Genomic DNA, 72,089 nt, shown 5'->3' on the forward strand with positions numbered 1-72,089 from the left:
GTCCCACCCACTTTTTAAAACAAAGTTACTTCAATGTCTCCCATGCGGTTACAAGGCAAAGGGGAAAAGGAGACCAAACGGAAAGTTAGGTTGGCACATGACCCATATAAATGAACATTTTGTGTGAATTCTAATAAACAATGCATATATTTAACAGTATAATTTCTATACATATTACATAAGGATAAGCTTAATACCGTCACATTATAAAACTGAAAAATTAGTTTTGATGTAAGGAATAATTGACGACAGGCCGTTGAATTATTAGAAAAATAATGCACACCCGAGGTGGTAATGCGGTCACGACGCGAAGCGGAGTGAACGCGCTGAACATGGGCATGATCAGTCAGAAGTATCAAATTACATTCATTATGCCGTTATTAATGCAGTTATTAGAGAGAGATGTTGCAATAATGAGACAGAAAAGCATGTGCGTCAATGTTATTATTTATTTATTAATTCAATTCGGTTTAATTAATTCGGTCATTCTTTTCTTTTTTTTTCATAACTGACAGATGACAGTAGACTATAGCCAAATAAATGAAACACAAAGCCCTTTTAACAAGTAGGCCTATCAATAATTATTTCTTTGTTATATTATCTGCAATAAAAATCCGTGCTGCAGGACTATCCATTTATTTAGCCAATATTCAGTTTAATTTTCTATTGATTATAGATAGGACTATATACTTTATTTATTCAAATTAAACTGCATGTTTCTCTTGATTGTGAAGCTAGACATTGAAAATTGCAGATCAAGCGCACGGGGATAAATGCTTTTTCTTGTTATGAATTGTATCCTATTTTCCGTTATTACAGTTGACTACGCAAAGTGATATGGAACTGTAATGCGGTCAAGACCTGCCTGGAACTACTTTAGCCATGCGTTTCCCTGAAAATAATGCACACCTTAGAACGTTCGTCAACCAATCAGATTCAAGCATTCAATGGCCCTGTAGTATAAGTTGTAATAACTGTATAAAAAATGCATCTAGCCTATTAATTATGTGTATGTGTACATTAAATCATTATCATCTAACCAAAGAAAACAATACATTTATTGGAGACTTAATGGTTCATACTGGTGTACAGTAGATACCAACATGTAACCTATAAGTTGCCAAAGGTGTTCTATTGGTCCTTAATGGTATCCAATAGAAAAAACATGCCACCAATAGAAGAAAGTAAATTACCAATAGAGACCCACTAGGACCATTACAGTTTCCATTAAAACCAATACAGTTCTCTTTATAACCATTAAAACCATTAGCAATTATGTAATGGTTTCTATTGTTTTTTTCAGCAGGGGGAGCTCGTCTCATGAACCGAAACTCAGCATATAAGGTGGCCAACTTGCCTCATAGACCTGAAAAATGTATCTACAGAAAGCTTGAAATGTGTTCTTTTAAACAGAACAATTCAAAACGAAAGAAAACAGACTGCTCTCTGCTTATGTAATCCGTATGAAATGTGCATTTCTCTCTGGCGCGTTCACTACTGCGAAGATCGCAAGTCAGCATCGTCAGCTTCATCTTTGCAGCCAACACTGACACAGAAAACACTTGTTTATTAATAAACAAATAAAATGTCTCCTTGCTATATTTGACATTCATAATCATTACTTTTGCCGGTTCTTTGTGGCAGCTTTTAGGTGCTTTATGGCAGCGCCACCCTTACATGTTACATGAACGCATTACCACCGAAAACATGAGATTTTTTTCAATTTCTTTGAAAGAAAACATTTTTTGTGGAAACTGTGCACACATACCCCAGACATTATTAGATTACGTAGGCTACAGCTTGCGGTAGTGATGTCAACATGGTCGGACCAGCCCCTCTTTTCAGAAGTAGCCGTGTAGAAAAGCCTTCTTGAAACTGTCCAAGGTTTTCGAAACAGTCTGGGGTGAAATGGTTTCGAGCATATTGACAATTTCATGTTGAAGCTCACAGGGATCTTGTTGTATAAAACATCAACCATGCCCGTTGAATGTTTGGTTCCTTGGGAAGACAATGAAACGTGCCAACATTCCCTGTACAGCCGGGAACACGGCAGTAACGACTGTGACTCATTTTGAAGATCCTTTAAAAAACGTCCAAACTTTCTTATTTGTAATTCCAGGAGCAGTAAAGGTAGCGCGCTGGCTAAACTGTGTCTGACTGCACGACCACCATTGATATTCCTGGGGCCAGAAAGTGGGCTGTGTGTATGCAAATTTAGGGGCGTAACAAAGGTACAGACCAGATCCAAATAAGGAAATCCCCCATGTGTTATGTCACATCTGAGCTGATTTGAGATCCATCCGTTTTACAGCTGCAGTTTAAGGTTTTGAGATTTTCATATTAAGGAGGTGACATATGATTTTGAGATTCTGTTTATGGCCATTTTACCCACCGAGCTGCTGTTATTCAACTATGCCAATGTAAACTTGGTTTTGCATTCTATCACCCCTTTAAGCCATTTTCAGGTATGTTTGAATGTAAGCACGTCCCAGCCAGGTTCGTCACTTATTGGGGTCCCCTGGAAACATTTCCGTTGTGTTCTGTGCTATTTGCAGCGCATTTCTGTATTTGGTGGTGTTGTGAGTATTTGGAGCACACGTGTTGTGAAACTGATGAAGATGTTTTCTTAATTTGTGGCTGTTTTTCTATTTGCATGTGTTTTCTTCAGTTGCAGCGCGTTGGGCTCTCTCGGCCACCGTACACATCAGATCACAGAAGGAAGTTATTTCAGACACTCGACTGACCAATAAAGTGAGTTTGGAACAAAAACATGGCTTTAATCTCATAAATTGTCATGTTTTGATGCTGTGCTAAGCTAACATGTTAGCTAGCTCTTATGCACCTGTTACCAGGAACGATTATGTTTTGATTCATTTCAAAAAGTAAAGATCATTGGAATGCTTTGCTTTTTTTTTAAGAAGGGCATTTGATACGAAGTCACAGAAGGTGAAGTTTGATCAAAGAAATACTGGGTTAAAATATTGTGATTAAAAAAGCTGAACATAATAAAGACAAAATAATAATAATAATGAGAGGAATATCCAGACTGGGGAGGTGTGAATGTGTGCAGGGAAGACTGAAACTGAATGTGAGGCAGTTTACACCATAAAACAATAGAGACAATAGACTGAATGATGCTTAGAAGATGACAATAAACAGCATTTTAAAGTCTTCTCTAAATAAAAGCACATGACATGGCATGTGTTATGACCTTAAAGACATTTCATAAAAATACATTTTAAATAACTTCACAATACATTTAAGCCCTTGAAGTTTTTTCCCCCCTTTATTACAACAATTAATTCTGACTTGATGACAACAAACTACCAAGTGTCTACTTTCAAATGAGACCACACGAATGTTTGCAGTGCAAAGGCTTCATGAACCGCATCTATTTTCATTTGGGTGTGACATTTCTTCATTTTTTTCAGAAGAGGTGGTGGGGGGAAGCTAACAGGCTGAGGGATGTTCAACTTGAGGCAGTGAGAACTTCATGGTCACTTTATTTGAGAAGTTAAAGATTACGCCATCAATCTATATAGGAAGTTGAGGGCTACTGGAGCTCAATGTGGTAACCTTCACAAAAAAAAAAAAAAAAAAACCTCTCACACATCAACTCGGTTAAATACGTATGGTTGTTTTTACACAGCAGCTGTCATTGTATTGTATCAATAAACCTGTTTGTGTTTTAATATTTGTGAACTGAAACTGTTGCAGAAAATGTTTCACATGGTTCGGTTGTGTTTGTGCTTGTGGAGTCTGGTTGGTGAGTTTGAATCTTTCTGCTTCAGATTTAGTGTTGTTTTCTTCTAAATTTCCTTTAACAACACAGAAGCTCAAATACCAATAGCATTCAAGAAATAAGCAAGAAACAGTATGTGTGTGATTTTGTGTGGAGCTCTAAAGAACTTCAGTTCAGTGAATCTCCACAAAGATAAACTTTTACTTCAGTTAAACATAAAATTATTTAAAAGTCTTACTCTTTTTTTTTTAATGTTTGTTCTCTTTAGGTGTGTTTGGTGTTACAGATGAGATGAATTCAGTGTCAGTGATGCAGGGAGAGTTTGTCACTTTACACACTGACAGAGAAATGAGGAGTAATGATCTGATTCACTGGAGGTTTGGACCTGAAAACACTTTAATAGCTGAAATCAGTGTAACGGACAGCAGTGTGACCCTAAATGATGGTTTTGATGTGAGATTCAGAGGCAGAATGAAAATGGATCATCAAACTGGATGTCTGACCATCACAAACACCACAGCTGAACATGCTGGACGTTATGAACTACAGACCAACCATATGAAGAAGTCTTTCCTTCTCACTGTCTATGGTCAGTTAATTATCAGTTTTATCGGTTTCATATTTGAATCACCACAAATATTAATCCACACACCATATTTCTTATGTTGTGATTACTTTACATTTACATTTTACATTTAGTCATTTAGCAGACGCCCTTATCCAAAGCGACTTACAAATTAGGACTAAGTTCAGCGAGTCATCATAAAGAGGCAAAAGCAACAACAACGCAGGAAGTGCTCAAAATACGAAGTTCAGGTATTATTCAGAGTAGCATAAGCCTGATAAGTGATGTTTCAAAGGGAAAGGATTTGTTTTTTTTTTGTTTTTTTTTGTGTTTTTTTTTTTTTTTCTATAAGGTTAAGTGCTCACGGAAGAGATTGGTTTTCAGCTGTTTTTTGAATGTTGTCAGGGATTCTGCATTCCGGATGAGGGTGGGGAGAGCGTTCCACCAGCATGGAACTGTAAATGAGAATGTTCTGGAAAGTGATTTTGTGGCTTTCTGTGATGGAACCACGAGACGTCGCTCGTTGACCGATCGTAGGTGTCTGGTAGGGATGTAGACTCGTAGGAGTGAGTGAAAGTAGGAGGGAGCTGAGCCTGTGATAGTTCTGTACGCAAGCGTCAGTGCCTTGAACTTGATGCGAGCAGCTAGAGGTAGCCAGTGCAGAGAGATGAACAGAGGAGTGACGTGGGCCCTCTTGGGCTCGTTGAAGACAAGACGAGCTGCAGCATTCTGGATCATCTGTAGGGGTTTGGTCGCACATGCTGGGAGTCCAGCCAGAAGGGCATTGCAGTAGTCAAGCCTAGAGATGACCAGGGCCTGGACGATAAGTTGTGTTGCATGCTCAGTTAGGAAAGGCCTGATCTTCCTGATGTTGTGCAGTGCAAACCTGCATGATCGAGCTGTCTTTGAAATGTGATCTGTGAAGGTCAGCTGGTCATCAAACGTTACTCCAAGATTTCTGACCGATCTTGATGGGGTGATTAATGATGACTCTAGCTGGATGGTGAAGTCGTGCTGTAGAGACGGATTGGCAGGGAGGACGAGAAGCTCAGTCTTTGCCAGGTTGAGCTGCAGGTGGTGTTCCTTCATCCATGTGGAGATGTCCGCCAGACAGCTTGAGACCCGTGCAGCTACTGTGGGATCATCTGGTTGAAAGGAGAGGAAGAGCTGTGTGTCATCAGCATAGCAGTGGTAGGAAAAACCGTGTGCCTGTATGATGTGTCCCAGTGATGTGGTGTAGATGGAGAAGAGGAGGGGACCAAGAACTGAACCCTGGGGAACCCCTGTGGTCAGCTGATGTGCTCTGGATACCTCGCCTCTCCATGCGACCTTGAAGGACCTACCTGTGAGATAGGACTCAAACCAGTGGAGTGAAGTTCCTGTGATGCCCAGTGATGAGAGGGTGGACAGAAGGATCTGATGATTCACTGTGTCGAAGGCAGCAGACAGATCCAGGAGAATGAGGACTGAAGATTTGGAAGCAGCTTTTGCGATCCGTAGGGCTTCTGTGACTGACAGTAATGCAGTCTCAGTTGAATGTCCTTTCTTGAAGCCAGATTGGTTGACATCCAGCTGGTTGTTTAGAGACAAGAAGGATGTTAGTTGGTTGAAGACAGCTCTTTCAAGTGTCTTCGCAATGAATGGTAGGAGAGAGATAGGTCTGTAATTCTCTACCAATGATGTGTTTAGCGTTGGTTTTTTGAGCAGTGGAGTAACCCGAGCCTGCTTGAATGCTGTAGGGAAGGTGCCAGTGTGGAGGGATGAGTTGATGATGTGTGTGAGTGATGGTAGAAGTGTGGGAGAGATGGCTTGTAGAAGGTGTGAGGGGATGGGGTCAAGCGGGCAGGTGGTAGGGTGACTGGAGAGGAGAAGTGTAGATACTTCTTCCTCGGTTAGTGAAGAAAAGGAGGACAGAGGGGTATTGGCTGTGGAAGGGGTCGGTCTGGGTTCCTGTGTGTGTGGAGCTGAGAACTGACTGCTGATAGCTGTTGTTTTGTTGGTGAAGAAGGTCGCAAAATCGTCAGCAGTTAAGGAGGAGGCGGGAGGTGGTGGAGGTGGACAGAGGAGAGAGTTGAATGTCTTGAAGAGTAATCGTGTGTTGGAGGAGCTGTTGATCTTGTTGTGGAAGTATGAAGATTTTGCAGCATGAACATCAACAGAGAAGGAGGAGAGGAGAGATTGATACATACTCAGGTCAGATGCGTCTTTTGATTTGTGCCATTTCCTCTCCGCTGCCCTGAGTTTGGTCCGGTGTTCCCGAAGAACCTCAGATAACCAGGGGTTAGAGGGAGTAGTGCGTGCTGGCCTGGAGGAGAGAGGGCAGATAATGTCTAGAGAAGAGATTAGAGTGGAGCATAAGGTGTCCGTTGCGGTATTCACATCCAGAGATGAGAATTGTGAGGGTGGGGGAAGAGAGGATGACACGGCAGAGGAGAGATGGGAGGGGGAAAGTGAGCGCAGGTTTCGTCTGAAAGTGACTGGTGGTGGGGGTGGTGGTGCAGGGGTAGAGAGTTGTAGACTGAAAGTAATGAGGAAATGATCTGAAACGTGGAGAGGTGTCACCAGGATGTTTTCTGTGGTGCAGTTGCGTGTGTAAACCAGGTCCAGTTGGTTGCCTGATTTGTGAGTAGCTGTGGTGATGAGTCGTTTGAGATCGAAAGAGGCTAGGAGAGAGGTGAAGTCTGTTGCATGTGGCTTTTCGAGATGAATGTTGAAGTCACCGAAGACTAGAAGTGGGGTGCCGTCCTCAGGGAAAGTGGACAGCAGCACATCCAGCTCATCTACAAAGTTACCCAGCTGACCTGGGGGGCGATAAATGACTACAATATGGGTTTTAATGGGGGTTGTAAGTGTAATAGCATGATATTCAAATGAGTTGTTGTTGCATAGAGAAGAGAGCGTGGAGTATTTGCAATTGTTAGAAACGAGAAGCCCTGTACCCCCACCTCTCCCAGACTGGCGAGGGGAGTGGGAGAAGGAGAAATTGCTAGAGAGAGCAGCAGGGGTTGCTGAGTCTTCTGGACGAATCCAGGTCTCAGTCAGCCCCAAGATACTAAGAGTAGAATGAGATGCAAAGGCTGGAATGAAGTCAGCTTTATTGACTGCTGACTGACAATTCCATAGACCCACGGAAAGAGAGAGAGGAGTATGTGAGGATGTGAGGATGGGACGCAGATTGGCGGTATTGCGCTGCCTATTGCGCGTGATGAAAGGACGGTGCCGAGAGATAACAGGAATGTATTGAAAGCACATGTTGATTAAGGTGAACAATAAGGTAAGTAGAGGGAAGAGAAAGGGAAGAGGAGATACTTAAGTGCCTTTCTGGTGTCCTTGCTCGGTGGAGTCGCGCAGGTAGAGTCGCTGGTCTTTTCCCGAGTCGGTCTTCACACGAGGAGGCTGAACACGAGAGCTGAACGCTTCCGCGACAGCGCGCAAATTACACAGATATACGGATAATGCTTTCACCGCTTGAGTGAGTACAGCTGTTTCGGTCGGGCAATTAAGTGTAAATAACGCGAAAATGTGGCAATTCCAACCTGCTAGGAGCAAAGGCTTAAGTGCAAATGTAACAATAATTTTAATTTTCACTCGCGGCTGTTGTTAATTGTGCCAACGCGTCTCTCTAAAATACAGAATTATGTGAAGTTAAAAATACAAAGTAACAATAGGATCGAAGATAGGCTTACCTTGACTAAAAACAACAATGAAATAACAGGGTGAACACAGTATTCTGGCAAAAGCACTTGCGCGTTCTAGCTGTGCCTCTAGTATGCTTGTCGCTGGTCCTGCTGGAATGATCTGAAATGTCTCTATTTAAAGCTATTTCTTACAGATGCTGTTTCGGTCGGGCAATTAAGTGTAAATAACGCGAAAATGTGGCAATTCCAACCTGCTAGGAGCAAAGGCTTAAGTGCAAATGTAACAATAATTTTAATTTTCACTCGCGGCTGTTGTTAATTGTGCCAACGCGTCTCTCTAAAATACAGAATTATGTGAAGTAAAAAATACAAAGTAACAATAGGATCGAAGATAGGCTTACCTTGACTAAAAACAACAATGAAATAACAGGGTGAACACAGTATTCTGGCAAAAGCACTTGCGCGTTCTAGCTGTGCCTCTAGTATGCTTGTCGCTGGTCCTGCTGGAATGATCTGAAATGTCTCTATTTAAAGCTATTTCTTACAGATGCTGTTTCGGTCGGCCAATTAAGTGTAAATAACGCGAAAATGTGGCAATTCCAACCTGCTAGGAGCAAAGGCTTAAGTGCAAATGTAACAATAATTTTAATTTTCACTCGCGGCTGTTGTTAATTGTGCCAACGCGTCTCTCTAAAATACAGAATTATGTGAAGTTAAAAATACAAAGTAACAATAGGATCGAAGATAGGCTTACCTTGACTAAAAACAACAATGAAATAACAGGGTGAACACAGTATTCTGGCAAAAGCACTTGCGCGTTCTAGCTGTGCCTCTAGTATGCTTGTCGCTGGTCCTGCTGGAATGATCTGAAATGTCTCTATTTAAAGCTATTTCTTACAGATGCTGTTTCGGTCGGGCAATTAAGTGTAAATAACGCGAAAATGTGGCAATTCCAACCTGCTAGGAGCAAAGGCTTAAGTGCAAATGTAACAATAATTTTAATTTTCACTCGCGGCTGTTGTTAATTGTGCCAACGCGTCTCTCTAAAATACAGAATTATGTGAAGTTAAAAATACAAAGTAACAATAGGATCGAAGATAGGCTTACCTTGACTAAAAACAACAATGAAATAACAGGGTGAACACAGTATTCTGGCAAAAGCACTTGCGCGTTCTAGCTGTGCCTCTAGTATGCTTGTCGCTGGTCCTGCTGGAATGATCTGAAATGTCTCTATTTAAAGCTATTTCTTACAGATGCTGTTTCGGTCGGGCAATTAAGTGTAAATAACGCGAAAATGTGGCAATTCCAACCTGCTAGGAGCAAAGGCTTAAGTGCAAATGTAACAATAATTTTAATTTTCACTCGCGGCTGTTGTTAATTGTGCCAACGCGTCTCTCTAAAATACAGAATTATGTGAAGTTAAAAATACAAAGTAACAATAGGATCGAAGATAGGCTTACCTTAGTCTCAGCCTCAGACGTCACGCCCACGGAACGTTGGCTAAACGTCTGATGCATATGGTACACTTAACTGGAAACACTTCAGGAATGTCGAAGTCGTCATCTGATTGGTTGAATTTTATCGGATTTCCGGGGGGCGCGAGTGTCGCGTTTATTTTCGGTCCGCCGGGAAACAAATGTCATGACGCCAAAACCCCTCGTGGAAGAAGAAAGCCGTTGTTTTTACAACTGAGACAATGAGCGCTTACCACGATCAACTAAATGCTGTATTTTCAAAAGTATGTGAAGTTCGCGGCTCCATTGATGCAGTAAACTTGCACAAGGTTCTTGAATGAATAATTTATTAGATGCACGCCGGTCTGTTATTGTAGGGACATCAACATTATATTGTCACGCCCCTAAATATGACGCGGTACAAAACAAACTGTGATTGGTTGTGTTACATGTCAGTCAAACGTCCTCTTGGGCGGTCCTTGGCCAAGAAATGCTGCGATAGAGTCCAGACCTTCTGCCGTCAGTCTGAAGGTCTGGCTATGCGAGACTAGGCTTACCTTGACTAAAAACAACAATGAAATAACAGGGTGAACACAGTATTCTGGCAAAAGCACTTGCGCGTTCTAGCTGTGCCTCTAGTATGCTTGTCGCTGGTCCTGCTGGAATGATCTGAAATGTCTCTATTTAAAGCTATTTCTTACAGATGCTGTTTCGGTCGGCCAATTAAGTGTAAATAACGCGAAAATGTGGCAATTCCAACCTGCTAGGAGCAAAGGCTTAAGTGCAAATGTAACAATAATTTTAATTTTCACTCGCGGCTGTTGTTAATTGTGCCAACGCGTCTCTCTAAAATACAGAATTATGTGAAGTTAAAAATACAAAGTAACAATAGGATCGAAGATAGGCTTACCTTGACTAAAAACAACAATGAAATAACAGGGTGAACACAGTATTCTGGCAAAAGCACTTGCGCGTTCTAGCTGTGCCTCTAGTATGCTTGTCGCTGGTCCTGCTGGAATGATCTGAAATGTCTCTATTTAAAGCTATTTCTTACAGATGCTGTTTCGGTCGGGCAATTAAGTGTAAATAACGCGAAAATGTGGCAATTCCAACCTGCTAGGAGCAAAGGCTTAAGTGCAAATGTAACAATAATTTTAATTTTCACTCGCGGCTGTTGTTAATTGTGCCAACGCGTCTCTCTAAAATACAGAATTATGTGAAGTTAAAAATACAAAGTAACAATAGGATCGAAGATAGGCTTACCTTGACTAAAAACAACAATGAAATAACAGGGTGAACACAGTATTCTGGCAAAAGCACTTGCGCGTTCTAGCTGTGCCTCTAGTATGCTTGTCGCTGGTCCAGGTATGGACTTTGGGATATTATTCTGTTCTATTATAATTTCAAATGGTTTACTTTGGTGAAATGAGTATTCATAAGGTAAAGGTAAAATTCATAAAAGGTATTTGAAAGTCATAGTCTCTGACAAACCCCGTTTCTGTTCGTTCTTCAGGTGTGTTTGGTGATAAAGATGAGATGAAGTCAGTGTCAGTGATGGAGGGGAATTCTGTCACTTTACACACTGATAGAGAAATGAGGAATATTCTCTGGAAGTTTGGAAACTATTTCATAGCTGATATAAATAAATCAGGAGACCGCATCTCTGTATATGACGATGTTCTTGATGGGAGATTCAGAGACAGACTGAAAGTGGATCGTGAAACTGGATCTCTGACCATCACAAACACCAGAACTGAACACGCTGGATTTTATCAACTACAGAACAACCACACTATGGAGTTTTTCATGCTCAGCGTCTATGGTGAGTTTAACATTGGTGTGTGCGTATGTATGTATGTAAAAATAACATAGTTTGGGAAGTGAAACTAGACAGTCTGTTAGAATCTTGTGATTAACGAATGAAGTCATCATTAAAACAGTTTGCTTGTGCCAGTGACAGAGGAAAAAGGTTGGGGCTTTTGAACCAATTGAACCAATCATGTTGAAGGTGACATGTTAGTCTTATTTGTTTTCTCGATTCTATAAAAACTGTTGTATATGTGTTTTACGGTGGGATTTCTCAATGGAATTTGTCTGAGATCCTCCGGCCTTGATTCTTCTTGGGAGAGTTTCTCTGAGAACTGCTCGAAGACTCTCCCGGCCGTTATTAAAGCATTTAGAGGACATTTGCTGATGTCTGTCTGTTCATTTCTGCTGCGCAGCAGGTCAGTTTAGAGGAACAAGTTAAGACTAGGTGACTTATAGAGTGGGGACGTCGATTTGTAGACAAGACCCAAATATAAAGTGGGGAGGTAGATTTGTAGACGAGACCCAGATAGTTAGGTTTAGGGAAAAATCCACTACAATAGTCATGAAGTTAAAGCATTAAAGAATATAAAAAAAGTAATAAATATGGCCATTGCGATACGAAGGTTACTTGTAAAACTGAAGGGGTCTCTGTGAGATTTTCCAAAAATGCTACAACCACTTGTAAAAAAGTTGAGACACTCCATACAAACCTCAACAATGGTGACAAAAAATATTCAAATATAATAAATAGTAAAAGAATTCAGCTGCATAATTTATTCATGTCACAATGCATGCTGGGAGTCATGAATGAGTTTTATATGCTAGTATCCAGCATGCACTGCAGCATGAAGAATGTCGTGTCGATTGTTGATGTCTGTGAGTGTCTAAACAACACAGTGGTTAATAACGTCCTGCTCACAATATGCTGATGTAAGTTTTCAGAATATCTAGTTGTTACGTGGTCAGAAGCACAATATTTATACACATTAATAACAAAACACATTTCTGATCAGTGAATCGAGCCACTTCACAATGACATTAACTTACAGCCAACATCGTCTGATTTTATTCTGCCTTTTGTTTTCTGAACACACTGTTTAAGCAGCTGGAGAAAAAAACTAGCAGAACAATCAAGGTTCAAGAGCCTAAATACAGGAAACACTGATCACCACAATGGTGACATCAAATGTTTGTGCCTCTTTCTTTCAGTGTTTCATCACTAATACTCAATAATTCAATTAACTCCAACACTGCTTCAGTGTTATTTAACAATCTGTAGTGTGGACACATGAACACTGGGAGATGCCAGAAAGTTAGTGATCCTTTATATTTTGAAGGACTTTCGAAGAAATTTGTTCAACGAATGTTTTCTGCCAACACGATGAGAACATTAATCAAATACTTCAAACTATGTTCATGTAATAATCACATATTGTCAAAAGTGTTTAATTCTAAGAATTTCACAAACTTTACATAAATTTAATTGGAAAGTTAATAACAATAACTACTGGACAGGTAACAGAACTTTTCCACGTTCCAATGATGTTCTTTTAAAACAGCGCACACAACCTTATTCATGTGAAGTTAGTTGTCATTTTAATGTTTAAAGGATGTTCCCAGGAATGTTCTAAAAATGTTTTCTCCCAAAATTATGAGGACATTTAAAAAACATAAAAATAAAAAATAATTTATAAATAACAGTTTTTTGAGTACTATCCTTTTGAGTACATTATAGAAGACCAGATAACATTGAACAATCCCTATATTAACGTTACAGTAAGAACGTTTGTTCATAACTTTGAGAGAACATTGCCAGAACGTTAGCCAAAGTTATGAGAATGTTTCCTGTTAGCTGGATAATCAGATCATCTTCATTGATTTCATTTGACTTCATTTATCATCATGTTATCTTTATTCTCTCATGTTTTCCAGCCCCTCTACCTGTCCCTGTCATCTTCAGTTACTGTCCTCAAACTTCATCATCATCATCAGTGTCCAGATGTTCATTGCTGTGTTCAGCTGTGAATGTGAGTCATGTGACTCTCTCCTGGTACAAAGGAAACGGTTTATTGTCCAGCATCGGTGTGTCTGATCTCAGCATCAGTCTCTCTCTGCCTCTGGAGGTGGACTATCAGGATAAAAACCCCTACAGATGTGTGCTGAACGGTTCATTCACTGAGCAGACTCAACATCTGGACATCACTCACTCATGTCACACATGTTCAGGTACGGCAGCGATGATATTACTGATATTAGCTTTCGTTCACTGAGCTGATCTCAGTTTCATGCTTTTACTTCTCAGACTCTGTCCGCGGTTGTGATGCCGCTGAAGCCGTGATCCGATTGGTCGTCACTCCGCTGGTGGGCGTGGCTGCTGTGGTTGCTATTGTTGTGCTGGTTTACGACATCAGATCCAGAAGAGCTGAACAGGATCCAGCTCAAATTCCCACATCAGTAATAATGGGAAGTTCAGAAAATGTTTCTGACTCTCTTGTTTGACCTCGTTCATCAAAATGAACAAATATTTTTTCAAGTCTATTCATTCATTTAAGTGGTTTTAAATGTTATACTGTTAACAGCCAAAATTCCCAGAGCACATACACCTATGCAATCTTGATCATATTCTGAATCTGAATTCTGAGGATCCAGCTCAAATTCCCACACCAGGAACATAGATGATCTATTTCTTATTACATCTTTTTTTGTTATTGATAAATCTTCATTTATTTTTAATGGATTTATATATGCATCTACTGGTATTGATGTTGCTTTATCAGCAGCTCATTTTCACCCTTAGAAGATGATTTTAGAACAAAAACCTCATCCTTCCCTCACAGCTCATAATTACTTGAAGCCCTAAAATTATAGTTTTTTTGTGTGTGTCCAGTAAGCTTATATACAGGGTTTCCGCGGAGTCATAAAAAGTCATAAAACGTCTTAAATTTAATAATACGAATTTTAGGCCATAAAAAGTCATAAAAACGTCCGGATTTTCCATACAAGGTCATAAATTACATTTAGCCACGTCTTAAATTGATATGCTCGTTCATTCATTGGTTCTACCATCGCCTTTTCCCCCGAAAATGCGCTGGCGGCGGCATTCATTGGTTTTGCCTGTTGTAGTTCTGTCTGAGGAATCTGGGTGGTATCACAGCGTTCCAGGTCCATGCGGCAGTGCAGCAAATAGACTTGTCGGAAGGACTTTCACAGAAACCCGCGCGAACTCCCAACTCGCAAGAATCTCCTCAGCTTATTACTGTATAGGTCGTTGAGTCACTGCTTAATTTAACTGAAATTATGGCTGGGCATTAAACAATATTATTATCGCGATATAATTGTTTTCTCGATAAAACAATATAAAGAGTTCGATTGATGTTTATGCGCCAAAAGTGGAACGAAACTCATTTGAACCGCGCGCCACTCGGACCATTTATCCGCTCGGCTCAAAGTCCAAACGGCAGCGCAGCGCGTTTACTCTGATCGGCCTCGGTCACGAGATCCAGTGAGAATCGCTTGAATTCAGCAAAGAACACAAATGTCTCCGTGATCTAAACCAGTTTAAAAGCAGATGAAACGGCGCTGACAAACAGGAGAAACACTGTGCGCAACGATACAGTCAGAAGGCTTTTCCGTCTACAAATTCCCATCATGGATTTACTGTAACGTTAGCCTAGTATTATTAACTCCACCGTGAAATGTGGGATATACATATTGAATTGTATTATATTATTAATGTAGACAATGCATTAAAGGACTAATGGAATATAATTACAGTATTTAATGTATTTAGGCTACTACTGTTTTTCATACATTTCATGAAGATACGTGCCATCAAAGTCAGGCAACACAAACCTGTTTCAAAACTTGAAACAATATCCCCCATTAGCACATGCAGAAACTAAGAAATAAATTTTCCAATAAAGATATTTCTTTTGTTAAGGACAAATGACAAATGTTTGAATGTTCTGCCTCAGATTTGTGAAATGTTCACCTGTTTGGCATGATATGTTCTGACAATAAAGAGTAGTTTAAAACCACAATTAACGCTCTGGTTTCTACAACTTCCAGTTAGGAGCAAAAATCTGCCTTTAAACTTGACAGAAATAAAGATTTGACATTTATCATGATAATTATCGATATTGACTAATATATAATCATGATAATTGTTAAGTGTTGTTCCTGTGTTATTGATACTTAGGAAAAGGGAGCCTTCAGTTTGTTACTCTTAAGAAAATGGAAAATGAAAGTCAATAAAAAAAAAGACTTTTGAAAGGAAGTTATTTTTCGTAATTCATGTAGGTCATAAATTTAAATCAAAATGGTCATAAAAAGGTCTTAAAAAGTCTTAAATTTGACTGACTAAACCCTGCAGACACCCTGTATATAATTTCATTTTTATCATATTTTTCCTACTTTTTAATGCTATGTTTTTAGTTATTTTTTTGTTATTTTATATTTTATTTACCTCTAAATTCCTTGATTTTTTATCAATAATTTTTATATAAACCAGAACATTCTACACATTATTACAAATAAATAGCATGCATAACCTTTTAAAGCATCTCAGTAAACCTCACATTTGGTGTCTTTGCCGACCTCTTGTGGTCATGACTCTTGCCACTAGCTGGCCTTATAGCTCTATATGCAGCAAATGAGTTGGTTCCTATAGTCCCATTTGAAGTCAGATTGCTTCTTTATCCATTCAGGTACATGTTAAGACATTACACAATCTTTTTTGAAGATGAAGAAGAAGAAGAAAAATTTGAGCATTTTTAGTTAAAATTTTTTTTAAATGTTGTATTTGTTGAAGTGACAGATTTATGTAATTCAAGTTAGTAAGGTGGACAGCAATAATGAATAACAATACAATAATTAGCTCCTCTAGACAATAAAATTACTCCCACTGATTGTAAAAGTTGAATTTGACATTGAATGTACATTTTTAATAAAGAAATAATAAATAAAAATGCTGAAAATATCTAAAAATAAAATAAAATACCTTGTCTAAGTTGTCGACTCCTCCTTTGGCCCTGTTGTAGTCGATGATTATCGTGGGCTTCTTATCGGGTACTTCAGCTTCTGAGTAACACATGCTCATTACAAGGATGAGACGAGAGTATGCTGTATGAGAGTATCCATGAAAACAAAGAGAGAGGAGAACCGACAGCTGGTCGGTTCTTTCTGATTGTCCCTACCATTGTCTTTTTTCTTTGTAGCAGCTCATTACCAAGAGCATACAAAGTGAAAAAAAATGTGCACGTTGGGACTGTGTAACTCTGGAGACCTTGTTAAGTCCAATGTCCCTTGATTTCTTTCTGTCAGCCCACTTGCAGCTTTTCTGGTATAAACCTGCATCCTCTAAAGCAGGGGTTCTCAACCTTTTGCAAGCTGGGCCCAAACGCAGATTTGAATTTAGAAGTTGATGATCACGCGATCTGAACGTTCTAATCAGTGTGATCAATCGTACGCGTCGAATGGTTAGTGATAACGTGGTGATGATGCTTCTTACGTCCGTTTTGGAGAACCAGATGGCAAATATTTCAACCGACAGCTGACGAGCTGAGGCATTTAAGTGGCACCGAAATGAGGCACTGAAATCTGCGTTTTGATTCGGTCCGGTTACATACCGGTTACTTGGGTACCGGTTCCATATCAGTGCCTGGTTTCGGTACCCAACCTTAGTTATAATAGTCCAACCACTTGCATTTCAACATGGGGGGAATTTTCGTGGGGGGGGGGGGGGTTTTCCAGATTTTTTTTCCCCTCCCATCCTGTAGCCTACTTGAGAACCACTGCTCTAAAGCATAACTGGATTTTGAATTACATGCTGCCCATATTTTGATAGCATACTTGCCTCATTTACTAGACAAGCACTGCTTGAAGGGGAAGCGACCTCTGAAAGGCACCAAGCTTTGGTCCTCTGTGATATCTGACCCTGATTTAAGTCATGGTGTTAAGCAACCACAATTTAACGTGTTTCAAACGTCTCAAGCCAACGTCATATTGACGTAGAATACCAACATTTAGTCATGAAATACGGGGACCAAAACCCAACGTCTGCTAAACGTCATAATGATAACGTCTACACAACGTTAAATTACAATGTCATTAGATGTTGATATTTTGTTGGTTTTAAGTCGTGGTGTTAAGCAACCACAATCCAACTTCTTCCAAACGTCACATTGACGTAGAATACCAACATTTGGTCATGAGGTACAGGAACCAAAACCCAACATCTACTTAACATCATAATAGTAACGTCCACACAACGTTAAGTTACATCATTAGATGTTGACATTTTGTTGGTTTTAAGTCATGGTGTTAAGTTACTAAAATCCAACGTCTTCCAAGCGTCTCGTATCAACGTCATATTGAAGTAGAATACCAACCTTTAGTCATGAGGTAAGGGAACCAAAACTTAACGTCTGCTAAACGTCATAATGGTTATGTCTACACAACGTTAAATTACAACGTCATTAGATGTTGATATTTTGTTGGTTTTAGGTTTTGGTGTTAGGGTTAAGTAACATCTTCCAAACGTCACAGGCCAAAATCATATTGATGTTGTATACTGACATTTTGTTGTGAGGTGTGGTTACCAATACCCTGTAAAACATTGCTAACATTATTAAACACTGATATTTTGTTTGTTGGTGTTAAATATCCAAAATCCAACGAGACCATGCACCTTCCAAAAGAGCGCTAAGAGCGCTTGTGGTATTTCATACTGATGTAGAATGCAGACATGATAGTGTGACCTATTTAGTTAACATCAAACATCCAGCAAGCATGGCATTGTATTTAAAGTTTGGATTGTTATTCATACATAGTTGCAGCTCCATGCAAGTAGATCCTATCAAATCTGACCCAGTTGTAGGACAAGTGCTTCACCAGGAGTGTGGTGATCCAAAATTAATAAAGTGGATATAGACCTGAAAGCAATGTGATTTTAAGCAGCAACCCAAAACTTTTGAAGACAGCACAACAATACACATTGGTTTAGGGTTCATTATTAACCTCAAGATCGTATCAACGGTTGTCAAAATCTCTCAAATGTCACTACTACAACGTTGAGCTTAGATAAATGCAGGTTGTCAGTAATTCAACATCTAACATGCAAACGCTCAAGAGCTCCATGACCAAATTTGAAGTTGTTTCATCAGGGCTACAACCTTATGTTGTACCAAGTGAGCTACTGGCCACCTAATAGACCTGAAATGTTTGTTATAGCAAAGTTGTATAATCCAACCAAATCCAAATATCACAGCAGCGCGGTGGCCTTTCTGTGTGGAGTTTGCATGTTCTCCCCGTGTCTGCGTGGGTTCTCTCCGGGTGCTCTGGCTTCCTCCCACCGCCCAAAGACATGCAGGCTAGGTTAATTGGTGTCTCTAAATTGTCCTTAGGTGTGAATGTGAGTGTGAGTGGTTGTTTGTCTATGTGTGGCCCTGCGATGGACTGGCAACCTGTCCAGGGTGTACCCCGCCTTCCGCCCGATATAAGCTGCCAAAACACACAACAAGAGGTGTCAGCCTATCTGGCAGCCATCATTGGCAGTGCAGCCCTTGAGAGTGTACAGTCATAGTTGGTACTGGGGCACACGCCAGCAACTTACCTGATGGTGAACCTGGGGCTGTTGCATATGAGACGGATACAGAGTTGCTTTGCCAGGATGTCATCTAAACCTGAACAGTAAATATCAGCTATATTTTTGGCACATGTTGGTTATCAGTGATCAGCCAGCTACCTCCAAGAGGGATATGCCTTGGCTTGCAGTGTGGTTGAGGTAGCCACCAAGGCAAGTCCTGTTTTGATTTCCTAGACTGCTTGATTAAAGTAAAGCAATTATAAATATGTGTTTTGTCTTTTGGTGTTTTTGGGTCAAACTTGCTCTATACATGACAGGCAATGACCTACCTTACTATTCTGGGCCACTGATGGCTTGGCTGTTGAGAGGGACCTCCTATGATAAGCTGTTTTTGTGGCTTGGTGATCAAGCACTGATGATAAACTTTTATAACTGGTGAATCACATTGAAACCTCAAATTTTATCTATGTTGAAATCTATCAATGGTTGGGATATAAATTATGTTTAATTTCAATGCGTTCATTTGGGGATAGTAGCACTGTAATCCTTCAAGAGACCCCTCTTTAATTTGCTAAGAAACAATATAAAGGTCAATTAAAATATATATTGTGTATTCAGTGTTCCTGGCCATAAGGGGTTGAGTGACATTAGCCCATGTTTATCATACGTATGCATCCAGAACATCCCATCCCTTAATCACCAATAATTTTCTTTTAATCTGTCTATCTCTAACATAATAATAATAATAATAATAATTATTATTATTATTAAGATAAATTAATTTAATAAAAATAATAACAGAAAATCTACTTGCACAAATTATATACATTTTCATAAAGTTGTAGATTTTTTAAATAACTTGACTTGCTCGCGTGTTTTAAATACATAGTTGCAGGTATATCTTCAAACAAATTTGAAACACATTTCTAGCCAATCACTGTAAGGCGACTCGCTCTATGGTCTTGCAGCGGAAAGATACAGGAGTAAGTTGCCTGTCAGACACCTTTCATGATCTGTACTTCGTCGACGGTTACAATTATTTGGTGGACGGTGACCACAAGCAGAGGTACGGAAAATATATATCAATTTTGGCCATAAGAACGTTAAGTTAGTTAGTTAGTAAGCTTTATAAGTTTTATTTTTTTCAGTGGCACAGAGTTTGTATTGTCAAGTATTGTCAGAATTGACTTTGTGAACTGGCGCCTTTTCCCACTTAGCTTAAAATTACGTACTTTAAGTTTGACTGCATTGCAATACTAATATAACAATGATGTAAGAGTTAGTTTACAGAGATTAAAATCAGTGGAATATAGCTAGTAAAAACAGTGACATAAAATCGCGTCAAAAAGCTGCGTCTACTAATATATGCCGTCGATACTGTAAAATCAAGATCATTGTAATAAGTTTAACACTTTACTCAATTAGCCTACATCTATCCCAGCAGGCACAGGATATAGACTATAGCGTCGTTCAGACGTTGGATTTTGGTTGAAAATGAAAGTCGGGTTGATGTCTAAATCCAATGTTTGTTTGACGTCAAGCTCCAACGTTGGGCAGTCATTGAATTTTGGTTGGAATAAACCAAACAAAAAGGTGAAATGCATGGCTGTATTACCAGCTTCACTTAAAACTAACCAGATTTACTTTATTTAATTTCCATTTTAATGAAATCATATTTTGTATTTTAAAGTCACCATGATGGTGGTTAGCGTTTGCTTTAGTTGGGCTCTTGACCCTTTAATCTTTAATATAAAAATTTCTCTGGCTGCTATAATTTTGTGTTTATAAAGCACAATTGTTGTAGCTAAAAAAGCCATGAGAAAAGGAGATCAGGTGATGTTGGCTGTTTTTTGATGATGATGATGACATCATCATGTAATTGGTGAATCCCTGATCTTATTCAGTGTCTAATGCTTTGATTATATAGGACTTGTGGTTTTAATATCGTTTTATTCATAATAGAAGTCATTTGATTGTTTTTTTATTTGACACTTTTATTTATTTTTATAGTAAGAAAGTTATATGAAATATAAACATTTAAATGGTGGCTGTTCTAAAAACTTGCCAGATTTATTCAAACACGCATTAAATATTGAAGAACATTAAAAATGATAATGAATAGGCCTATGTAATATGGTGCATATATTTAGCAAAATGCTCCTCTCTAGAGTTAATTTTTCTAGCTGACTAACGAGTTTATGGTTTTCTGAGGTAAATGTGACATTACATGACATTGTTTACAAGCTGTTTAACTGAGGTTTTTCCACGGTTGAAACACTGATAGAGTGATTCCATGTGACATGATACGGATTTTGATAAGTTCTACTCTATCTTTTAACACACTTTCAGAAGCTCATTCATGTTTATTTCGCGCTGTAACTGGTATTATTAAGCCGGAAGAGGAGAAATGTAAATTAAACTGAATGCCGCATTGTAGACAATAACATTGTATTTTGTCCTGGTTGCCCTGAAAGGTGGTTGCCCTGAAAATGTAAATCCTATTCAGTGTAATGTAGAAGATGGAGGTGAAGATCTAGCAGAAGAGGGAAGTAGTAGTTTAAATGAAGCAGATGAAATTGGTGATGCAGATTCAGATTTTGGATACAGACAAATATGTGTCAACTGATTCTGAAGAAGTCATAGAATCTGCAAAAGAAGACGAGGTAACCTTGCAAGAAAAGCTTGCTTCCTGGGCTACAAGAAGTAAATGTGGAAGAAGCCAAATTGATGAATTGCTTGGTATCTTGAAGGATGAAGGTTTAGAATTACCAAAGGATTCTAGGACATTATTGAAAACACCTCGCCAAATCCACACAGAGGACAAGTGTGGTGGACAGTATGTTTACTTTGGGATTGAATGCTCTATTGTCAAAATTCTTGACCAGAACAGGACATTTTTGGAAAGCGAATTCGGATTTGGAAAACAGTGAATTCTGTGGACCTATTAGTGAACATTGATGGAGTTCCTCTTTTCAAGTCTTCAAATGCCCAGTTTTGGCCAATTATCTGTCGTTTCAGTGACTTTGAACCATTTATAGTTGCACTTTTTTATGGTACATCTAAACCTAACTCTGTTGAGGATTTTCTTGAAGACTTTTTAGCTGAATACACAGAACTACTGAGAAAGCAATTAACTGTGAATGGCAAAAGAATCCATGTGCGCATTAAAGCCTTTGTTTGTGACGCTCCAGCTCGAGCATTCTTAAAATGTATAAAAGGACACACCGGATATCACTGTTGTGAAAGATGCACAATTAGGGGAGAATATAAGAACAGAAGAGTTGTGTTCCTGGGAGAGTACCCATTAAGAACTGATAGAGATTTCTCCAATGGACTTTATGTTGATCATCAGGTTGGAGTTTCCCCATTACCTAATGTAGGAATAAGATGTGTCACAGGTTTTCCTTTGGACTATATGCATCTAGTATGTCTTGGAGTTGTTAAAAGACTGCTGTGCTTTTAAAAAAAAGGACCACCTGAATGTAGACTGTCACAAAGAAAAGTAGGGGAGATTTCAACTCTTCTTGTGTCTTTATCTGGGAAACTGCCTAGTGAATTTGCTCGCCAACCAAGACCCCTAGCAGAATTAGATCGGTGGAAAGCCACAGAGCTTCGGCAATTCCTTCTATACACTGGACCTGTTGTTTTGAAAAGGGTGTTGCACAGGAATGTATATGAACACTTTCTTTGCCTAACAGTAGCTGTATCAATCCTTTTGGACTCATGTGAGAGAAAGCGTGGTGCTTACATGGACTACGCTAGACAACTTTTAAGCTATTTTGTTGACAAATGTAAATATACACCGCACAGTTTTTGGTGTATAATGTTCATAGTTTGAAACATCTGTCAGATGACTCGAGACATTTCCAGTGTTCTCTCAATGACATATCTGCATTTCCGTTTGAGAACTATCTGCAAATTCTGAAGAAATTTGTGAGAAATGCCAAGAATCCCATCAGTCAAGTGGCAAAGAGACTTTTGGAACATGAGAGGGCAGAAAGCCACAGAAAGAAGATGGCAAACAAAAGTTGGCATTTTGTTTCAGTGAAGAAGAGAAATGGATGTTTCCTCTTTCACAATGAAGACTTTGCCTTTGTGAAAGAAAAACGTGATGATGGCAGTTTGTTGTGTGACATCATATCACAAAAAAGCCTGGAGAGCTTTTTTACTGTGCCTTGTGACTCCAAGCTTATTAACATTGTGTTCGTCAGAAACTTGGAGAGAATCCGGAAATGTCGCAGGCTGCTTGAAGTTAAAGAAATTAACCGTAAAGTGGCTCGTCTCCCCTATCAAACTGGATATGTGCTTCTGCCTTTATTGCACAGCATGGAGCGCAAAGACTAAAAAAGGGTGATTATTAATTCGTCTGTTGTAGTAATACTACAGTGAGTTCACTATAGTTTTTTCAAGAACTTCATTGTGAAATATTAAATATTAGCTTTCCCTGTGTTTAATAACTTAGGGTGTTATACAGCTTAATGGCTTTGTTTCCGAAAACTCAACATTGTTGTTTTTATCTTACTTCATTAAGGTTTTTAGGGCCACAGTCAAAAATGTATGGGCACATTATTTAAGGATACTATTCAACCATGTTTCCTCTGTAACTTTGTGCTGTGGTGCACTGGGTTTCCCCCCTTGTTCCTCTTTGGCAGTGGTTCTGAAAGTGGGGTCTGGGGACCCCCAGGGGTCCTTAAGGGTCTTCCAGGGGGTCCCCAAAATCCTACCACGTGAGCAATGCTGGGACAAAATCTTATCAAATGTGGGTCCGTGGTCTAATTTGTGTCAGTTTAGGGCTCCTTGACAAGAAAAAGTTTGAGAACCACTGGGTTTAGGGCAGGGGGAGGGTACGGGTATAAAATTTTAATGGTTAGATTATAAAATTACTAGTGTATTTGCTTTGCTGGGAAGCAGGAGCCTATATATCACAGGTGGGTTAATTTTAGTGACCACATGACCTTTACTCCAGTGCCTATAATGGCCCTTTATGGCATCTGCATCAGAAATATAGTGCTTGTTAGTACATACACACTAGTGAAATTGTGATGTAATGTTGTTGCCATATGTTTTAACCTATTGTTAAAGCCTATTGTTTGTATATGTTTTTGCCAGTGTTTCCACTGTGCTTAAACAAACTTTGATTGCTGGCTAGTTTTATATATTTATATTTAAATGTAAAGTTACTGTTTTGATTTTATGGCATGTGTCTTGATATTATAATGATGTGCCACAGATGAGCCTGTTCATGAGAAACTGTAATGGAAATATTTTTTCCCTCAGCAATAGTACTTTTATGAATTTGATGCATTTAAAGCATCCACCACTGAGTAGTTAATATATGATGAAACATGTAGTTAATTTGGAATTGTCTCTATATTATTTGTATTAATTTATGTTTTTTTAAGTTAATGTTTTAATTTATTTCAATATGCTTTGTTTCAGGATGGCTTGGGTTAGGGCAGTGTGGCAAGGGAAAAGGCAAGAAGAAGGGACGGTGCCAGACAGATGGGTAGACACAGAGAACATGTTACTGTTCTGGCCAAATATTGCAAATGCAACAAGACATTTGAAGGAACGCCGCAAACCATCTGAGGGTTGGAGAAAGTTTCCTCTTCTGAAAGAGAAGATGAGATCTGGTGGGTACACTTACATGTCACATCTATTATGTGTCTTTTGTCATATGGAAGTAGCTTTTTGCTTTGCCTGTGTTAATTATTATTTATGATTTGTAGATGACTTTAAAGAATGATAACTGCGACTTCACGAGTAGTACAGAAAATGAAGAAGGGGCACTGGAAGCAAAAAGAAGAAGAAAAAATAAGACATTTGAAGATTGTGTGACAGGTATTCTTTTAACTTTTAATTATTTTAACTATTCTTTTGTACTTTGTCATTTACTGTTATACTCAGGTATTCATTTATTAATCAACCAATTCTTACCTCTTTTAAAGTAGTTATTCATGCATATCTTGCAGATGTATCGCAATAGGCTACTGGTAATGGATTTTCATGAACTCTTCCCTTGTTGCCCTGTTGACAGTGCAACACTTTCAAAAGTAACATCCATTTAGCATGAATTTGTTTGGAGTGCACTATGCTATCAAGAGTAAGCAATGTCAAGGTGTCACCATAACAAAGCCACAATAAGTAACTAATACCAGTTTGATATCTTGAAGTGAATTGGGTAGATTGATATTAAATTTGATAAGCATTCACACTCCTCTACTATTAAACTTGTAAAGTTTGGTAATTGGATTACCATGCTGTTGCAGAGTGAAGTTCTATTTGTGACGTGCTGTCTTTGCATTTAAACATTGCACATTTTAAACAGGACACGCATTAACTGAATAAATGTTAGCCAATACAAACATATTTATAGAAAACAGTTGACAATGTATAGACAGGAGTCCAATAATAGCATAACGAATCACTTATTCTAAAAATAATATAAAGTAACGTTATAAGTTCCGAATCCGACATATAATAAGGGCTGTGTTAACAGTCAACGTCCGTCATTTAACGACTTTTAAAAGCAGGGATGGATAATACAAAATGCTTTTTGACAGAAAAAAAACAAAACAAGCAAGAACAAAATTTAAATTTAGCCCGTCAATTTTAATTTTACAATGATCTTCTCTCTCTGTGTGCGCGCGCGCGTCCGTGTTTGTGAGAGAGCTCGCGCAGCACTGAACTGATACAACGGTACTTTTTAATCCATAAGTAACTAACGCGCTAGTTTTCATACAAAATAAATATGTAACATAATTAGGTAGGCTACTTTAGATATAATTAACACAATAACGTAACACATACGTTTCTCAACACTGAGAATGAATGAATAAATAAACGCCTGTTTCTCCAGACTCGCGCTTCTCAGTAGGCTAACGTTAATCCACAAATCACAGCACTTTCATAATCACTAAGCCATAGCGATTTCAAGATTTATAGTTCAGCATTACTTGAGCATTTTATTATTTGCATGACTGAATGATGTCTTCCTCTTTTCTGAGTGACCATGAATAATAGTGATGGCCGGTTCGTGAACGAATCGTTCTTTTGAACCGGTTCTTTTTAGTGAACTGGTCGAACCAGTACACTATATCAGACTGAATCGTTCGAAACAGTTCGCGTCTTGCGTCAGCACTGATCCACAAGAAGTTACTAAAGTTACTCACTTTCGGACATGCCTGAGTCCTGACAGTCCCTTCGACTCAAAATAAACCAATATCCCGGAGTAGGCATATGTTACTCCAGTAAATCCAACAGTTCACTGAACTGAGACATGTTGTGCTGAGAGAAGTGATGAGCACGAGCAGTTGATACTGAGCATGCGCGCACTACCGAACGTACAGGTACAGCGGTTCTCGGACCACCAGTACAGAACCGAGAACTGTTTATTTCGAACACGTTCGATACGGAGAACCGATGAGCTGATGAGCTGAGCATGCGTGCAATTCTTTCAGAGGGACGAAATGCATGTTTCTTGTAGCCTATTTTATTGAACATCAATAAGTGTAACAAAATAAAACATGTTAGAAACATGTTTATCACATAGGCTACTGCCTTTTCACTGTATTATTTTAAAGATTGGAAACACAATGATTGGACTGTAAAACTAAACATTTATTATTATACTAAAACATCAGATCTGAAACAGATCATTTAATTTCGAAGTAAGTTGATATACATTTTTGACGTAAACTCTTGCCTAGGTTTTAAAGGGTGCAAAGTAAATGTTTATTTAATGTGTTAATCAAAACATAACGTATTAAACGTACTGGAGATATGCATCAAGTTTTTAGTTTTGTCGACTGAATAAGCCTAGTAAGGTTTCAGTAGTTCTCAGCTCACACACAGGCATACGGTTCTCGAGTCAAGAACTGGTTGTTGCAGCAGTTCTCGGATCACCAGCACAGAACCGAGAACTGTTTCTTTCGGACACGTTCGATACGGAGAACCGACGAGCTGGAGAGACTGCGCATGCGTGATCGCACCGTCTCTGAACCGAACTTTCTTTTGGCCAACTGATGCTGTGTTTATATCTATGTGCTGTGCTGATACATGAGCACGGGTGAACCAGGACTTGAATGAGGGGCTGAATTCAGCTAAATGTAAGTTTATTTACAAATAAAATAAAAATGATGAAGACCAGTTTATTCACTTTAAGACATGTAAAACATCCGCGTTTGCGCATCGCCTTAGGCCTACTACAGGGTTCATTCTCAAAACGTAAATGTAAGAAACCTATCAAAGATGATTATGACGATGAGTACTATTATTTAACTGAAGTTATGATTACAAATGCCTTTATTTGAATGTATATTTATCCGCTGGGATGATAGAATTGACGTCATTACGTGATGACGTTAAAGAACTGGTGAACCGGTTTTTTGAACCGGTTCATTGAAACGAACTGTCCGAAAGAACCGGTTCGCGGAAAAGAACCGGACTTCCCATCACTAATGAATAACTTAACGGAGTATTTTAAGATAATCCATGCGATCTGCGTGATCATCGAATCCATAAGATTAAGTTAACTCAACAATCAACTTTACACATCGACCCCAGGCCGTTTACCTTCAGGAGTCAGAAGTACTGTACTGTCCTCGCTCATGACATCAGTCAGACGGCGGCCGCGGGAGTGGAAGGGGGATCGAGCGGGAATCTCTTTTTAATGATAGGCCTACGCATCTGTCAATCATTCCCGCTTACTATTTGGGGAATGAACCCAGCGCTATGATTGGTCGAACTTTTCTTCTTTTGCTGTAGCTTGATTTGAGGACAGCGCGTGCACAGAGGCGTCACCAGGTTTTTGCGTAGTTTAGAGTGACAAATCGTATCAGCGTACTTTGAAGTCAAAATGCGTATCTGCTACGCAAAATGCGTACAGGTTGGCAGGTCTGTGGACAGAGGACAAGGGGCAAATTTGGACTTACTCTTTATCGAAGGACATCCTGAGGTTTTTAATGACCACAGAGAGTCAGGACCTCGGTTTAACGTCTCATCCGAAGGACGGTGCTTTTTGACAGTATAGTGTCCCCGTCACTATACTGGGGCGTTAGGACCCACACAGACCCCAGGGTGAGCGCCCCCTGCTGGCCTCACTAACACCTCTTCCAGCAGCAACCTGGTTTTCCCAGGAGTCTCCCATCCAGGTACTGACCAGTAGGGGTGTAAATCGGAGCCTACATGACGATTCGATACGATACCGATTTCTTAAGCCAACGATTCGATTATTTTCGATACTTCAGAATTCCCCGCGATACGATTCGATTCGATACAATACTAGATTTTTACATGATATCTATTAAGTTTCAAATAAATCAACAAAAATAATATATAATTTGCCTTTTATTGAGTATACAGAATACAATTGCATGTCACAAAGAAATTGTTTTTCCACCTCCACGAATGAATGTTGTTCATTATGTCGCCTTGTTGAGGTAAATTGTAGTTTTCCTTGCTTTACCCCGGTCTTAAAGTAAAAAAGATGACTGTGAAAAATAGTAGAATTAAATTAAATACATTTATGGTGAGATTACTACAATTTATTTAATTAAACTCATTTATGGTGAAACTACTACATTTTCATGTCAATCTGTGTTCATTTTGACCACAAAACATGCGCTGTCACTTTAATTCAGCGCGTGCAGCACAGCAGAAATAGACTCGGTGCGGAAACGATCTCTGCAACTGGAACGGAAATACGCACCGCATACGGGCGCAATCAGACAAACGGCAACATCTCTTACCACTGCTCCATCTGTTTTCCTGAAGCCAAAATACATCCACACACCCATGACTTGACGCCGACTGGAGTGTGTAACATTTCACTGTCATTGCCAGCTCGCTCTGAGGGATCCATCGCTCTTGAAAATCAGACTCAACAATGTGTGTGAACATAGATAGACTGTGAAACGTAAGTAACGCGTGTGAAGCGGTGTGAAGTAGAAGACAATAATGAGGTTAGCGCCACCCGCAGTTTAGTAGGTTGTACGCATTTTTCGGAGCAGATCGCTGAAAATAGACAGGCGGCAAAATAAACACATGAATCGATACTCTTGCGGACGCATCGATGCATCGAATCGTCGGCTGTATAATCGATGCATCGATACGAATCGATTAATATTTACACCCCTACTGACCAGGCTCAGCCCTGCTTAGCTTCAGTGGGCAACCAGTCTTTGGCTATAGGGTGATATGGCTGCTGGCATGTAAACTTTGATAAATATTTAACGACTGTTAAAGACGTCTGTTATCTTCTTTTTTTCTCTCTCAATCACTTTTCGACTTTTCCTTTCCCTGCTTCCTCCAACGTACTTCCTGGTAGAAGAGTGACGGTAGAAGAGGATGAGAAAGTAGCAATATAAAGGATGCATGCATAATTGTACACACCTACGTCTCTTCTATCACAACTGCCTTCCTTTCATGCACTGCACCAGCTGAGCACAATCACTGAAAACTGCACCTTTTTACTTTCTTTCTGGAGCAGAATTAATTTTTTGTTAATTTGTGTCTTGAACTAGATGATAGTGGTCACAGTGAGGTAGAATTTGATCAAGAAGACCTCCAAGGAAATTGTCGACATCTCAACAGTGATGAAGGTTAGTTCTTTGTTTTCTCCCCTGTAATGGGGAGACTACTTGTCATGAGGATATAAAAATAGCAACAAAAAAAAGTGACAAATTATCTACAGAATGTCAATTCCATTCAATTCAGATTGCTTTATTGGCATGAAAGGTTCAAGAACAATGTTGCCAAAGCATCAAAATACAATTTGTCAAAAAAATTTGACAGCACACAATAACAGTACAGTGTTTCCCCAAGTAGATTATTCAGTAGATGTACCTATATGTGTGACACATACCTGGGACCCACTCACACTAGCTGTCTCTTGATGTAAGCTAAAACGTTTCAACATTACTCAGAAAGACAGATGAGCTGTATGAAAATCTTACAGCTGTGTTTTCCTCTGCTGCTGTTGCTGGAGTCGCTGCTGTGTTGGCTGCAGTTGTTTACAACTAACTTTACAACTTTCTGTTGCTGGCCTCTGTCCAGCGCGCGCAATGATGATGCAGTGAATAGTGACGATTCTCTCTGACCAATCAGCAGTTACATTTACTGCCAGAATATTTCTTTCCGCTCGGGTTCACCGTCACTTTCTGCCGCTCGGACAATCAAACACTCGCTACGCACCTCCCGATTCCTTACAGGAGTTATGCTGCTCTTATAACAGCACCTGTCACTTGGATGTTTTGTATAGAATGAGGAGAGCAAGCTAGCAAAGCGTTGAGTGTTGCCGTGCTCGCACAGTGTGCAAGTGAAAACATTTGTAGCACATAGTGCAATGATCGTAGGAAATTTTAGTAGCAGCGGTCATGATTCAGCAGCAGCGCACTGCCGCTCCTGAATGCATATAGGGGAAGCACTGCCTATACTGTACATATACTGCCAGATTGACAATTTACTGCTAACCTATGCCAATGTAGAAGTCCTTAGAAAAATGAGTGAGGCTAAGTGCTTCAGCTGAATGGACAAAAGGGAAACACTGCAGTAATATGAACATTAACACAACATTATGATATACACACACACACACATTGTGTGTTAATGCATGCTTGTGCTGTGTGTGTCTAGGTCATGTATTGTCTTTGCTTTAAAAGAGGATTACATTACATCAATTAAGGAATAATACATTTTATTAACAGAGCTAGAACTTCCTGCTGCTCCAAGGAAGCTGGAACATGTTCAAGAGCGAGAGTCTCCAGTAAGGTCCGAATATGCAAGCTCGCCATCATCGTCTACGTCATCCAGGCGATCAAGCTCTGGCTCTACAGTCATTCCACCATCAGCTTCATCCAGGCGATCAAGCTCTACAGTCATTCCGCTCATTCAGGGAAAGCAGATTTCAAGAGCAAAAAAGGGTTCTTCAGGTCCTTATTTAGTCTTAAATTCACTTTTATAAATATTTGACCTTAAAGTGATAGTTTGTGTTCATACCCATATATCTATACAAATGTAATAGATCCACCAAGTCTGAGCCATCAGCTCCTTCTCTTTTATGAGAGCTTCCCAGTGGGTGTGCTCCTTCAAAATAAATTAAGTGGATTTGGACTAGCTTAACAATGAATCCTAAAGTAATGTTTGGTGTTGCGCAACCTTCAAAATATTTTTTCAGCTTTGGGTTGTTTCTAGGGATGAGCGAGTACAGCATTATCTGTATCTGTATCTGTATCTGTTAACCATATGAATTATCTGTATCTGTATCTGTACTCGGACTGGGCGGGGCCTAACCTGGAAGTGGGCGGGATTTAACCCGGAAGTGGGTTGGGTTGTCTTGAAATGGGCGGGGCTTTAACCGGTATGTTATTTTAAGCATGCAATTGATATGGGTTGATCAGAGATTGTTATATTTATTGCTGATTAGAAAACTATTTACATGACAGCATCAGCATTGAGCTTCAGATCAATGGTTTTGATTACGATAACAAACGAACTACAGAACAAGTTTTGCAACAATGAATACAACACATGCGGTTGCAATTATGAAGTAAAATGTAATGAACAAGAGTTTTCATCTCAACTAGGGCTGGGTGATATGGACCAAAAGTCATATCCCGATATATTTAGGCTGAATTTCGATATACGATATATATATCCTGATATTTTTTATTTTTCATGTTTTATTTTTTTCAAAATTTGTTAACACACACACACACAAGTACTGTCCCCCTTTACTTAACATAAATTGTAAGAATATGACTAATAGTAAAGACTAGTACTAATAAACATTAGGCCTATGCTAAAGGTATTAAATAGCAGTCCCAAACTAGTTTTTGTTAATACAATGTTGGTATGAGCCACCACAGTAATTAAAAAATTTTACACAAAGAAAAATAGTGGCATTTTGGGGTTAATATGGAAACGACAGTTACCATGGTAAATACACAATTCTAACAAGAACTGTTAATGAAACATGGAAACTGCTCCTGGTGAATAGAATGAAAATCATACCTGCATTACTTTTATTTCCTGTAATTTACAACGTAACGGCGTTGCATGCTTGTAGTTTCTTTTGCACTTTATATACAGTGAGGCGATACACCGCGCGCGCCGCCGCATTTGCGCGTGCAATTGAGTGTGCGCTACGACTACAGTATAACGGCTGACAGGACAAGAAAGTCCGTTTTTCTGAGGTGAAAAACTTTATTTCATGTTATAACATAACATGCTCTAAACACGCACGCAAAGTGGAATAGGAGGAGCAGGGGCGCGGGGAGCAGTGCAGAGAGCTCCGGGTCAGCTGGCTTGGGGCAAGGATCACAGCGCAAATTTGAATTATATCGATATATGCGATATGGTCTAATTCCATATCGCATTTAAAATATATATATATAGATATTCTTTATATCGATATATCGCCCAGCCCTAATCTCAACATAACTTTCTTTTTTTTTTAATCCGAGCACAGATATTGACTCGTATTACTCGTATAATACTCGTACTCGACAAAAGTGCTTTATCCGTACCGGATACTCGTTTCAGCCGAGTATCCGGCTCAACTCTAGTTGTTTCTTCAAGCCATTGTTGCCAGGTTTATATTCACTTAATTTAGTAGAAGAACACTGCCACTTGTTCTTGCCACAGGGGCTGATGGGTCACACTTGGAGGATTAATTAAACTCGTACTTAACTGCAATGATAATTTGTATTGGAGAGATTTGTCCTAAAATCTGTCCTAAATTTAGTTTGAGCATTTATCGTGACCAGGGGTGCTTCTCAATATCCCTCCTTGTCTCCTCGCTCCTCCGTCCTCCATCCTATGACCCGGAAACCAATCGAGCTCAGCCATCTTGAAGGACATCTCAATTCTCTAATTGCACCACGAGGAGGCGAGGATCGAGGAGTGAGGAGCTTCTAGAGGAGTCATGAGCGAGGATACACAGGTTTATCCTATGCGGAAGTGTTTTTTCGACCCTTCACATCGGTCACAATCATTTTTATTTATACTTTACCTTTGCAGTTTATATAAACCACACATCTCACATATTTCAACAGGCTATCTTGCTTAATTATTATTTATTATGAATTTCTTAAATAAGCAAACTTCAAAGGACAGATCCTTTGAGCGCTGCTGATGACGCTGTGGAGTGACGCTCGAGTGATCAAGTATTCCAATGTATAAAAAAAGCTTTCATTCGATTCCTCCGTCCTCCTTTTCTTTCCTTGCAGTCTTCCCTCGTATCCTACAGGGGGTGGAGCTGAGACGCGAGGAAAGGAAACGAGGATGCACAAAAAAGAATTGAGAAGCACCCCTTTACTCTTACTCTTCTTGTAGTGATCCAGCAAATTCAGGATCCCACATCAGAAACGCAGACCAGACCACCATCTCATAGAAGAAGATTGCAGTCGCATCAAGAAGAACAATGTAGAAGATCAGTATCCCCTGTTCAGCAATCTACTCAAGGGACCAGCTCCAGACAACAAACTCCATCAACACAGGGAAAACGCTACCCATACCCAATGCCAGAAGAAAGTAAGTATATATTATATTAAAAAAAATACACAGGGAATTTTAAAAGTAACACCAGAACAGAAACAGAGGCTTTCTGTTATCTGGCTTCACTAACCCTTACACCAGCAATCATTAGTGGTCACACAAAGGTGGTGGTCAACTCGGTAGTCAACCCAGGTTTGTCTAATCTAGCAATGAGCACATGCACATTAAAGATGAGGTGTTTCCTGATTTGACCAGTCTCAAACAAGTCTGCTGGCAGCAGAGCGGCTTATTTTACTAACGAAGAGCAAACTATAATATCACAGAAATATGAAGAATTTAAACACATAATCCAGTCAAAAGGCTACACAGTTGCAGCTGCCAAATACAGGAAGGACAGTTGGCAAAAAAAAAAGGCTAGGTTAATTGTTGATTCTAAAATTGACCTTAGTTGTGAATGTGAGTGGTTGTCATGTCAGCTGGGATTGGCTTAAGCCGTATAGCATAAGTTACCGTGGTGACGTACCCCTGTAAGAAATGAACCACCTTTGTAGGACTGAAAACCCAGGGTTAACCCTGAAGTTATCTTGCTAACCCCAAATCCTGCGTAGTACAGGCCCCAGGTGAGGTAAATATTTTATTTGAATTGAAAAAAACTACACTCGTTACTGTATGTTGTGCAATAAAAAAACAAGTACAAGGCCATTAAGAGTGTTTTATCAAACTGATAAAGTGTAGAAAGCTATATTTTCAGCTATTTTGCCTGCAGTCTCTTATCCACCACTGGTATGTTTTACAGTACACAACCACAGTGCACTGGTTAGTTTAGCAGCTTATTTTAATGAACAAGCTAAAACGAAAGCTGTCTGTATGTAGTCTGTTTTACTTGGCTTGACGCGTATCTAAACTTCTCTGCTGGCTGAGATTAACCAGCCCCAGTGGAGGACAGGAGGAAGGACTGATATAGACTGATGTCTAGGGGTTGGAGAAATAATCGATTCTTAGATGCATCGCTATGCGGACGTGAATCGATTAACAAATGTCAAAAAATCGATTATTTAAATGTTATTGATAATGTAATGTTGACGGAACGCGAAAGGTGGAACTGGCGGAAGTGCAAAGCTTGGCAGCTCCCTGTGTGTCCTGTGTGTGAGGCCGAGTGAGTGAGAGAGAGAGAGCGGCAGAACGTGACAGTGAAAGTTAGCGGAGAAAAATATTAGCAGTGAGTTTTTGTCTGGTAGTAAACGTGCAGCGTACTCCATCCCCACAGAGATCTGAAATGCTCCCTGTCTGGACACTTTCAAAAAATGTACTAAAAACCCAGCTCTTTACCAAGACATTCAATCCTGAATTACTTTTTGTTGTTCTGTCACTGTAACTATGTGAAAAGCGTACTTGGGTCCTGTGAAAGGCGCTAAAAATATTTCTTTATTTATGTTACGTTAGCAAAATTAGTAACATTAATTATCAGCTGTATGTCATTACTAACTAACCTACTAGTAAAGTGTTGAGGACATCAGGTACAAGCTTAGACTAAACTGGTGTACAGCTCTGTCCTGTACACATACTGTACGTTACATCCTGATAATTATATTTCAGTGTTCAGAGGAGTTTGACAACTGGTTGTTAATGAAATGAAGGACCATGGAGCTGAGGTTAATGAAGTAAATTTGGGATGGAAACTAGTCATTTTAAGCTAATTAGGAGATGTTTCTTTTGGATTTTAATGCGTAAATGAAATGCTTAGTAATTATCCAGGGATCCTGTATAGAAAAAAAGATGCATCGATAATCGAATCGCAGCCCTTTGAATCGTAATCGAATCGTGAGGTGCCCAGAGATTCCCACCCCTACTGATGTCTGAGTTGTTTATTCTTTCTAAACTTCACTCAGTATCTTGATGTCAGCAATATGATTTATTCTTTGATTATTATAGTTTATATAGTGACGTTGCTGATGTAAACATTGCACTTGCTTCTTTAGAAACAATATTTAGTTATATTTAAAATCTAAATAAATTATAATCCTGTACTGAATGTTTTTATTTTAAAATATATACAAAATTATCAATTCTTAGTAATATAAAATAATCAATAACAGCATTGATAAAGAACCAAACCAATAAGGATTATTGATAAGAGTAGTTGTAGTATAGATAAAATCTTAATGATTCCTATTGCTAGTAATACATGTGAGGGGCAGCAAGGCATCTGTTAGCAGGCTAATGTGGTGAAATACCTTAGCAACCACCCTGAACACCCTAGCAACGTCTAGAAACGCTCTAGTAACCACCAAAAATACCCTAGCAGCCTACCAGAATACCCTAGCAACCACCCAGAACACCTAGCAACTGCCTAGCAACCACCCAGAACACCCTTGCAACTGCCTAGCAACGCCCTAGCATCCAACAGAATACCATAGCAACTGCCTAGCAACACCATAGCATATTTAGAGCCATAACCAGGCCATTCTGGTGATTGTGCACTGATTTTGTATAATAAACTGTATATTTTCGGGCCTAAATGTATCCATCCAGGGTAGTCATTTAAGGCCAAGGTCCCAGAAGGGCACAGAAATTGTTTTATTGTAATTGTTTTATTTATTTAACATGAATTCAAAAATGTCAGAAGCTGACTCGTATCTTTTTATTCTTTAAAGATGGTCAGACGTTTCAGAAAGGGTAAGTTGACTATTTCTAACCCAAAAAAATATCGAATGATTACGTAAATGTGTCCAAAAACAACTAGGGAATTCACAAGCCTCTCTGTAGAGAGTTGTACATGCCATCTAGTGGTTACACCATGGTTCTACATGCTTTTCTGTCTATACTCTCACCAGATGGTGCTAATATGCTTTATCCATGTGAAAAATGGATTATAATTATTGCATAAATATTAATTAGTGGTTCGGTCACAAACAACACAAGTGTGACACACATCCACACACCATTTACATTATCATGCTTCCCTGGCTATTCACAACAATATCATCTCACATACCCTTTTCACTAACTCTTTCCCTATCACCTTATCTTCACACACACACACACACACACACACACACACACACACACACACACACACACACACACACACACACACACACACACACACACACACACACACACACACACAGAAAAAGAGACACATACAGTACTTACACATAGAGTTGAGAGAGCAAGAGAGAGAGAAACAAACTAGGGTTAAATGAGTGATATTTTTGCTTGACAGACAACTACAACAAGGGAGGAGACAACATAGGAGAGATGCACAAAGGAAACAAAGGGAAATAGAGAAACTGAAAGACGAGATCATTGGTTGGAAACAAAGATATGAAAAGGTGAAGCGTGCAAATCTTGACAGCCCAGAAGTTAAAACACAAAGTTCTTCAAGGTCAGCAAGTCACCACCCGTGTCAGAAAAAAGCCCTGAAATATCACTTTACTGGTTTGGGAGCACTGAAACACAAATACAAAAGTCTTGCCACCCAATACAAAAACCTCTTAAACTTTTACATCATATCCACGGAGCCACACCAGAGGGGTTTCTCGACTGTGACATGTAACTTCTTTGAAGCAAGTCACGGTAAGGGTTCACCAGATGGAGTGGGGGCTGCACTGAAGAGAACAGCTGACGCATTAGTTCGTCAAGGGAAAGTTATCCCTGATGCACAGAGCTTTTTCCAGCTGAAGGACACAAGCAAGGTGAAACTCTTCTATGTGAGTGAGGAAGAAGTTGAGAAGAAGGATGAAGGTTTAAAGCAAGTGCCCCTATTCACCATTAAAGGCACCATTAAAATGCATGAGGTTCTTAGCATTTCTCCCGGCACTCTCCAATACAGGGACATAAGCTGTTTCTGCGGGGATGCTGAGGGGGTGTTTGAGTGTCCATGCCACAGCCTAGAGGAGGTTCCTCTTGCAATCAAATCAAACAGGCAAAGATTTCAGACCCAATGTCATGGAACAGCATCACACTGGACAGTGGTGTGTTGTGCGATATGATGATGATCCCTACCCTGGCATCATCTTGCAGGTGGAGAAAACTATGTGCAAGTCAAACGCATGCACCGCAACGGAGTGAATACATTTTTCTGGCCAAGCCGCAGAGATGATGTTAACTGGTACAGTGATGACCAGATCATATGCCTGATTCCAGAGCCCATGGCACTAAATAAGCGTTCAGTTCAGATTGATCAGCGGTTCTGGGAGTTCATTATGGGGCAGTTGGGCAAGTAAAAAAAAAAAAAAAAAAAGTAGCATGAAATGTAAAAAGGGGACAGTTCAAAGTTTCCCCATCTTAGTCATTACCTAGTAAGCAAGTACAATAGCATGACATAAAATGGTCACAATTGGACAATTGCAGTTTAGACAATTTACTTTGTTGTACATTTTAGTTGTTTTCTAATGAAGTTAAAATGTGTTTTTAAAATGTTGTTTATGATATTTTACTAACTGCTTTCAGTTCGTATGTTATGTATGTCACTGGTGTTACGGTGTTTTTTCTTTCACATTAAATAAAATAAGTCACATGTGACATAATTTTAAATTTATTGAATTCTGCTACACTCAAGAGTTAAGCTTTAAAGGATTGCATCATTACTTGTTTATAACTATTTTTCAAATATTTTCATTGTTATAGCAAATATATGGTTACGCAAATGAACTAACATCATTCAGTCAAACTTTTAACAAACATGATTAAAATAAAACAATCTCCTTATTTGTTAGATTATCATTCATTTTCTGTAACTGACTACATGTTTCTGACAACATGTACTGAAAAATTGGAGAAATAATACTTCATAAAAACCTTTAATATTGCTAAAGAAGTAAGGTAACACCAGTGACAAAAAAAAGGTACATGCGATCTTTAAATAAATGCACAAAAAAGATTAAAAAAAATAATTAAGCTGTCATTTATGTGTACTCATAAAGTCAAAGGGTAATATAATAATGTGGTCTAAGTTTAAATGTTAGAAAAATAAATACATTTTAAGACCAAAAGTGGACGTTTCTGTAGAATGACCCACTTAACGTTACTGTCGTAAATACCGCTCACGCAGAGCCGTCGCTTTCTTTTCCATTACTTTTCCAACCTTGTTTTCTTCATCGACTCTGCCATGATTCACGTCTGAAATGCGTGCTAGTGTCTTCCATAGAGGCTGCTTCATGTTGTTGATGTGTGACGTCGTGCCGTAAAGCAAGTCGTGATCCTTGCAAGATTTGTCAGGCAACCTGCATTGCTGTTTTTTCCAGCGGCGTCCCCCTCTGCTTTGCTATCTGGATGATTCGCCCTACTACGAGTTCGTTTACCATGGAAATGATTTTGAAGCTGTTCTATTAAGGTACAAATCTTGCACAGTGTGTCTTTAAAGGAGCCACGCACTGTTTTTAACAATACTGCAAAATTACCATATAACCGTAGAAATATGACATCTCAAATTAAATAAATCAATATTAAAAGAATAAATTAAATTAAATATTAAAAGAATAATTTCCAGAATAATTCCAGGACTTTGCTGGTATGCCATTACTCCATTTGTAGGATGTGAGGAACCAAGGAAAACTGTGTAGAATAGTTGAACTCCTACAATTTTCTGTAAAAGGTCTGAATGTCATAAGGCATGTTGAAACTTTGAGTTAGTGAAATATTTTGTGAAATTGAGTGACCTATTTTACTTTTTTGTTCACGTTCAATGTTTGCTGTGGTGAATTTTCCAAATGAAGAGGACAGTTTCACTGTCATCTCAGAAATCTGGTGCACCAAGGATGTTATTGGCCTCCATATAAGAGCCAAGAGAGGATAAAGGCGGCAGTGATGCATGAAAACCAAACACTGAAACATGGGAGATAGAGACATTTGAATTACTGATGGCAAAAAGTAAGTGTTTTAAATAAATATCAAAAAACTAAATGTATAATTTGCAAACAAACCAATGAATTTAAAAAACTGTTTTTGTGATTTTTTCCGAGACATATGACATGGTCAATGATTGGGCGACAGCTCCTCCTGTAACTCCAGTCTGCAGATCATCTCGCCACTGTACTTCGTGAGCTTCGTGCTGACGGCTCAGTTCGTGCTGATTAACGTGGTGGTGGAGCAGCTGGACGACTCCAACAAGGAGGCGCAGGAGGACGCGGAGAGGCTTACTTTCCTAATAGTAAAAAAAAAAAACTAGAACTTTAAAAATATTTTCCTCATAATTTGATGGTTTAAGCAAACTTGTAGGGTCATAAAAAAAACTCTGCACATCACTTTTGGCCACTACTGTATATTTGGTGTGGTCAGTGCCACAATAGTGCTATTCGAGCCTGCTAACTGTGGACTGAAGGGCTCGAGTCATCACAGGTGCACTGCTGCATTTTTCCAGTATATATATAATTATTACTTTCAAAGTTACAAAAGTAAGTTACAAAAAGAATACCTTGATGATTCAACTTTTTTATTGTTTGATCAACTCCAATACATTATATTTTCATTGGAAAGTGCGTGGCCGCATCCTCTGTCCTCCATCTTGTTACACCCAACTAGGTTAGGATACCTCTTCCAGCTCAGTTAAATAATTTACGAGCTGAGACCTAGTCTTAACACTTAGGAACCTTTATGAAATCACACTTATTCTTAAGTTTAGGAATAAGAGTAAAATTATGTCATTCTTAAAATTGAGACTTGAGACTAAAATGTTACTGTGAGTGGCTTTATACATAAGGCCCCGGTCTGTAAATTGAGTTCTGTTCAGAAGGAGGTTTATTTAAAGCAGCAAAATATGTTGCGGTTGAATTTGACTGCACTCCTGACTGAAACTCACTCACTGAGTTTGAATTTGACACGCCTGATGTAAATGATGATTTTCACAGGATATCTGGTAAACTGTACTGAGACACTGCTGATATATTGAACATTGACTATTTATTTGATCAAAAATATTTTAAAATATTTTACTGCACATTTACAAAATTGGAATGAGAGCATAACTACATCATACTAAAATAACATCCAAAAAAAAAAAAGAAGCAAGATTTGAGATGGACTTTAACAAAGATGTAAATCAGGACAGAACTAAACTGGAGATTCAACATATTTGTCAAAAACAGGATATTTTCTCAAACTAAATGTGATTATTTTACACTGAAAGCCAATTAAAATCATTAATCCAAGATTTAGAGGTAAAATCACAGTAGTAAAAAAGCTTTAAGAGTTTCAGGAAAGGAATAACAAAAACTCTTCTGTAAAAATTACACTGTGGATTTATTTTAAACTGGATTTTGACTCTCTAATCTTTGAGGCAACAGTCAGAAATGTAAAGAAAGCTGAAGATCTCCAAAGGCTACCGCACTGAAAATCACCAACGTTAGGCCTACGATGCTTAAAAACTTAATGGATCCTTGCTGAATTAAAGTATTAATTTCTTTTTAAAAAAGTAACATTTTAATGGTGTAAATATAATAATAGGTGTAACTAGATTAAAAAGTTTGTCGAGACAAATACATTAATCCGGATACATTTGAAAACGGTGTTTTCGTTTATAAACGCTCTCCGTCCACACTATTCATTCGATTCACATGACGTCACTGTAGCTTTGCGCCGCCATCTTTGCGACCGCCGGTCTCAGTAATGCCTGCAATATGTTGTGCAGTTGGCTGCAACAACAGCCTAAAGAGGAACCCTGAACTGGTATTTTATTCTATACCAAAAGAAGAGAGAATCATTTATTTAAAAGACTTGAAGTCTCATGTTGGTTTGTGGTTAATTATATTTCCATTATACTCTCAGTGGCCAACATTATACAGACAGATATCGACAGATAATGTTTTGTCTTCATTTTATTGTTGGATCTGTTTAAATGCACTTTATCATGGTAAGTTAGTAAGATTTGGGGTTGTTTTGAATATAACTGTCTGTCTGTTAGTTAATAACGTTACCTACCTAAATCTAATAAATATTTTTCTGAAGTTCATAAAGATATTGTCTTCGTCACATGCGCTTTAGATGTTATTTTGTGTAAGTAACGTTAGCTCTGCAGACGATGCATAATCTCAGCCTTGAAATGCATATTAAAGGACTAGTTCTTCCAAAAATGATAATTCTGCCGTCATTTACTCACCTTCATGTGCAAACCCTTAAGTTTACTTTCCGTGGAAGACAAAGGGACATTTTTGAATATGTAGCCTAATGGAGACTCTTCTTCTCGATGTAATGAAAGTGAATGAGTAACGTTAGCCTACTGGGGGCTGTCACGCAAAAAAATTATAATAATAAAAGACAAAAAAACATCACAAAAGTATCATAAAAGTGATCTAATACGACTCGTCCGTTATATTAATATAGTTATTTATTCATATGATAGCTTTATGTGACGAACAAACTGCAATTTAAGTCGCTATATTATAATCACTGATGACCTTACCTCTTGATAGCTTTTAATCGCAGCCGAATCGTGAGTGAATCATTCAAAAAGATTCGACTCGAAAGATTCTTTCATTTCGATATTTGTGTGTATTAAACCTTCTCTCTGTAATTGAACATCTGTTCTTTCGGACAGATATGGCAGTATTTGATCATATTCGGCTGATGTCTCTGGCTGTGCTGATGGACGGATTAGATATATTCATTCATGCTGAACAGCTGCAGATTCATAGATTCATTCATGACATCGCCTCGACTCTCATGAACGCGCGCCATGAAGCTCTATGACTTAAGTATTTCTATATCATGAAAGGCCAATTGGGGCAAGTCTGGGGCAGATAATAATGGACTAAAGAAAACTGGGGGCAACAAATAAGGATCGGAGCCTAAAATATAATTTTTCTCCAGGTATCTCTGTCTCTCTCTCTCATTCAAATGGGCAGTTTGGGCGGCCATACCGGGCGAGTCGGTCGCAAATATGGCGGCGTTCTATTTGTTGTGACGTCGGTGGCATCTATGAATAGCGTTTTCAGGCGTTTTCGGACGTTTCAGTGTGGATGAGAAACTTTTGAAAAATGCCTGAAAACGCTAAATTCACCTTACTGCGCATGTGTAAAACCTCACCAAAGATCACTGATATGATTCAGATGGAAAATAAATAATGAAGTTATCGCGCAATTCTTCTGACAGGATCATTTTATTTAGTAAAATATCTCACCATTCACTGATGCGGTTCCAGGTCGCACACAGTCACCATATGTTTGGTCTAAAACTGCTCTCATGTATTGCCGCAGGACATCAAATGTGAGTAAATTCTGTCATCTTTGCAGGACTGTGATATGAAGAGTGTGCAATGTAGAATATTTTTTAGCAACAGTGTGAAAGTGAATAGCACGTAACAGGCACAAAACCGATATAAACATGAATATCTATTGGTACAATATGCGTCACATGACTAAATTTACGTCATCGTTTTTAAATACCACCGGTTTCAGAGTCTACACTACAACGTGAAAACAGTGATTTCAAATGTATCCACTTTGGAATACGTTTTCAAAAAAGCTTAGTTTTCATTAATAAAAACGCGGTCTCCGTGTGGACGGAAGGCCAAAACGGAGAGAAAAATATAAGTTTTCGAAGAAAACGTATTAGTGTGGACATGGCCAAAGTTGGCTTGAGAAAGCCGGACCAGACAGTTAAGAAGATTTTAAAAGCTTTAAGTTTTAAGAAGTTTGAAGTTTAAAGGTCCCATGGCATGAAAAATTCACTTAATGTTTTTTTTTTACATTAATCTGAGTTCCCCCAGCCTGCCTATGGTCCCCCAGTGGCTAGAATTTTTTGATAGGTGTAAACCAAGCCCTGGCTAAGGCTATCCTGCTTCGCCTTTGAGAAAGTGAAAAAAAAAGAAAAAAAAAAAATGTTTTGTTCCTTCATCAAGAACCAGTGGGTTATGTGAATGTCTGATGTGTAATTGTTCAAGTTCAGACAGATAATCTTTCTCTCAAAATCGTTCAATACTGTTTATGCATCAGTAAATCAAGCCAGTGACTAAACGATCAACTTCACATCGTTTCTCTTGGTAGGATGAAAAAAATCTTATTTAAACTGTGATTAATACAGAAAGTAATCAAAGAACAATCCCATTCCAATCACCCAAGCTGTCAATCACACAGCACAAGTTTATCTGGACACTTGCCAAAACTCGTTATGAAATCAATGACGCTGTTACGCTGTACTAGGCCTGTCACGATAACAAATTTTGCTGGACGATAAATTGTCCAAGAAATTATTGCGATAAACGATAATATTGTCGTTCTGAGACCATTTTCATCTAATATAATGATAATGGCATAATAATGCAGGTACACCTTTTCAAAGATCTATAAACTTTTATTTCTTAAGAATATTAAACATTGAAAACGGAAAACATTTTAAATATCCACAAAAAAAAAAAAATGAACAAAACAACCAAAAACAATAAAAGCAATGGACTCTGTGTCTGTTAACAAAAAAATCCACTTGAATAAATACCAAAAACAATAAATAAAATGGATGTAAACAAAATTGCACTTCAAAAAATATTAAACATTAGGCTCAGACATAAATAGTAATACATTCCATAACAGGCAAAACTGCCAGTTAGGACCTTTGTAAACAAAAAAAAAAAAAGCCTCAACAGGCCATATCACAGCATTTTGCACTGTCCTCCTGTTACTTTGTCGACTAAACGCCCGAGTGATTGTGTACTGTCGGGAAGACGGAGACGCACTTTATTGCGTGTATATGCTACTCACTGAAAATACTTGGTTAGGATTAGGGGTGAGGAGTGCGTGCGTATTACACGCCATAACGTGCGTATCATATGCACACAAATAATAAATAGCATGAGAAATAACATTTGTGGTATACGCATTTTCATGAGACCGGGCTCGCTGTCGCATTTGACTTTGAAACCAATTCCATCTTTTTCTTTTTTTTCCCCTCCAACTCACAACTAGCGTCTTCTCTCTCTCCCGGCAGTCGCCTCAAGCTCCTCCTATACGCTAAGGAACCGAGAGTGGTCATCCAGTCTCTTTTTGAGCGTGCGATTAATTGATTTATTGACTATCGCGACAGGCCTACGCTGCACAACGAAGCTCTTACTGTACTTACCTCATGTTTGCATTGGTGAAAGCATTAGTGAGAGTGCAGAAACTGCTTTGCAATGAAAAGATCTTTATTCACGTGACGCGATCAACAGACTCTCATCTGCTCATTACTGTGTAGAACGCTCGTCCTACAGTCTAAGCGTAAACCACTTTCTAATGTCTTGGACCAGATTAGAAGACTACGTTCGCTCTTGAGCCAGTATTGCAGCAAGACAAGGGAAATAACCATAGAAGACAGGTATAGTTGAAAAGATAAGTGTTGCTTTTTTTTTTTTTTATACTTCTTTGTATTAATTTGTTTTAAGTTTAAAAAATAAAATAAAAAAAAATTGATGGCTTCAATGAAACAATTCACAAAACCATTTAAATGACCTTCTTGAAAACCAATTTGATTCAGATAATCTACTGTCACGGGTGACAAAATGCTGGGAAAAGCGGAACCTTTGTTTTCTTTTCATGTTCCCCGAGGGGAATTATTTGGTGTAACGCCTCACTCCGGTTCCGGGTGTAGCGGAGATATTGTCCAAACTAATTACCGCCGATGCACGACAGGTGTGAGGCAGAGAGGAGCGGTGTTTACACAGGCTTTCCGCTTCACAAGAGGAGGATAAAAGAGCCACTCGAAGTCGAGTTGAAGTCGAGGATGGAACTGGTAAAAGTCAATCGGTGTTCAGTTGATCAGTTGTTTGGCTGGGTCTCAGTCGTTGTGTTTTGGGGGTAGAAGATCTCCTGTTTGAGTGCTTACATTTGATGCTGTGATCCTGGAAATTTGTGTAAGTGAAGAACTGTTATTGGAGTCTGTCGTTTAGAACTGCTTGTGGAATACTACTGGATTGAACTGCTGCTTGGATCTGCGCTGGAAGAGGAAGGAAGAAAGATAAGTGAAGTAATTTCATCATTGAATCAAATGTAAAGCTTGAAGAAAAGACTGTGAATGTGAAATTTACTGTTGAGGAGGACATCTGTTTCAGATACATTGGAGAGGAATTGAGAGTTGAATATTCCCGTTGAAATGCATGGATGAAGCGAGGCTTCTGATCAGCCCTACTGTGAGTGATTTGCAGTTGTTTGCCTTACCTGATGCACGTCGAATTAATGCTGTGGATTTGTAGTGAACACGAGTGCTGTGTGCTATGCTGAGAAGAGTCTTCCAACGCCTGCTTTCATTCTTGTGAGATGATCTACTGGTCTCCATCTAAATCCCAGAACAATACAACTGAACTGGTGAAGTAATGCTTTGTATTGTCCTCTCTTCCACTGAATATTGTTGTGAAGTAATTCCTCATTGAAGGCTCCTGTTAATCCTCTCCCTCTCTCTGAAAGTACAAGTCTCGTGAAGAACCGTATGGCTGTGGAAAAGTCTGAATCGTTATACTTACTGACCGAGCTCTGAAGATGTACAACATCGCTGGTAAAGCTGCCTATCGAGTCTCTCGCTAATGTCTGATGAAAGTGTTTGATGTTAAGAGAAGAAATCTTACCTGTTACCTACCGTCCGAGTCCTGCAGATGTGCAGCAACGCTGTGAAGTGAGTTTTAAAGTCACAATTCCCCTTTCACGTCCTGATAAGAGAAGCTGCTGTTAAGAGAAGAAACCTTACCTGTTACCTCCCGTCTGAGTCCTGCAGATGTGCAGCAACGCTGTGAAGTGAGTTTTAAAGTCACAATTTCCCCTTCATGTCATGATAAGAGAATCTGCTGTTGAGAGAAGAAACATTACCTGTTACTTACCGTTTGAGTCCTGCAGATGTGCAGCAACGCTGTGAAGTGAGTTTTAAAGTTACAATTTCCCCTTCATGTCATGATAAGAGAATCTGCTGTTGAGAGAAGAATACATTACCTGTGACTTCCCGTTTGAGTCCTGCAGATGTGCAGCAACGCTGCGAAGTAAGCTTTTAGAGTCACTGTCCCACCATTGTGCCCGATGACGTATCTGATACTGAGAAGAATACATTACCTGTTACTTACTGTCTGAGTCCTGTAGATGTGCAGCAACGCTGTGAAGTAAGCTTTTAGAGTCACTGTCCCACCATTGTGCCCGACGACGTATCTGATACTGAGAAGAAAACATTACCTGTTAATTACTGTCTGAGTCCGGTAGATGTGCAGCAATGCTGTGAAGTAAGCTTTTAGAGTCACTGTCCCACCATTGTGCCCGACGACGTATCTGATACTGAGAAGAAAACATTACCTGTTAATTACTGTCTGAGTCCGGTAGATGTGCAGCAATGCTGTGAAGTAAGCTTTTAGAGTCACTGTCCCACCATTGTGCCCGACGACGTATCTGATACTGAGAAGAATACATTACCTGTTACTTACTGTCTGAGTCCTGTAGATGTGCAGCAACGCTGTGAAGTAAGCTTTTAGAGTCACTATCGCACTATTGTGTCCCGAAGGCAGTGAAGAATCGATCCAGCGGCTACTCCGGTCAAATAGCCCTAGAAGAGGAGAGTTGCTTATTCTTTTCTCAAGTTGATTGCTATTCAATAAAGATTGTTACTTTTGAACTCAATTACTTGCCTCCTCTTTTGTCCATCTGTTGCGTGCCTGTGGTGTTGGCTCCTCACGGTGGTGTCTGGAGTGAGGGGCGGCTGGTCATCCGAGTCCGCCCCGGCCTGCACCAGTGACACTACCTCTTATGCTCAATAATTCTGTAGTTAACTCCTTGGTTAATCTGTTATTTATTTTTATTTATCTGTTATTTATAACTGTTTTACTTATTTCTGATATTCCTTGTTTATTTGATTTAATTAAATTAGTTTGAAGCTTGTTTTAGTTATAGATATTTACTCTTAATTTCCTTTTGTTTCTTTCCTTTTCATGTAAATTATACACCCAGTTCACACTCAAAACACACATTATAATTATTAACCTCAATAACCAGCAATAAAACAGCAATGGAGACAATAAATTTCAAGTAAAATGTCCAATGACACGCCAAATCAGAGTCAGGATCAGAAAAGACTCAAGCAAGTTTAGCTCAGTTCAATGTCTTTTGTATCCGTTTCAGTGTTTCAGTTATAAAATGCCGATATGCAAACTCCGAGATGAACGAGTGAGAGAGAAAAAGAAAAAATGTTATTCTTGTTCACAGATGCAATAATGTCCAGGGAAGAAAAAAAAATTATACTATGTGGTCCTACCATTTCGATGAAACATGAAATGTTATCCAAGTTCAGGAAAAACCAGGTTGGCTCACCAGTTTCCACCAATGTTGAGCACTCCTCATTGATGGCAGAAACAGTTCTAACTCTGAACGTGTTCAGAAATATCAAGGAGAGGAACAAAATACAACAAAAAACAACTAACACTTCAAATGATGATTTATCACAACAAATCGTTCAAAATGAATATTATACACATTTTCCAGTGCTTATTACCCTTTTTAACCCTAACAGAAACACAACTATTGGTTAAAAATGAAGAAAATTCCGTTTTAAAATGACGTGCACTCATTTAGCTTTTAGCTCGTACCACATGGCTAGCAAAACTCCACGTGAGCTGCATTACACACATTACACTCATGAAGTCAACAAATGTGCATAAACAAATGTGCATAAACACTTTTAAGCAGTAATTAAACTCTTAATTTACCCCTTCAATTACATTTTCTAAATATATTTCTCAAGAATTATACAGCACAGTATAATTTAAGACCACAAAAGACTGAACAATACACAACCTATAACTAATTAAGGTAGTTTATGAACTCACTTACCAAGAATAAAGTGCTAATGATCAGAAATAATCTCAGATGAATCAAGGAAAATCTGTTCAACACAGTTTTCGTCAGATGAATCAACTCAACTTCTCATTTAATCCTTGGATTCAATACAAATGCAATGACAACTATTTAAACAACTCTTTCCTGTCAACGATATTGTCCTGTTTTCCGTTATTAATCTAGCTCTCACTTACTTTCTTAACTTTACACACCTGCAATTGACGTGCGTCACTGCTCCAGCGGCCATTTCACTTTTCTCTGTGATGAGAGACTCGGGCTGCGTCCGAAATCGCGTACTATGCGAGTAGGTACTACATTTAAATTAGAACGTACTTCGCGACCGTTAAAAAAGTGATTGTATAAAACACACATTGTAAAACATATGATTCGTTAAATGATCGCATTACAGGGCCAAACATGAGCATGATTCAATCATGGCAGAATTATCATTTTAGAGTGAACTACAATAATAAAAAAATAAAAAAAATCGTTCTTTATATTTCTGTTTAAACTCTGCAGCATATTTTGAATTTTTTAGAGGATTTGGCATATCTGAATTTAAAAGAGCGCCCTTCCCACATACATTGGAGTAAATGGATAAAAATGGTCTCATTTTACAGGAAACACTCTAAATTTTAACACAGTGGTGGAATATTGCATATATTTTATTGTATTTATTCATAATTTTATGATAAACAAGGATAAAAAGTCAGATTTTGATTGATTTTTTAAATTAAGTTTTTATTTGAAAGTCTGTAATTTAGGACCTGTTTGGTGTATTTCCTTGTGGAAGGTTTCTTTTGAATCCTCTAGGTGGCAGTAAACCGGGACAAAAAGAATTGTTTTGATATCTCATTCTAAAAAAAAAGTTATTGAGATTTTTCTGAAAGGAGTCACTGGTGTCTCCAAATCTACTTTTACAGTCTCCATTTTTGATTGCTAAAAGAATTGGGCATACCTGATTTTAATATTGCATTCTACCCACATACATTGGAGTAAATGGATAAAAATGGTCTCATTTTACAGAAAACACTCAAAATTTTAACCCAGTGGTGGAATATTTCATACATTTTAATGTATTTATTCACAATTCTATGATAAACAAGGATAAAAAGTCAGATATTGATTAATTTAAGAGTCTTGAGAGTCTGTAATTTAGGACCTGTTTGGTGTATTTCCCTGCGGAAGGTTTCTTTTGAATCCTCTAGGTGGCAGTGAATAGAGAAAAAAAGAATGATCTTTCTATCACCTTCTTAACAAAAGTTATTTAGCTTTAATTGAAGAAAGGCAATGTCTTCTCTGAAGTCTACACGTTTACTCCATAAACCAAAATTATTGCAAAAACAGGCTTATTACCTGTAAAATACTATTTTTTACCATGTTACATTTGACAAGAGAATAAACACTTTATCACCTAACTTAACCCATGTCATGTAATATATTAACAAAATGATGAAAAGTAGCAGAAAGTAGCAGTTCTTGTATTTTATTATACACAAAGATAATAAACTCCAAGAAAATAAATTAAATGTTTTAGAGAAACATGTGCAAAAAACAGTGCAAAAAACAGTGCAAAAACACAATATACAAATCTAAGATATAAAATAACTATATACAGCACATAGTAACTATAAAAAGTCAACAAGTTACTATAGAAGAAAAAGAAAAAAGCACAACTTGTAGTTTTTGTTTTTTGCAAACGTTGAAATATTGCAATTGTTGACGGAACTGCACATTATCCAGACGAGTGTCCATCAGTGTGCCATTTTCTAAAACAGTTTCTAGATGGCACCAAGCACAAGGGTACATTGCACTTTGTACAGTACAATGGAGTCTTTACTTTGAGGCCTGAAAGTTTGCACAAAGCACAAATTCTCCTCCCACTTGCGGCATCTGACCCAAAGTACTCCGGACAACATTGCTCACCTGCTGCTATGGCAGATGTGGACGGCTCTAGGGCATGCGCTGTGGACGGCTCCGGGGCATGCGCTGTGGACGGCTCCGGGGCATGCGCTGTGGACGGCTCCGGGGCATCTGAGGTGCTGGATTGTGTAGCCAGCTCAGACACAAGCCTCTCCCTAAATTCCTTTTGGCTGAGGACTTTTGTTCTGGGATTTGCAGTGGTGCTGGTGCAGAATGAAACAGTTTACCACTGCAATGTCAACAAAATGGAAAAAAAAAGTCTTGTACCATTTCTTCGTCTTGTGCAGGACATTATAGTACCCGATGAGAGCATCTGAAAGATCCACACCTCCCATGTGTTTATTGTAGTCTTTCACCGCTGCTGGAATCGGGACTCTGTGCCTTTCCCATACACCTTCGGGACTCTTGATACGCCTGAGGACCTCATCACCGTCAAATGCCTTGTGCATTGTTGAACACATAGTCACCTCTCTTGTGTCCATCCACTTTACAAAGAGAAGCTTCCCGTCTCGAAGCCATCGAATGGTTCCCCTTTGGGCTCTGCGGCTGATGTCATTCGCCTTGGTTTTGGGGAAGCCCCGCCGGTTGGCCCGTATTGTGCCACACGCCAGAGTCTTCTTGGCAAGCAAGTCCATAAAAAGGCATGGGCTCGTATAGAAATTGTCCATAAAAAGCTGGTAGCCTTTGCCGAGAAGTGACAGATCCAGAAGCTGCATAACAGAATCATAACTGAGCCCTTTTCCAGTGGCCAGGGAAGATTTGCCTTCATAAACGAAGAAGTTCCATGTGTAACCACAGGCAGAATCAGCCAGCACGAAGAGTTTTGTAGCCCCACTTGGTCGGCTTGTCTTTCATGTACTGCTTGATGCCGATTCGCGCCCTTGAAGCCACCATCCTCTCATCCACTGCTAGCTGTCTGTCTGGATGGAAATAGGTTTTGCATGCCAAGACGATGTCATTGTACAGGGGCTTGATCTTGTGAAGTCTGTCGTAGGCTTCAGTCCCCACTTTTCTCGAGTTGTCTCGATCATCCTCAGGATTGCTAAGATGCAGGTTCCAAGAAATGGCCTGAAATCTGGACCTTGACATGACCGATTTTGGGAATGGTAGGTGATACATTTCTTTACCAGACCAGTAATCGACGATGTTTTTTGCACCGAGGAGCCCCATGTAGATGACAAGTGCGATGTACTGATACAGTTTGTGTGCATTCAAAGGCAACCAAAGGAAACGTTTTCCAGCCTCCGCCCTCATTTGTGCAAAGGTGTTGGTGTTCTTCACAATGGTGTCCACCACAGAGCCTGTAAAGAAGAGCTGAAAAAGCTGCAGAGGGGAATAGATCCTGTCCATTACAAGCTGCGCTCCTGGGTTTCTTTTTGGGAGGAAATTTGGTTGCGATGGAACCTCATCCTCCACACTGCAGTCATTCCACCTTTCTGTGCCATCATCCTCAGACATCGCACTTGCTGACCTTTTTGTCCCCTGTACATGAGACCTCCCTCTGGTTTGCTTGCTGGCAGTTTCAGCTCTTTGTGGCCTCACAGAATCACCAACAGAGGATGTGGGGGTCTTGGAGGTATGAGGTGGGGAAACAACCTCCTTGCTGCTGGTGCATGGCAAATCTGGCTGCCACTCTTCCTCACTGTCCAGACTGCAAAACAAAAAATTATAAATCCACATTGCGATTCAGAAATGCATGCTAATATTACATGCACAAAGATAATTCACATATGCACATAACAGATACAAGAATATAATTTGCATATCCACATAAGATACACAAATAAATGTGTGCATTCAAATATGAATGCAACAGAAACATGTAGAATGCATTTTATGTATAGATTACAAAAAAAGATGTAAAAAAAAAAGCTGCACATATGCATGCCATAGTTCAAATAAGCTTGGGAGCATTTGCTTTTGACACATGTACACACATGCATCAATGCAAGTGATGAACAAATGCGTGCAAAACTAAAAATATGCATGTAAAATTATTTTAGCACATGTGGGCGCAAAACAGCACAAAAAGCTTGCAAAAGCTCCCAAGCTTATTTTATCATTGCATGCATATGTTTTTAGGTGAAAACATTTCTCAAATACTCGTGCACAAACATGTATGCGACACACACACACAAAAATCTGCACGTGCTTAGCAAAACCACCCATGCTATTCTGAATTAGCGCGTGCATGGGTTATAATATTTCTCGATGTCTGTTGCATGCATATTTTGTATTGTTGCATGCATTTGTTCATGAAATACACAAATACAACGTTTATAAGTTCGAGATGGGTACATACTCAAATTCAGGATCTTCCCCCTCATTGTACGCTGCTTGTCTAACAGAGTCAAAACTTCCATCGCTGCAAGTTTCAGGATCACTCTGTCGATCAAGCTCTGCCAAAACAGCCTCCACACCGACAAAAAACTTTCTTGAAGCCATTGTTCAAAGACAAACACTACAATCAGTCCTAAAAAACACGGAATAACTCGAAAAACCAATCTCCAAACTGTCACTAACCACGCCAAACTCTTCTGCAATGATTGCTGGCAGACGCTGGGAAATCATGAAGACGACCCGCCTCCTAAACTTTGCAAAGGGAGATCTCGGGCTCTGATTGGTCTACAATCATGATCGACATGTCTATCGATCGCTAAAAAGCTCCGCTTTTTTGACGTATGACGCAATACGTGATGACGTCATCTTAAATCGCGGCTAACATAGACGTTCTAATAAAAGTATTTATCTGCATCGCATGTTTTGATCTGGACATCGGTGACATATTACAGTGTTATTTGGCCATGCATGCTCACAGACATGTGAAAATACTCTCATTTTGAAGAAAACAACCTAAGGAACGAGCTGATATAGCGTTTGTGGCTAGTAGCTCCACACGGAGTAAGTGATCCGAGCAGGAATATGACTCATATGTTTGCTTGTTCAAAAGAATCAATTCAGTTTTCGTAAAACATTTGATAATAATGTTACTGTAAAGTGTTGGATCGGTGAAATAAACTGCACAGTGATATTCTTGAGAGTGAGAGCTTTCATTTGATATATGACATGTCTATTTTTGGTGAGTTTATGTGATATAAATATTAAATTTAATATCGCTCATACCATTTTTTCAAGGGGGGGGGGGGGGGGGGTCGTTGCGGGGGGGTCAAATTTAGACCTTATTATCTTCTTCTATGTAACATAAATGCAAAAGTGATGGGGTTTTCCTGAAAGCTGAGGTTCTAAGCTTTCAAACAATACCATATATATTTATGTTTGTGATGCACAACTTATAGATTTTTTTAAATGATTATGATGATGCAATATTGGACCCACCGGTGGGTCCGCGGGAGGCCGCAGAGTTAGAGGAAGGTTCTCCCATTTTTTTTTATCTGAAGAGCAGACATTTTGCCCTCCAGCCTCTGCTCTGTGATAAAAACTCTGCAATAAATGCACAGAAATCAAGCATAAAAGGAATGCAGTAAGAGCTTGAGTAGAAATGTTTAGCCTACATCTACAACTAACTTACCATTGAATCTACACTTGAATAAATTAACATATTACATTTGTCTTATATACTTACTCAAAACCTTTAATAGCAGCATTTCTTTTTCCAGTGAAGAGGGCTTCATTAGCCACTCTCCACTCAATGAGAACACGTGTGTGTTCATCAGCCCCTGCAAAATCAACACAGATTTTAATGTGATGAACCATGGTCAATCTATTAATGTTACATGGACAAGCTGAGGTACACTTGTTAACAGTAGCTTGCTAACCAACAAATATTTCATAATATCAACACTGGTAAAGGAGAAATAAAATCGTTTTAGTTTACTGTAGTTTTGTAACCATCTCATTAAACTGCTAAACAACGAACGTCTTTGTTTAAAGAAAACAGTGTTAGCTAGCTGATTTACATTAGCTCGGACTATTCCGTAATAATAATGATAAAACTATATATTTTTCTGAATTGGCTGGAAAAGGACACCCTCAATTTACATTATTTAAACTTTTAACAAGTCAATCGTTTACTTATATGATGTTAACAGCTACAGGCCTGTTGTTTCTCTCCATGAAACCATAATCAAAACTTTGTATTCTTGAATGTATTTCTGCTGATGTAACATGTTTTTCCTTCAAATACAGAAATAGTAACTTCAATTCGTACTGGCCCAGCCCTTCTAACACATCATGCATCACATCAACTGAGAAGTTCTCTGTTGTGTGAAAATACTCCAATGAATTTAATATGCATGACCTTTTCACACCAAAAACGTATGGAAGGGATGGATTACAAGCCATTTCTCGACAGTGAGCAGTGTGTATATCTTTGGTGCGCAAAACTATTTTGGAAGAATCTTCAGAGAATTCTGTCTGAAAGTCCTCCTTTTCCGCTAAACAGAACCTGCAACAGTACCTTGCACTGAAAGACACCACCAGACCAAACAAACTATGCAAACCCAAATTATCACCAGTAACCTGTACTACAGTGCCACGAACATAACCATTGTATAATGGAATCTCAATACCATCACTCTCTAACACTTTAATGTCTCGAACAATGGGAGAAAAAATTTCACTAAAACCATACCGTTTAACATCTTGAGTATGAAATAAGGCACACAGGTGTATGTTAGCCAAAAAAGAATTCCATTTTGGAGAGAAGTTTCTTAAAGTAAAATATACTCCACCCAATTTATGAATACCTCGCTTAGGACCCAGAGGGTTGGCGACCTCAAAGTCATCATAGAACATCTGGATTTGTATTGTCTGCTTCTCAGTTGAGAACAGGGGGTGACTTTTAAAAAAAGATATCCCTCAGTCTAGAGTCGCTGGTATCTGAGCTTTGCAACATTTCTGCAACATACTGACTTTTAAATATTGACTGCAGTGTAGATAAAATTGGAATATACATGAATTTATCTTGAACTACTACCTGATCATATGTTCCAGTCTTTTTATTTTGTCTTGTGTCAAATCTTGAACCAATCACACATTCAACTGGTTCTACTATTTCCCACTTGTCAGTCATACATTTTGATCACTTGTATTCCGAATTTAGAATTGTGAAAGGATTCTCTAACCCCTCAAAACACGCCTCAACTTTCTTGCACATTTCCGTTTCTCTTTCATTACTAAATACATGCTTTATCACTGTCTCTTTAGCATGCTGATGGATATCTTGAACGATCTCTTCCATGGAAATCACTACAGAATTCAGTGTACTTTGACCAACACCTGCTGCCTTTAGATCAGAAATTACAGCTGAACAACTATTTACAATGTATGGTGAAGATAACTGTGACTCGGCCTCTAAATATTCAGTCGACTCTTCAACATGAGAAACATTACCTGTATTGACGGTACTTTGAGGATATGAACGATCATATTCTACAGAGTCAACTAAACTGCTTCCATGGCACTTATTAAGATGCTTTCTTAAACCAGAAAAACTACCAAAAGAACGTGAGCATCCTTCTTGAACACACTTCAGAAAAAGAGTCCTGCCTGTACATAGCCGATGAATTACCTTAAAGTGTTTAACAAGGTTGTTTGGACTTCCATGGTCACTTTTGCAAAGAAAACACTTCATCGTTTTATCTCAACTAACGCACCATTCTTGCTCGCAACTCTAGGAGTCTCCTTTGTTTCCCCCATGTCAATGTTATAGATGGTTGTTTGCACAAAAGTGAAAAAGCTGCTCAGGGAAAAACTGTATGACGTACCGAAGACGTAATGGGCTTTAAAGAGTTCGTCAAAAGCTCCAACTGAACCTGTTGCATGGAAGTGCATGCTTGTCAACCACAATGAAGTAGGAGTGAATGGTGCTCTGTGTGGATCCCTGGGCGAGAAGGTAGGGCTGACTGCTTTGGGTGATGTTGTCTAGATGTTGCTGCACACTGGTTCCAACCTACATCAAAACACATTCAACAGAATTGTTTTGGTGACTAACTTCTGACAATAGATCAGATCACCTCAAACTGTGCACAAGATTAAGGTGATGGAATATATATTTTAAACAACTGTTAAAGGATTAGTTCACTTTGAAAAAAAATTTTGCTGATAATTTACTCACCCCCATGTCATCCAAGATGTTCATGTCTTTCTTTCTTCAGTCGAAAAGAAATTAAGGTTTTTGAGGAAAACATGCCAGGATTTTTCTCCATATAATGGACTTCCATGGTGACCAATGGTTTGAGGGTTCAAATGAGGGGTCAAATGTCCGTCTCAATACTGCTTCAAAGACTCGACACAATCCCAGCAGAAAAATAAGGGTCTTATCTAGTGAAACGATCAGTTGTTTTCAAAATAAAAATAAAAATTATATACTTTTTAACCACAATTGCACGTCTTGGAGAATCTTAAAATCCGCCACACATTACGTCATGACGTTGGAAAGGTTAGAAAGGTTGGTAGGCGGCAAAGACTAATATAAATGCCCTTTACCAAAAAAATTTATATTAATAAATAATAAACAATGATGTCGGACGATTTTGAAAGTAAAGGAGAAAATGAGATAGAGTTTTTCGCGCTTCCCTACCGGCTTACGTCTATGTCCCGCGTGACCTTTCCAACGTCATGACGTAATGCGTGGCGCATCTTGAGATTCTATAACACGTGCAATTGTGGTTAAAAAGTTTTTTTTTTTTTTTTTTTTTTTTAACGACAGATCGTTTCGCTAGATAAGAACTATGATAATAACATATAAATAGCTATTTCAAGTTTTGTTGTGTAGGTTCAGATTAATTTACCTCAATAGTAAGCTGGGTTCAAAATCAACCGCCAATATCTTCCATTCATAGACAACTTGATCGCGTCGAGCTAGGTGGGCATGGTTTCAGCACCAGGCTCCTCAGCTCCACCCACATCTTGCCTCTTTGCCCATTTTCGTTTATCCGGGAGTGACGCGCTGCCAAGATGGCGACAGCCGGCTACGCCTACTTTAGGCTTCAAAAACGGCTACGCCTACTTTAGGCTTCAGAAACCTACTGGTGACGTCACGGACACTACGTCCATATTTTTTTACAGTCTATGGTATAATCATTCGGAGCCCAACAGCAGGACATTTTTGGTCTCAAAATGTAAAAACTGAGATAACCACTAATAACAATGGTTAGCCCTGCAATATATGTTTGCCACAGTTTTTATATAAAAAAATTAAAAAAAGGTATGAGAGGCTAGGGTATGAAAGTTTATAGTCTATGGATAAAGGCCGTTGTCACACTGAGAAGAATTCTCGAGAAAAGCCTTGATATTTAAAAAAAACAACAACATCTCGACATGTGACAATTAACATACTCAGCCTCAAATTTTTTCTTCTCCTCTTCAGAGACTTCTATGCCAAACTGCAATAGCTCCTTTATTAAGCGGTAGACATTTTCTCCAGCTTCTGAGGACCTCCCGAGTTTTTGGTTCCCAGAACAAACATTCTAACGCTCCCTGTTGGTTAGCTAGGAAAGTTTTCTCTACGTTAATAGAACGTTCTCCTAACCTCTACAACCTGATATGCCTGTACACAAATAATACGTCTACAAATAACATCATCTACATTGTTTATTGTTCAAAAACATAAGAATCGTATGAATATAATATTATTACAATAAATTGAATGTATGCACAAAATGTGTGTGTGTGTGTATATATATATATATATATATATATATATATATATATATATATAATTCCATGAACATTTATTTTAAACAACATATATTACAAAATTGCATTGTTTGGAAAACGTAATAACCATGAATATGCTAAAACTAAAGAGATTAGCCTATAATAATTAAATAAATGTAAATAGGACATATTAACATTATACTGTATCAAATATATCATGAGAAACTATTGATATTGTTTATTGGTCAGATTGTATGACCCAAATAGTAATATTATTAAAAATTTCAAAAACATGAGAATCGTAACCACAACGTTACAATACAAAACTGCTGCTTTTAATAGCTCTTAGAAAGAAAAAAAACTTGCCTATAATTAAATTATATGGTCAAGATGGCCACAGATGGTCAAGTCTTTAAAGGCTAGTTTGCCTTTTTTCCCTTCAAACTGAAGGCACTCAATACGTGGTTGGATGCAACCTTGCGCAACCTTTTGTGCACAGCTGCCCCTGGGTTTATTCCTCCCAGGGATCGAAGGTAGTTCATCTGTTAAAAAAAAAAAAAAACACAAAAAAACCCACAGGGTCATAATTAAACTGTTATTTCGAATAATGCCAATATGATAGCAACTAAAAGAATATTTTGTTTGTTTGAACAGAAACTGTTGAAGCCAATATCGATGTGTTAAAAGTTTTTAGAGAGAGAGAGAGAAAGAAAGGGGAGCGAACATATTTCTATTTTTAATAGTCCTATTTATTATTTCTTTGCAACAGCACCTGTTCAAATACTATATTTTCTTGTGTAATATCTATTGCAATTATAGTTTTTAATGAGTAGCTCTTTAATGAATAACTTTAAATCAAATAGGCTATTCTCACGCGTGCTATCTCTCAAGACTCGGCAGACATGCACCAGCTACTTCAATTTAAGATATCAGGTAAAGAGACAATATTTTGTTGGTTGATAAATCGTCACCCTTAAGTATAATTCTGACTTCAGGAATGAATTTTCTGAAATTCTCTCTGATCTAGTTCTTAAATATGATAAGATGATTATTGTTTGGCATTTTATTCACGTAAATACACCTGATGATCATGCTATGGATGTTAACGTTTAATTTAGCATAGCACATGTTAGGGTCTACACACATTAGGGGTCACACTGGATTTGGTTTTTACTCATGGGTTAAGGTCGAGTAATCTGAGAATTGAGGATATTTTTGTGTCAGATCATAAAAGTTTTTGAAGGTTTCTTCCTTAAATCTAAGTATTTTATCACAGCTTCAATTGGTACAAAATACTGCTGCTAGATTACTGACTCGAACTAGATCTTTTAATCATATCACTCCAGTTTTAGCTTCACTAAATTGGCTACCAATTCATTTTAGGCTCATTTGTATGATTATATTTTACATTTAAAGTGTCTGCTGGTTTGGCACCCAAGTAGCCTATTTAGCAGAACTTTTTAGACCTCATGAAACAGATTTTTAAATCAAGGATTGTTGGCTTTTCCAAGATCAAGATATAAAACAAAAGGTGATAGAGCTTTTGTGGTGAAGGCACCAATGTAGCCTACCTATTATATATCCAAATGAGTCAATATTGAATCAAGATTGAAATCAAATCACAAGAATTTAATTGAAATTGTGAAAATTTTGTTAAGCAATAATACAAACAGTAGCCTACCAGTCATTGTACCATTTAAACATTGTAACACATTGTCACTAAACTTAATACAATTCTGTTTAGTTACCAAATGTCTTTACCATCACAATTAATTACACCTATTGTGATGCAAGTTGTTTTTTTTTTACATCCCTCCAATCCATCCTTTTCTCTTGTACAATTAAAATATTGTGATAATACTGTATATATATACCGTGATAAAAGCTCAATCAAGTAATCGCAGCATGAAAATTTGATACCTGCACATGTCTATTTGATAGTGTACAAAGAGAGCTCTTATGGGATGTCCTCCTCAGGTTTGGCTGTCCCAATAAATTTGTTAACATCCATCATGGGATGATGCTCAGGTGACCATAGGTGGAGCCCTTCCTTGTACGCACAGGGGTGTGTGCTAGCACCAGTACTCTTCAACATTTTCCTCCTTTGTGTCACCAAGCTTCTCCACAACGAGATTGAAAACAGCAAGCAATGAAGGCATTGTTAGGCCTATTGATTTTGGACTTGGAGGCCACCACAGACAGTGAGGAATTTGATATTTCCACCAGCCGTTTGACCACTTGAATAAGTGGCCGCTTTCCTGACCTTACGAGTCGTTTCAGCTTCCCAAGATAGTTCTCGAATGGGAATGCACTGCAAGCATCAAGACTGCCAAAAGCCAGTGCCTGTTCTGGTAGATGTACCATTGAATGTACATTGTACACCATGAAGTGATCTCCATACAGTTCTTTTGTTTTTCCAACAAAGTATGTCATCAGCTCTTTACTGTAGCTGTTGTGGTCCACTGCCAGTGTAGGGCAAAGCAGAAGACTCAAGGCAAAACTAAACGCCATGAAATGCCTGGTCATACAACTGGTCAGCCAGAATCCCCTTCAGCACAATCTTGCCAGTATATACAGCAAACTGCCGCAGTTCAGTCGCCTTCCAAATGTCAATGTCTTCTAGATTCCTTGGTTTTTGGGCAAAACAGCTTGGAATGGCCTTCTTGATTGAAGGCTTGATTGATTCTCACCTTTCTGTCTCCTCTAACTCACACTGTGATGAGTTTTTTCATTACACCCAAGCAGGCTTGGTGCATGTAATCAGTCGGAAACTGCTCTACCATGTCCAGTGGGAGGCGTAAGAAGGGAGACATTGGGATGTCCTCATTCTCCTGATGTCTTGTCAATTCAGCACGGTATGTGTCATTGGTTGTCCACCTGGGTAAGTCACTCACCCAGAAACCCATGTGCCCTTCTGTGTGCATTTGTATTGATGTATCAATACTCTAAAGTTTATACCATGATCAGCAATGCAACGATTGGCATCAAGACAGCAACATAACAACATCATATAATTAAAAAAGGAAACGGCCAAGCAGGCAAAATTATATGAAATGTCTAATAGATAAATAACATGTATAAATGATTGTTACACGATTCCTAATTATTAAAATTTTCACAAATTTGTGTATTTGAACAGGCTTTACACTTTATTTTCTGTGCCAAGAGTAAGGTATATTGTAATTAGAAATTCACATTTCTTAAGGACCAGGAACATATTTATAACAGAGTTATTACAGTATTTGATATGTGTAAGGCTCCAATAAAATTAAGATAATTATTCCCTCACGAATAAATCTCTCAATGAGTAAAATCGGCTCCTTTATTATGGACTACTAATAACAAGTACATTTTACATTTTTAATTATTCATTTCCCTGGTTCTGTAGGGTGCTATTGTAAGAAAGTAATACTGGCTGGGAAAAAATCTTTAAAAAGACGCAATCTAATCTTGTTTCTGTCAAAAAGTGTTCTGCCTAACATGCCTAAGACTTTTGCACAGTACTGTATATATATTATAGCAAATGGCAAAAAGACAGATTGAACAGAGCAGATTGAAAGGGGCCCTTAATTAAATAAAGTGTGACTGTTAGAATCACAATGCGTGCACATATCTATCCAGGTCATCTGTATGTGTATAAAGTCTTTCTTCGCACCTTGAATCTACTGGCTTGTAGAACTGGACTGTGGTTGGAGTGTTGAAGCAGATGAAACTGTAACCACATGAATCAAAACGTTCAAAAAGTCAATCAAAAAGTTTCAATGTTACAGTGAGGACGTTTTCTGTTATCCTGCTCACCTAGGCTGCATTTATTTGATCAATATGAAAGTTGAAACTGTTATAATGTGAATTATTACTACATATTTTGTACTTGCTTTTTATTTTATTTTCAAAATGTAATTCATTTATGTGATGGCAAAGCTGAATTAGTACAGTCTTCATGATCCTTCAGAAATCATTCTAATATGCTGATTTGCTGCTCAAGAAGCATTTATTATTATGAATGTATGATATGTTTAAAGTAAACACAAAGGTACTGACAATGGGGATCGCAGGAGTGTGAAAAACTGTCTCTGTCAATAAATTCAACTTTGACTGGGTTGAAGGAAAAGAAAATCAGGATATAGCCTTCATATTTCCTCTGCCATTCCGTGAGCTAAACCTGATTACAGAAAACTGCAGTCTCATGGAACTGCTTCATGAACACTTCTTTACTGATCCTAAAGAACTGCCTCCTTTCCTAAAGGTGACCATAAGGTCTTGTTCATTTTTGATGGGCTGGATGAATGTCACTTCCCTTTGAGCTTTAAAGAGGGTGGCAGATTTAAAGATGTTCACAAAAAACAACAAGCCTCATCAAGACACATCTGCTTCCCTCTGCTCTCATCTGGATCACATCCAGACCAGCAGCAGCCAGTCTGATACCCCGAAACTACATACTCTGTGTGAGTTGACTTATAACCTTCTAAAGGACTTTAATCTTTAATAAGATCCTTTAATCTTTTGATATTCATTAATGACTTTAAAATAACTCACTTAGTCCACTCACCCTCGTAGACTCAAATAGTCCCCCCTTGTGAAGATGTCCGCTTCATCGCCCGTGACATGTTGAGATGGTGGACTAAGGGCCTCTTTGGCAGCCTTTTCATCCTGGTAGTGGAGCTGCCATAAATTTACTGGACGACCGGCCAAAATAAATGTTCTGCCGGCCATATTTGGAGTTTATGGTGATATTTTTTTTTAAAGAATGTGGCACCCTCTTCAAAATTTGCTGCTCCACTATTGGCTGTGGACATATAAACTACATGTCCGTCACTCAGTGCACTAGTGGTTCTAATAGTTCTAGATGATCTTGTAATTTTTTCATCATCTATTTTAAATACCTGTACTGTCTTGTCAGATGCCTTTTTTCACTGCCTGACAGGATACAGAACAGTTCAATATTTACTTCACAAGAAATTTCATCAATGACTTTCAATTAATAAATAAGAAATAATTTATTATAAGTCATTGATAAAATTTCTTGTGAAGTAAATATTTACCTCACAAAAGTATTTTTTTTACTTCATACTTCAGACATTACATAAATAAATAAATTCTTGTGAAGTATGAAGTAAAAAAAAACTAACGAGTAATTCTCTTTTTGAAGTAAAGAAAAGAGGACTTTTTCTCAAGCCAACTTAAAGTTTGTCTCGACGAACTTTTTAATCTAGCAGAGTATACTGCTCAAGAAGCATTTATTATTATGAATGTTGTAAATAGTTGTGTTGCTGTTATATTTAATTTAGTTTTAAAAAAGTCCCAACCTTAAACTTCTTTCTATAACTACTCAGTTACTGAAAAATTTAAAAATGTAAAACGTACTCACAAGAAGGTGCATTGGACAAACATTGCTTGTAAGCTGGTAATGTCATCTTCCAGGCCAAATGGAATAATGAAAATAAAGAATTACCGTAAAACTTCAAATAATAGCCGAGTCCCAAATAGACGCCTGTCTCTTTTAAACGCCTGGTGTGACGACAGGTTTGGGTAAATAAAGGCCGGTCTCAAATAGAGGCCTGGTCTGTTTTTTAGTATCGGGTTATACATGATATTCTAAAACCAGTCAGATCGTCTGTTCTATGTTTTGATTAGATTTCACGTGACAGACGCAACCGTTCATGAACGACTCATCACTATTCGCGCGCACGCGCGCGTGTGTGTATGTGTGTGAGGGAGAAAGAGGAGATAATATATTTCATTAACTTCGGGATGTTATCCTTAGGTATGTGGCCTGACTAGCTTCAGCGAGGATCACCTTATCCATTGTTTCAAAGAGGGAGAGCCGTGCGCATCTGGGCGGGAGCTGTTAGTGCAAGCAAGGCAGGCAGAGTTAGCGGAGGCCGGAGAGGGAGAAGTGGAGGAGAGCGACGTGGAGGAGGAATTCGCCAATGAACTTGTAATTGAGGATCGCGGGGATGATGATAGTGATGAATAGAGTAATTTTCTATCACATGATTGCAGTTGTTTTACAGGGTAGCCTTCATTCTTTCTTGTTGATGTGTTTCGGCAACAAGTTCATATGCTCGATGGATTTTAGTGGTAACTTGTGTTCTGCCCATTGCTGTCACATCGTTTCGTTTTTTATGGGTTTTTTTTATGCTGCTAATAGCCAAAGACATTTCTTACATTAAATTATTTGTTACACACATTCGAATTACTTATAAATAAAACATAATATAATGTGTTAACCTCCTACTGTCATGCTTGAATATCTCAACACTAAATTAAAGGCCTGTCTCTTATAGACGCCTGTCTCAAATACAAGCCGGTGCAGTTCGGCGATTTGGGTAAATAGAAGCCCGGGCTATTATTTGAAGTTTTACGGTATGTTATATAGTTAAATAGAAGTAAATACAAATGTAGTCATGTCTTGAATCATTCATTCTCCATTTAAAAATCTTAACCTCACTGATATTTAAACCCCATTTTTTTTATATGGACACACCACAATGAATTCACCTTGAGACGACCCACCATTCTCATGAACAGCAAAACAACATTTTATTAAACATTAATAGAGAACACAAATTTTGGCTTTTCATAATCATTCTCATTTCAGTTATAGTTTATATGCTTACAGCTTTGAGTCTGTTTTGCCCTTCAGGGCTGGCTGGGCAAGACTTCTTCCTCTGCAAAAAACAAATGTTAAATATTACCTTTCATAATAAAGTATGGAAGATCTTTAACCTATTTATTATAATTATCTCTATCTCTATTTATCTAAATACCTCTAAATCGTCTTGGGGGAATGACTTTTCTCCCCCTATTCTTATCAGAGTCCTCAACATGCGACGTTTCTTGTGCCTTTCTTGCCTGAAATCTTGCCAGATCATAATTATCTGCTCACAAAGAAACATAACTTATTATAGAAATTGTCTTGATTATGTAAGGTATAATTTTGCATACTTTACCTGTGTCAGAAAACATTCTGACCTGATGTTTAGACCATAGCTTCTTATCTGATATGGCACATTTATTTTTACCATAATACCAGCATTCAAGTGAGGCCAGTAGCAATACAATACCTTTCAGACATAGATGTATTTGTTTTCATTTGCACATTTACAATAAACCTGTTTAATATTTAACATTTATGTTTATATATCTGGACTTAGTCTTACCTCATTATTCAACTCCAACCAGCTAGATGGAGCCACCTCAGCTTCATTGTGCTCAATGAAATGAAGCAAAACATAGCACAAATCATCCTGTATTAAACAATTCAATTATAAATTGTTGAAATGTTTATAATTAGCTATTAATAGATCAAGAAGACATGCTCTAACCTCGTGAATAAATTATGATTATGGCTGTTTTGTATCAGATCCATTTGTTGTCATTGTTCATCCTCTTTGTTTTCTTAAGTTCTAGACATTTTCATTTCGTTGTTGTAGTTAAAATGTTCTTCTCCAGATAGGCTTGAGTCTTGTGACATATTTGCTGATTTGGTTGTAATGCTCTGTGTCTTAAAATTAAACTAATAAATAACTATGTACATCTTGCAACACCCTACAAAGTATGAAGGATAGACATGACAATTCTGATTCCACTATGTTCTCCCACCATGAATGCCCTCCTCTCAAGTGCCTTTCTGTCAAGGCAACGCATCTGTGAGTGCCTAATGCTGGCGACATACGCTCCATAAAGACGGGAATCACATGGCGTCATCAGGTATGGCTGTAAATTGGTGAACACTCTGCATAACATTGTGTTGTCCACCCCTTCTGACACCACCTCACAACATTCTTCAGGGCTTAAAACAAACACATTGTTTGGGCCTTTCAATGACACCACTTTTTCCTTGTTTGCTTGCTTCAGCTTTGATGTTTCCTCCAGACGATTTGCTACTTGAGTTAAGACATTTTTTCCAGAGCGGACCATGTTCTTCATCTGATGTAGATAGTTTTCAAATTTAAACGCACTGCAGTTGTCAAGACAGCCAAAGTTTTGAGCATCTTCTGAAAGGTGCAGCAATGAATGGACGTTGTACACTAAAAATGTCTCTCCATATATCTCCCGTCCTTTCTCCACAAAGTATTGCAGTAGTTGGCTGGCATAAGGCCCTTGTAAGTTCTGGACTCACTAAAATGCACAGAGCAGTGCTAAAACACAACAAGTGTTCGTACAGATGTCCTTGTAGTGCTCCCTTCAGAACTATCTTCCCTGTGTATAATGCAAACTGTCTGAATTTGGTTGCTTTCCAACGCTAAATTTCTTGCAACCCCCTTGGCTTTCTGGCAAAGCAGTCAGGAATTGTCTTCTTCAGTGTCACCAGCCTATTGCTTACACGGGCCACGTCTCCTGATCTACCTCTTGTCCACAATAGCAGCAACTTTTTCATGACCCCAAGGCAGCTCTGGTGCACGTAATCTATGAGGAATGATTTGATCATGGCTTAGCCCCCAGGGTATTTGTAACTTGCGTTTATAGAAAATCTGACAGTGAATTTGAGTAAAAAAACAACTATGTATATGTTTAGCTGTATTTGTCTCTTCAACCCCGTTACCATCTTCAACCCTGTATAGTCTCAACCCCGTCACACCTACATTTTTATTAATTCTTTTTTTAAGTTTATGAATAAGTAATTTAATGTTTGTTGAACTTAGTCAGAAATGTTCAGAGCAATCATAAGAATACTGATTTTAGTTCAAATTCTGAAGTTAAGCCACATCTTTGATAAAAAATGATAGGGTTGCTGTCACAAAAAGTGCCCATTTCAGGCTTTAGTATAGCATAAGTGTAAAATTATTGTACATTTTATGGTGCATGGTACAATTTCTGGTAAGCTACGCTTTTTTATTATTTCAATTCAATTATTGTGATTTGATTTAATATTGACTCATTTGGATAAATATTAGGTACTCAAGATAGGCGTTAATTTTTCTCAAGAATAAAACAACTCACCTAATGCAGAGAGCCTTATCAGCTGGTAGTATTATTTAAGGTTAAAAATAACTCAAATTAAATATAATGCGTTTTTTTATTATAAAAACAACTTTATTTAATGATATAAGTAAAAATATAATAAATATGTAATATAGAACACCTATTTAGCAAAAAAAATTCTTGCCAACTACGTGCAATAGCCTATATTATGTTCATTAAATGGCTTTCCTGAGGTAAATGTGACATAATTGTTCTCCAGCTATGTTACCTCTTCACGCTGATAAAAAACACTGATTGATCGATATTATGTATGAGGAATATACATTTTGGTAAGTTGTAGCCTACTACTGTATCTTTCAACAGTGTTCGTGTTTTTTTACTAGTAGAGATGATCGTTTCACGTGCGCTAGTTCACGTAACATTTACAAGCGCCAAAACGGTATTTATTGTTTGAATTTTGTAATAAAAGTGACAGAATCTGAGAGCTGAGATTCTTTGATATCATAAAGTTACCTGCTCTGTCTAGTCTGTCGGTCTCCGTGTCCTCTTTGCTTCGCCATTTTTCTGTGCGTGAGAAAATGGATGTGTGGCGTGTGAAAAGTGTCAATTGCGTGTCTCACGGTGAATGCGTGAGAGTTGGCAGCTCTCTCTTTGTACTTCTGTCCAACTTCCGACTTTTCGGCAATTTTTTGTCAGTAGATATATATAATTTGTTGCGTCTAAACATGGGCGTAGGTTTAGGGGGGGACGCTAGGTACTAGTCCCAATCAATATTTTGAGATGACAAATTTGTCCCCACCAATATTTAGCAAGCTCCTTTGAACTGCTATTTGGATCTTTGCGCTGCTATTTGGATCGATTCCAACGGCCAAAACAACGACAGTACAAGAAACGCCGTAATTTGATTGGCGGCGGTGTATCTGACAGGCTACACGCGCGGGCCGGGACTACTTTTGTGCTTGCACTGGCAGCGAGCGGGTGGTGGTGTGTGTGTGTGTGTGTGTGTGTGTGTGTGCGCGCGCGCGTCGACGACGACGCCGACGGTAAGTTACCAGGGCTGTCTCTCTGCCACATACAAAGGCCAGAGTAAAACATTTTAATATTCCGTTTTTTGCCACTTTTTGTACTTTGTAGATAGATCAGCTATGCCACCCAAGAAGAAGAAAGGGGACATACGAAGCTTTTTCATAAAGCAGATTGTAAGTAGGCAAAATAACTAGCCACACAAATAAACTAGCAGTAGTAGTGACTGACCAGGCTTTCAAATGCAGATTCTACTGTGGAAAATAGTATTGATTGGTGATAGTATGTGTTACCATGTTGTTACAGTTAAACCTAGCAGCAGCAATCTTTCAACTAAGGTTAAGAGTATTGATTAGGCTGTGCAGCACTGATAGACTCATAGAAGTCACGCTATCATGATAGAATGCTACGTTAGCAAGTCACTGAATGTTAATTAGCTGACCTTAACTTAGAATCTTGCAGTCAACATAAACAGTGGATCTGAGACATTTTTCGTTTCTACATTCTATTTATGTAATGTATTTGTGAGTGAGTGTAGCCTAAGAATTTAATATTTAAGAATATAATATATCAATATAATTTGATATAGAATAGTAGATACAATTTTAGTATTAATGGAATACTGTAATCATGGATAATAATAATAATAGATAATAATAATGGATTTGTTGTGTTGAATGCATACTATGATACGTGTGTATTTTATTCATTTGTTCATTATTTAATTACATATAGAAAACTCATTCCAGGGGGAGGGGGAGGGGGATGTCCCCACCAAAGCTGAGGCCAAACCTACGCCCTTGCGTCTAAATATGAATGAGGATACGGTTATTGATAAATCGAATTGTTATTGTTGTTCTTATTATCATTTAGGGGGGCTTAAGAACATTTTGGGGTAGCTTCAGCCCCCCTAAAATAGGCCTAACGACGTCCCTGGTTCTGCCAATTCCTGAACTGTGTCACTAACAAAGTCTTGTGTTTTTGGATTGGATGCAGCAGTGGTGAGGCAGAGGGGGAAGATACAGGCTGGTGACAAATTAATGGAACAAAGAACTGGCCAGAGGGACAAGTTTGAGCTTTTGAATAATGGTAGCCCATCAACATTTAAGGAGAGGTCAAGTGACTCTGTCACAGCAGGAAATCTGCTCAGACATTTTGAGAGCTGATCTGCCACATTGAACTGTACACTCTCCACACCATATTTGGTAATAAGTTCATAATGGTTCTCATTTCCAAAGAGTGTCCTTGCAGTATGGGGGAGTTCTGCATGCCCGTGTATTTTGAGGATGTTCAAGAGAGCATCCACAGCATTATGTTTAACTTGAAACATACTTGCCCATTTTGAAAGTTCTTCCCTGAGAGTGGTTTTATCTTGTTCGCTCTCAGAACTTGACAGGGCTGGATCTGTAAACATGCTAAGATTTTCCTCCTCAAAGAGCTGGTTGTGACTGGCACTGTCAGCAATGCTGGCCATCTCAATTGAACAGATCGTTTCCTTGTTGGCTGCTGCCTTTTGTGCCCTTGACACTCTAGCCCAGATTTTGTTGTACTGCCTCTTACGCTCTTTTGATGTCATCCAACTACTGTACTGGTGTCTCTACCAATAATTCAATAAATTACATTTTTCAGTACATTTCCAGATATATTCTGGGGGGTTTTTTCCCCTCAAACTATCAACCATATAACCTGATTGGTACTAAAATTACCTTTTTGGAGGACATATTGGCCAGAAGTACAAAGGCTGAGAAAACAGAAATAAACAATTAAATTAATAAATATATATATATACATAAACTATTTCAAACAAGATAAATTAAAAGATTTAGCCACACTGTTGGATGTTTTTAACATCAATACTTAATATTGTTTATATCAAACTTAATAAGTGTTATTTTTTGTGACGTATAGCATATGAAACTTAAAGTTGTAACACATGGTTTTGTTTTCAGGTAAACAATTTATAGTTTGATTTTTTTATGTTTAAAAGTATTATTTAAATATACATTTAAATTGAATTAATTTTAATGTATAATGTAGGCTATAAAGATTTAAAGATAATTCCAAAAAGATATGCATTATTTATACATAAATTCAGACTAAATCAATGGTCTGCACAGTCTACAGCTGTGACCTTAGGAATAAGTTCATGAAGTGATCCACATCTTTCTACCAAAACGGGAGGTGAATTATTATTCTGATTTGGCCCAAAAGCTACTTGCACTGGCGCACCTATTGTTTTTAAGGTCCACTTGAATAATTACTTTTCAGTGTGTTTGCACCATAGACTGTAAAACAGGATGCAACCCTAGATAGATACAACTCTAATTTTAATTAAACTCCAGTACAATAGGTGGCGGCATGCATTTAATGTTCTGTCTGCCAGTAAACCCATTTGATGAACAGGAAGTTGGGCCGTATCCGCCTGTGATTTGCACACAACACGGCTGGCAGACGCGCTGGAAGACTGCGGGTAAGATTTTTGTCCTAATTTGAACATTAAAATGTGTTTAATCATGACTACAATAACTTTGCTTTTCTATTATACTATAATCTTTTGACAGATTAACGTTATTCGTCACGAGCTAAGGATGCATGATCTTGCACACATCACTCGCGCTAGAAATGTAACGTTATCTCGTGCACTTCACGCAGCGTAAATTATATGTATGAAAGGTTAATATATTAATACATTTACTTACCACAAATGTAACTGTATGTCCACAGTTGTCGCGAAGAAAGTGGTGTAATGGACCACTTCGACCACAATGGACCACTATAAACGCAAAATTTCACTAAAATATGATAACGTTACATTTCTAGCGCGAGTGATGTGTGCAAGATCATGCACCCTTAGCTCGTGACGAATAACGTTAATCTGTAAATGTACATTTTACATTTACTTACCACAAATGTAACTGTATGTCCACAGTTGTATATAACGGATCCGTCGAGTTTTCGATCCATTCAATAAGGGAACCTAAAACCTATTTAATGAATATAAATTCATACGATGCTGTTCCTTTGTTATTTTTATTGGAAATCAGACATCAAATATCAAAACTGGATACTGTAAGCTTAGTTTGTCAATTTTACTTTAGGTTTATACTAAGAAATAATAGTTTTAAATGGTTAGACATTATGTTAGACAGTGTCCTAACCCACTGTATTTGTGTGCAAAATTAAGCACTGAAATTACTTGAAAGTTAGTGCTCCTTACAAAGCAGACTGACAATTTGTTAACACATTGCGGCCATTAAAGACAAGAACACAATGGACACACACACCCAAAGTCAAATTCATCAAAACTTTATTAGTAAAAAAAACAACACACTGGCATAAGTCAAAATAAAAAGTCACAAGTATCAAAATCCACATAAAAAAAAAAAAATTGGGGAAGAGATCGTCTGAAAAACAAAACATAAATTTAGTGGACCACTTATTGAGTAACTACAGCACTATTAGGATTGTGATGATAAATGGACTCTTACCCATGTCCACTTCAGGGACTTCGGGTCCGCACAGCGCTGTGGCCCCGACTGTTATGTCCTCATACCTGGGAGGCTGTTTTTCTGAAAAACAAACAATCAATTTAGTTGACCACTTATTGATTATCTGCAGCACTATTAGGATTGTGATGATAAAGGGGATTCATACCTGTAGTGGCCTCCAGGTCGTCGGGGCTCCACAGCACTGTGGCCTCCATCCCAGCTGCCGCTGCCAGCTCCTCGAACAGCTCTTCTGAAAATCAAACCATCAATTTAGTTATTAATAATTATTAATTAATTTGAGCTACTATTAGGATTGTGATGATAAATGGATTCATACCAGTTATCTCTAGAATCTCCTCCTCCTCCTCAGTCCGGACTGGTGTGACAATCACCTGAGGCAGCGAGACCCACACCAGAGCCGGTCGGTCTCCCGACTGAGGAGTGTCAGTGACAGCATCTGCGCTCTCGGCTGCCTGTTCAAAGAAATCAAGAACTCTGTTCTGGATGCCCTGCTCAGGAGTCCAGAATCTCACTGAGATCGGGAATGTTTTCACATTGCCTTTATTAGAGGCATCTGTTGCAATGGAAAATAATATGTCTTTTGACTCGAGGCTCTGGGAGAAGTCAGATGCGAGGGGTGCCAGGACGTTTGTGACCAGTGCTTCAGCTTTTGTGTGACCGCAGGTGACGAGTTTAGCTATAGCCGAATCAGAGTACAGTTTTGGTGTTAACTTCATCGCACAGTCAAGCGATCTGTATGATTGTTGGTGGGCCACACAGTGGAACACGGAGGTCAGCTCAGCAGCAGCTCTTTTGTTATACATGGAATCATCCTGCTTCTTAAAGAAGGACGAGACCAACGTGTTGGTCTGTACTATCGCGGTGTTGGTACAGTGTAGTTTGCTGCTAGCATGCAGCCTAACACAGGGCTGCCAACTCTCACGCATTGAGCGTGAGACTCACGCAATTGACACTTTTCACACGCTCTCACGCCACACATCCATTTTCTCACGCACAGAAAAATTGCGGAGCAAAGAGGTACTTTTA

General features: G+C 38.5%; 3 protein-coding genes across 3 annotated transcripts; 2 read left to right on the plus strand and 1 right to left on the minus strand.

The window, feature by feature from the left end:
* Positions 1 to 3,577: 3,577 nt before the first annotated feature.
* On the plus strand, positions 3,578 to 15,950 carry LOC309496073 (uncharacterized protein). The gene is made up of 5 exons (XM_082166028.1): positions 3,578 to 3,766; positions 4,011 to 4,331; positions 10,913 to 11,221; positions 13,141 to 13,434; positions 13,511 to 15,950. Exons 1-5 carry the CDS (start codon positions 3,721 to 3,723, stop codon positions 13,705 to 13,707), a joined length of 1,167 nt encoding a protein of 388 aa, XP_082022154.1. The 5' UTR covers positions 3,578 to 3,720; the 3' UTR covers positions 13,708 to 15,950.
* Positions 15,951 to 24,218: 8,268 nt separating this feature from the next.
* On the plus strand, positions 24,219 to 38,627 carry LOC309496129 (uncharacterized protein). Its single transcript, XM_082166148.1, has 6 exons — positions 24,219 to 24,426; positions 24,523 to 24,634; positions 29,317 to 29,394; positions 30,499 to 30,723; positions 33,128 to 33,325; positions 38,539 to 38,627. Exons 2-6 carry the CDS (start codon positions 24,523 to 24,525, stop codon positions 38,568 to 38,570), a joined length of 645 nt encoding a protein of 214 aa, XP_082022274.1. The 5' UTR covers positions 24,219 to 24,426; the 3' UTR covers positions 38,571 to 38,627.
* Positions 38,628 to 49,617: 10,990 nt separating this feature from the next.
* LOC309496023 (piggyBac transposable element-derived protein 4-like) lies at positions 49,618 to 52,557 on the minus strand. Its single transcript, XM_082165942.1, has 2 exons — positions 52,286 to 52,557; positions 49,618 to 51,634 (listed from the first exon to the last, which is right to left on the minus strand). Exons 1-2 carry the CDS (start codon positions 52,426 to 52,428, stop codon positions 50,788 to 50,790), a joined length of 990 nt encoding a protein of 329 aa, XP_082022068.1. The 5' UTR covers positions 52,429 to 52,557; the 3' UTR covers positions 49,618 to 50,787.
* Positions 52,558 to 72,089: the final 19,532 nt, after the last annotated feature.

Source organism: Leuciscus leuciscus (assembly GCF_965113295.1).
Source record: "Leuciscus leuciscus genome assembly, chromosome: 4".
Lineage (NCBI taxonomy): Eukaryota > Metazoa > Chordata > Actinopteri > Cypriniformes > Leuciscidae > Leuciscus > Leuciscus leuciscus.

Coding starts and splice junctions, on each gene's coding strand:
- LOC309496129 (XM_082166148.1), top strand. CDS start 24,523: ATGACTTTAAAGAATGATAACTGCGACTTCACGAGTAGTACAGAAAAT. Junction 30,724..33,127: donor AGCAAAAAAGGGTTCTTCAG/GTCCTTATTTAG, acceptor CTCTTCTTGTAG/TGATCCAGCAAATTCAGGAT. Junction 33,326..38,538: donor ATACCCAATGCCAGAAGAAA/GTAAGTATATAT, acceptor TGTTTTTTCCAG/CGGCGTCCCCCTCTGCTTTG.
- LOC309496073 (XM_082166028.1), top strand. CDS start 3,721: ATGTTTCACATGGTTCGGTTGTGTTTGTGCTTGTGGAGTCTGGTTG. Junction 3,767..4,010: donor GTGCTTGTGGAGTCTGGTTG/GTGAGTTTGAAT, acceptor TGTTCTCTTTAG/GTGTGTTTGGTGTTACAGAT. Junction 4,332..10,912: donor TTTCCTTCTCACTGTCTATG/GTCAGTTAATTA, acceptor TTCGTTCTTCAG/GTGTGTTTGGTGATAAAGAT.
- LOC309496023 (XM_082165942.1), bottom strand. CDS start 52,428: ATGGCTTCAAGAAAGTTTTTTGTCGGTGTGGAGGCTGTTTTGGCAGAG. Junction 51,635..52,285: donor GGGGAAGATCCTGAATTTGA/GTATGTACCCAT, acceptor TTTGTTTTGCAG/TCTGGACAGTGAGGAAGAGT.